General features: G+C 34.9%; 1 protein-coding gene and 1 long non-coding RNA gene across 2 annotated transcripts; one reads left to right on the top strand and one right to left on the bottom strand.

The window, feature by feature from the left end:
• Positions 1–22,923: 22,923 nt before the first annotated feature.
• Positions 22,924–25,004, bottom strand: LOC132915928 (uncharacterized). Its single transcript, XM_060975699.1, has 2 exons — positions 25,000–25,004; positions 22,924–24,919 (listed from the first exon to the last, which is right to left on the bottom strand). The coding sequence occupies exons 1-2, from the start codon at positions 25,002–25,004 to the stop codon at positions 22,924–22,926; spliced, it is 2,001 nt and encodes a 666-aa protein (XP_060831682.1).
• A 14,436-nt stretch (positions 25,005–39,440) lies between these two features.
• On the top strand, positions 39,441–42,896 carry LOC132915929 (uncharacterized). Its single transcript, XR_009659986.1, has 4 exons — positions 39,441–39,752; positions 39,944–40,118; positions 40,192–40,410; positions 40,678–42,896. It is a non-coding gene; the product is annotated as an uncharacterized LOC132915929 (long non-coding RNA).
• Positions 42,897–62,095: the final 19,199 nt, after the last annotated feature.

The following is a 62,095-nucleotide window of genomic DNA, read 5'->3' as shown; positions in this document are numbered from 1 at the left end:
CGAACGAAAAAAACGTTTAATCCACGCGTAGAATCGAATTATATAGCGATTTGTGTAAAAATACTTGTGCCTTATAACGCTTTTTAAGGAAATAACTCGAAAAAACCCTTGGAACGAAAATTTTTTTCTAAACAAATTCGAACGATAAAAACGTTTAATCCACGCGTAGAATCGAAATATATCGCGATTTGTGTAAAAATATTTGTGCTTTATAACGCTTTTTAAGGAAATAACTCGAAAAAACCCTTGGAATGAAAATTTTTTTCTAAACAAATTCGAACGATAAAAACGTTTAATCCACGCGTAGAATCGAATTATATCGCGATTTGTGTAGAAATATTTGTGCTTTGTTACGCTTTTTAAGGAAATAACTCGAAAAAACTCTTGGATCGAAAATTTTTTTTTAAACATATTTGAACGAAAAAAACGTTTTATCCGCGCGTAGAATCTAATTATATCGCGATTTGTGTAAAAATATTTGTGCTTTATAACGCTTTTTAAGGAAATATGTCGAAAAAACACTTGGAGTGAAAATTTTTTTTTAAACAAATTTGAACGCAAAAAACGTTTAATCCGCGCGTAGAATCGAATTATATAGCGATTTGTGTAAAAATATTTGTGCTTTATAACGCTTTTTAAGGAAATAAGTCGAAAAAACACTTGGAGCGAAAATTTTTTTTTAAACAAATTTGAACGCAAAAAACGTTTAATCCACGCGTAGAATCGAATTATATCGCGATTTGTGTAAAAATATTTGTGCTATATAACGCTATTTAAGGAAATAACTCGAAAAAACTCTTGGAGCGTTTTTTTTTTTTTTTAAACAAATTTGAACGATAAAAACGTTTAATTCACGCGTAGAATCGAATTATATCGCGATTTGTGTAAAAATATTTGTGCTTTGTAACGCTATTTAAGGAACTATCTCGAAAAAACTCTTGGAGCGAAAATTTTTTTTTAAAACAAATTTGAACGCAAAAAACGTTTAATCCACGTGTAGAATCGAATTATATCGCGATTTGTGTAAAAATATTTGTGCTTTATAACGCTATTTAAGGAAATAACTCGAAAAAACTCTTGGAGCGAAAATTTTTTTTTTAAACAAATTTGAACGAAAAAAACGTTTAATCCGGGCGTAGAATCGAATTATATAGCGATTTGTGTAAAAATATTTGTGCTTTATAACGCTTTTTAAGGAAATAAGTCGAAAAAACACTTGGAACGAAAATTTTTTTTTAAACAAATTTGAACGCAAAAAACGTTTAATCCACGCGTAGAATCGAATTATATCGCGATTTGTTTAAAAATATTTGTGCTTTATGACGCTTTTTTGGGAAATAACTCGAAAAAACTCTTGGAGCGAAAATTTTTTTTTTAAACAAATTTGAACGAAAAAAACGTGTAATCCACGCGTAGAATCGAATTATATCGCGATTTGCGTAAAAATATTTGTGCTTTATAACGCTTTTTAAGAAAATAACTCGAAAAAACTCTTGGAGTGAAAATTTTTTTTTTAAACAAATTTGAACGAAAAAAACGTTTAATCCACGCGTAGAATCGAATTATATCGCGATTTGTGTAAAAATATTTGTGCTATGTAACGCTTTTTAAGGAAATAAATCGAAAAAACTCTTGGAGCGAAAATTTTTTTTTTAAACAAATTTGAACAAAAAAAACGTTTAATCCACGCGTAGAATCGAATTATACTGCGATTTGTGTAAAAATATTTGTGCTTTATAACGCTTTTTAAGGAAATAACTCGGAAAAACTCTTGGAGCGAAAATTTTTTTTTTAAACAAATTTGAACGAAAAAAACGTTTAATCCACGAGTAGAATCGAATTATATCGCGATTTGTGTAAAAATATTTGTGCTATATAACGCTATTTGAGGAAATAACTCGAAAAAACTCTTGGAGCGAAAATTTCTTTTTTAAACAAATTTGAACGAAAAAAACGTTTAATCCAAGCGTAGAATCGAATTATACTGCTATTTGTGTAAAAATATTTGTGCTTTGTAACGCTTTTTAAGGAAATAACTCGAAAAAACTCTTGGAGCGAAAATTATTTTTTTAAACAAATTTCAACGAAAAAAACGTTTAATCCACGCGTAGAATCGAATTATATCGCGATTTGTGTAGAAATATTTGTGCTTTGTAACGCTTTTTAAGGAAATAACTGAAAAAATTCTTGGAGCGAAAATTGTTTTTTAAACAAATTTGAATGAAAAAATCGTTTAATCCACGCGTAGAATCGAATTATATCGCGATTTGTGTAAAAATATTTGTGCTTTGTAACGCTTTTTAAGGAAATAACTCGAAAAAACTCTTGGAGCGAAAATTGTTTTTTAAACATATTTGAACGAAAAAAACGTCTAATCCACGCGTAGAATCGAATTATATCGCGATTTGTGTAAAAATATTTGTGCTTTATAACGCTTTTTAAGGAAATAACTCGAAAAAACCCTTTTAATGAAAATTTTTTTCTAAACAAATTCGAACGATAAAAACGATTAATCCACGCGTAGAATCGAAATATATCGCGATTTGTGTAAAAATATTTGTACCTTATAACGCTTATTAAGGAAATAACTCGAAAAAGCCCTTGGAACGAAAATATTTTTTTAAACATATTTGAACGAAAAAAACGTCTAATCCACGCGTAGAATCGAATTATATCGCGATATGTGTAAAAATATTTGTGCTTTATAACGCTTTTTAAGGAAACAACTCGAAAAAACTCTTGGAGCGAAAATTTTTTTTTTAAACAAATTTGAACGAAGAAAACGTTTAATCCACGAATAGAATCGAAATATATCGCGATTTGTGCAAAAATACTTGTGCCTTATAACGCTTTTTAAGGAAATAACTCGAAAAAACCCTTGGAACGAAAATTTTTTCTAAACAAATTCGAACGATAAAAACGTTTAATCCACGCGTAGAATCGAAATATATCGCGATTTGTGCAAAAATATTTGTGCTTTATAACGCTTTTTAAGGAAATAACTCGAAAAAACCCTTTTAATGAAAATTTTTTTCTAAACAAATTCGAACGATAAAAACGATTAATCCACGCGTAGAATCGAAATATATCGCGATTTGTGTAAAAATATTTGTACCTTATAACGCTTATTAAGGAAATAACTCGAAAAAGCCCTTGGAACGAAAATTTTTTTCTAAACAAATTCGAACGAAAAAAAACGTTTAATCCACGCGTAGAATCGAGTTATATAGCGATTTGTGTAAAAATACTTGTGCCTTATAACGCTTTTTAAGGAAATAACTCGAAAAAACCCTTGGAACGAAAATTTTTTTCTAAACAAATTCGAACGATAAAAACGTTTAATCCACGCGTAGAATCGAAATATATCGCGATTTGTGTAAAAATATTTGTGCATTATAACGCTTTTTAAGGAAATAACTCGAAAAAACCCTTGGAATGAAAATTTTTTTCTAAACAAATTCGAACGATAAAAACGTTTAATCCACGCGTAGAATCGAATTATATCGCGATTTGTGTAGAAATATTTGTGCTTTGTAACGCTTTTTAAGGAAATAACTCGAAAAAACTCTTGGAGCGAAAATTTTTTTTTTTAACAAATTTGAACGAAAAAAACGTTTTATCCGCGCGTAGAATCTAATTATATCGTGATTTGTGTAAAAATATTTGTGCTTTATAACGCTTTTTAAGGAAATAAGTCGAAAAAACACTTGGAGTGAAAATTTTTTTTTAAACAAATTTGAACGAACAAAACGTTTAATCCGCGCGTAGAATCGAATTATATAGCGATTTGTGTAAAAATATTTGTGCTTTATAACGCTTTTTAAGATAATAAGTCGAAAAAACACTTGGAGCGAAAATTTTTTTTTAAACAAATTTGAACGCAAAAAACGTTTAATCCACGCGTAGAATCGAATTATATCGCGATTTGTTTAAAAATATTTGTGCTTTGTAACGCTATTTAAGGAAATATCTCGAAAAAACTCTTGGAGCGAAAATTTTTTTTTAAAACAAATTTGAACGCAAAAAACGTTTAATCCACGCGTAGAATCGAATTATATCGCGATTTGTGTAAAAATATTTGTGCTTTATAACGCTATTTAAGGAAATAACTCGAAAAAACTCTTGGAGCGAAAATTTTTTTTTTAAACAAATTTGAACGAAAAAAACGTTTAATCCGGGCGTAGAATCGAATTATATAAAATTAATCGATTTGTGTAAAAATATTTGTGCTTTATAACGCTTTTTAAGGAAATAAGTCGAAAAAACACTTGGAGCGAAAATTTTTTTTTTAAACAAATTTGAACGAAAAAAACGTTTAATCCACGAGTAGAATCGAATTATATCGCAATTTGTGTAAAAATATTTGTGCTTTATAACGCTTTTTAAGGAAATAACTCGAAAAAACTCTTGGAGCGAAAATTTTTTTTTTAAACAAATTTGAACGAAAAAAACGTTTAATCCACGCGTAGAATCGAATTATATCGTGATTTGTGTAAAAATATTTGTGCTTTATAACGCTATTTAAGGAAATAACTCGAAAAAACTCTAGGAGCGAAAATTTTTTTTTTAAGCAAATTTGAACAAAAAAATGTTTAATCCACGCGTAGAATCGAATTATATCGCGATTTGAATAAAAATATTTGTGCTTTATAACGCTTTTTACGGAAATAACTCGAAGAAACTCTTGGAGCGAAAATTTTTTTTAAAACAAATTTGAACGCAAAAAACGTTTAATCCACGCGTAGAATCGAATTATATCGCGATTTGTGTAAAAATATTTGTGCTTTGTAACGCTATTTAAGGAAATATCTCGAAAAAACTCTTGGAGCGAAAATTTTTTTTTAAAACAAATTTGAACGCAAAAAACGTTTAATCCACGTGTAGAATCGAATTATATCGCGATTTGTGTAAAAATATTTGTGCTTTATAACGCTATTTAAGGAAATAACTCGAAAAAACTCTTGGAGCGAAAATTTTTTTTTTAAACAAATTTGAACGAAAAAAACGTTTAATCCACCCGTAGAATCTAATTATATCGCGATTTGTGTAAAAATATTTGTGCTTTATAACGCTTTTTAAGGAAATAACTCGAAAAATCTCTTGGGGCGAAAATTTCTTTTTTAAACAAATTTGAACGAAAAAAACGTTTAATCCACGCGTAGAATCGAATTATATCGCGATTTGTTTAAAAATATTTGTGCTTTATGACGCTTTTTTGGGAAATAACTCGAAAAAACTCTTGGAGCGAAAATTTTTTTTTTAAACAAATTTGAACCAAAAAAACGTTTAATCCACGCGTAGAATCGAATTATATCGCGAATTGTGTAAAAATATTTGTGCTTTATAACGCTTTTTAAGGAAATAACTCGAAAAAACTCTTGGAGTGAAAATTTTTTTTGAAACAAATTTGAACGAAAAAAACGTTTAATCCACGCTAGAATCGAATTATATCGCGATTTGTGTAAAAATATTTGTGCTTTATAACGCTTTTTAAGGAAATAACTCGAAAAATCTCTTGGGGCGAAAATTTCTTTTTTAAACAAATTTGAACGAAAAAAACGTTTAATCCACGCGTAGAATCGAATTATATCGCGATTTGTTTAAAAATATTTGTGCTTTATGACGCTTTTTTGGGAAATAACTCGAAAAAACTCTTGGAGCGAAAATTTTTTTTTTAAACAAATTTAAACCAAAAAAACGTTTAATCCACGCGTAGAATCGAATTATATCGCGAATTGTGTAAAAATATTTGTGCTTTATAACGCTTTTTAAGGAAATAACTCGAAAAAACTCTTGGAGTGAAAATTTTTTTTGAAACAAATTTGAACGAAAAAAACGTTTAATCCACGCGTAGAATCGAATTATATCGCGATTTGTGTAAAAATATTTGTGCTTTATAACGCTTTTTAAGGAAATAACTCGAAGAAACTTAGTGCGAAAATTTTTTTTTAAACAAATTTGAACGAAAAAAACATTTAATCCACGCGTAGAATCGAATTATATCGCGACTTGTGTAAAAATATTTGTGCTTTATAACGCTATTTAAGGAAATAACTCGAAAAAACTCTTGGAGCGAAAATTTTTTTTTTAAACAAATTTGAACGCAAAAAACGTTTAATCCACACGTAGAATCGAATTATATTGCGATTTGTGTAAAAAAATTTGTGCTTTATAACGCTTTTTAAGGAAATAACTCGAAAAAACTTGCTGCGAAAATTTTTTTTTAAACAAATTTGAACGAAAAAAAACGTTTAATCCACGCGTAGAATCGAATTATATCGCGATTTGTGTAAAAATATTTGTGCTTTATAACGCTATTTAAGGAAATAACTCGAAAAAACTCTTGGAGCGAAAATTTTTTTTTTAAACAAATTTGAACGCAAAAGACGTTTAATCCACACGTAGAATCGAATTATATGGCGATTTGTGTAAAAAAATTTGTGGTTTATAACGCTTTTTAAGGTAATAACTCGAAAAAACTCGTGGAGCGTTAATTTTTTTTTAAAACAAATTTGAACGAAAAAAACGTTTAATACACGCGTAGAATCGAATTATATCGCGATTTGCGTAAAAATATTTGTGCTTTATAATGCTTTTTAAGGAAATATCTCGAAAAAACTCTTGGAGCGAAAATTTTTTATTAAACAAATTTGAACGAAAAAAACGTTTAATCCACGCGTAGAATCGAATTATATCGCGATTTGTGTAAAAATATTTGTGCTTTATAACGCTTTTTAAGAAAATAACTCGAAAAAACTCTTGGAGCGAAAATTATTTTTTTAAACAAATTTCAACGAAAAAAACGTTTAATCCACACGTAGAATCGAATTATACTGCGATTTGTGTAAAAATATTTGTGCTTTGTAACGCTTTTTAAGGAAATAACTCGAAAAAACTCTTGGAGCGAAAATTTTTTTTTTAAACAAATTTCAACGAAAAAAACGTTTAATCCACACGTAGAATCGAATTATACTGCGATTTGTGTAAAAATATTTGTGCTTTGTAACGCTTTTTAAGGAAATAACTCGAAAAAACTCTTGGAGCGAAAATTTTTTTTTTAAGCAAATTTGAACAAAAAAACGTTTAATCCACGCGTAGAATCGAATTATATCGCGATTTGTGTAAAAATATTTGTGCTTTATAATGCTTTTTAAGGAAATAACTCGAAAAAACTCTTGGAGCGTTTTTTTTTTTTTTTAAACAAATCTGAACAAAAAAAAAAGTTTAATCCACGCGTAGAATCGAATTATATCGCGATTTGTGTAAAAATATTTGTGCTTTGTAACGCTATTTAATGAAATATCTCGAAAAAACTCTTGGAGCGAAAATTTTTTTTTTAAACAAATTTGAACGCAAAAAACGTTTAGTCCACGCGTAGAATCGAATTATATCGAGATTTGTGTAAAAATATTTGTGCTTTATAAAGCTATTTAAGAAAATAACTCGAAAAAACTCTTGGAGCAAAATTTTTTTTTTAAACAAATTTGAACCAAAAAAACTTTGAATCCACGCGTAGAATCGAATTATATCGCGATTTGTGTAAAAATATTTGTGCTTTGTAACGCTTTTTAAGGAAATAACTCGAAAAAACTTGCTGCGAAAATTTTTTTTTAAACAAATTTGAACGAAAAAAACGTTTAATCCGCGCGTAGAATCGAATTATATCGCGATTTGTGTAAAAATATTTGTGCTTTATAACGCTTTTTAAGGAAATAACTCGAAAAAACTCTTGGAGCGAAAATTTCTTTTTTAAACAAATTTGAACGAAAAAAACGTTTAATCCAAGCGTAGAATCGAATTATACTGCTATTTGTGTAAAAATATTTGTGCTTTGTAACGCTTTTTAAGGAAATAACTCGAAAAAACTCTTGGAGCGAAAATTATTTTTTTAAACAAATTTCAACGAAAAAAACGTTTAATCCACACGTAGAATCGAATTATACTGCGATTTGTGTAAAAATATTTGTGCTTTGTAACGTTTTTTAAGGAAATAACTCGAAAAAACTCTTGGAGCGAAAATTTTTTTTTAAACAAATTTGAACGAAAAAAACGTTTAATCCACGCGTAGAATCGAATTATATCGCGATTTGTGTAAAAATATTTGTGCTTTGTAACGCTTTTTAAGGAAATAACTCGAAAAAACTCTTGGAGCGAAAATTTTATTTTTAAACAAATTTGAACGCAAAAAACGTTTAATCCAAGCGTAGAATCGAATAATATCGCGATTTGTGTAAAAATATTTGTGCTTTATAACGCTTTTTAAGGAAATAACTCGAAAAAACTCTTGGAGCGAAAATTTCTTTTTTGAAACAAACTTGAGCGAAAAAAACGTTTAATCCACGCGTAGAATCGAATTATATCGCGATTTGTGTAAAAATATTTGTGCTTTATAACGCTTTTTAAGGAAATAATTCGAAAAAACTCTTGCAGCGAAAATTTTTTTTGAAACAAATTTGAACGCAAAAAACGTTTAATCCACACGTAGAATCGAATTATATTGCGATTTGTGTAAAAATATTTGTGCTTTATAACGCTATTTAAGGAAATAACTCGAAAAAACTCTTGGAGCGAAAATTTTTTTTTAAAACAAATTTGAACGCAAAAAACGTTTAATCCACGCGTAGAATCGAATTATATCGCGATTTGAATAAAAATATTTGTGCTTTATAACGCTTTTTACGGAAATAACTCGAAAAAAAGTCTTGGAGCGAAAATTTTTTTTAAAACAAATTTGACCGCAAAAAACGTTTAATCCACGCGTAGAATCGAATTATATCGCGATTTGTGTAAAAATATTTGTGCTTTATAACGCTATTTAAGGAAATAACTCGAAAAAACTCTTGGAGCGTTTTTTTTTTTTTTTAAACAAATTTGAACGAAAAAAACGTTTAATCCACGCGTAGAATCGAATTATATCGCGATTTGAGTAAAAATATTTGTGCTTTGTAACGCTATTTAAGGAAATAACTCGAAAAAACTCTTGGAGCGAAAATTTTTTTTTAAACAAATTTGAACGAAAAAAACGTTTAATCCACGCGTAGAATCGAATTATACTGCGATTTGTGTAAAAATATTTGTGCTTTGTAACGCTTTTTAAGGAAATAACTCGAAAAAACTCTTGGAGCGAAAATTTTTTTTTTAAACAAATTTGAACGAAAAAAACGTTTAATCCACGCGTAGAATCGAATTATACTGCGATTTGTGTAAAAATATTTGTGCTTTGTAACGCTTTTTAAGGAAATAACTCGAAAAAACTCTTGGAGCGAAAATTTTTTTTTTTAAACAAATTTGAACGAAAAAAACGTTTAATCCACGCGTAGAATCGAATTATATCGCGATTTGTGTAAAAATATTTGTGCTTTATAACGCTTTTTAAGGAAATAACTCGAAAAAACTCTTGGAGCGAAAATTTTTTTTTTAAACAAATTTGAACGAAAAAAACGTTTAATCCACGCGTAGAATCGAATTATATTGCGATTTGTGTAAAAATATTTGTGCTTTGTAACGCTTTTTAAGGAAATAACTCGAAAAAACTCTTGGAGCGAATATTCTTTTTTAAACAAATTTGAACGCAAAAAACGTTTAATCCGCGCGTAGAATCGAATTGTATAAAATTAATCGATTTGTGTAAAAATATTTGTGCTTTATAACGCTTTTTAAGGAAATAAGTCGAAAAAACACTTGGAGCGAAAATTTTTTTTTAAACAAATTTGAACGCAAAAAACGTTTAATCCACGCGTAGAATCGAATTATATCGCGATTTGTGTAAAAATATTTGTGCTTTATAACGCTATTTAAGGAAATAACTCGAAAAAACTCTTGGAGCGAAAATTTTTTTTTTAAACAAATTTGAACGCAAAAAACGTTTAATCCACGCGTAGAATCGAATTATACTGCGATTTGTGTAAAAATATTTGTGCTTTGTAACGCTTTTTAAGGAAATAACTCGAAAAAACTCTTGGAGCGAAAATTTTTTTTTTTAAACAAATTTCAACGAAAAAAACGTTTAATCCGCGCGTAGAATCGAATTATATCGCGATTTGTGTAAAAATATTTGTGCTTTATAACGCTTTTTAAGGAAATAACTCGAAAAAACTCTTGGAGTGAAAATTTTTTTTTTAAACAAATTTGAACGCAAAAAACGTTTAATCCACGCGTAGAATCGAATTATATCGCGATTTGTGTAAAAATATTTGTGCTTTATAACGCTTTTTAAGGAAATAACTCGAAAAAACTCTTGGAGCGAAAATTTCTTTTTTGAAACAAATTTGAACGAAAAAAACGTTTAATCCACGCGTAGAATCGAATTATATCGCGATTTGTGTAAAAATATTTGTGCTTTATAACGCTTTTTAAGGAAATAATTCGAAAAAACTCTTGCAGCGAAAATTTTTTTTGAAACAAATTTGAACGCAAAAAACGTTTAATCCACACGTAGAATCGAATTATATTGCGATTTGTGTAAAAATATTTGTGCTTTATAACGCTATTTAAGGAAATAACTCGAAAAAACTCTTGGAGCGAAAATTTTTTTTTAAAACAAATTTGAACGCAAAAAACGTTTAATCCACGCGTAGAATCGAATTATATCGCGATTTGAATAAAAATATTTGTGCTTTATAACGCTTTTTACGGAAATAACTCGAAAAAACTCTTGGAGCGAAAATTTTTTTTAAAACAAATTTGAACGCAAAAAACGTTTAATCCACGCGTAGAATCGAATTATATCGCGATTTGTGTAAAAATATTTGTGCTTTATAACGCTATTTAAGGAAATAACTCGAAAAAACTCTTGGAGCGTTTTTTGTTTTTTTTAAACAAATTTGAACGAAAAAAACGTTTAATCCACGCGTAGAATCGAATTATATCGCGATTTGTGTAAAAATATTTGTGCTTTGTAACGCTTTTTAAGGAAATAACTCGAAAAAACTCTTGGAGCGAAAATTTTTTTTTAAACAAATTTGAACGCAAAAAACGTTTAATCCACGCGTAGAATCGAATTATACTGCGATTTGTGTAAAAATATTTGTGCTTTGTAACGCTTTTTAAGGAAATAACTCGAAAAAACTCTTGGAGCGAAAATTTTTTTTTTAAACAAATTTGAACGAAAAAAACGTTTAATCCACGCGTAGAATCGAATTATACTGCGATTTGTGTAAAAATATTTGTGCATTGTAACGCTTTTTAAGGAAATAACTCGAAAAAACTCTTGGAGCGAAAATTTTTTTTTTTAAACAAATTTCAACGAAAAAAACGTTTAATCCACGCGTAGAATCGAATTATATCGCGATTTGTGTAAAAAAATTTGTGCTTTATAACGCTTTTTAAGGAAATAACTCGAAAAAACTCGTGGAGCGATAATTTTTTTTTAAAACAAATTTGAACGAAAAAAACGTTTAATACACGCGTAGAATCGAATTATATCGCGATTTGCGTAAAAATATTTGTGCTTTATAATGCTTTTTAAGGAAATATCTCGAAAAAACTCTTGGAGCGAAAATTTTTTTTTAAACAAATTTGATCGAAAAAAACGTTTAATCCACGCGTAGAATCGAATTATATCGCGATTTGTGTAATAATATTTGTGCTTTATAACGCTTTTTAAGGAAATAACTCGAAAAAACTCTTGGAGCGAAAATTTTTTTTTAAACAAATTTGAACGAAAAAAAACGTTTAATCCACGCGTAGAATCGAATTATATCGCGATTTGTGTAAAAATATTTGTGCTTTATAACGCTATTTAAGGAAATAACTCGAAAAAACTCTTGGAGCGAAAATTTTTTTTTTTAACAAATTTGAACGAAAAAAAACGTTTAATCCACGCGTAGAATCGAATTATATTGCGATTTGTGTAAAAATATTTGTGCTTTGTAACGCTATTTAAGGAAATAACTCGAAAAAACTCTTGGAGCGAAAATTTTTTTTTTAAACAAATTTGAACGCAAAAAACGTTTAATCCACGCGTAGAATCGAATTATACTGCGATTTGTGTAAAAATATTTGTGCTTTGTAACGCTTTTTAAGGAAATAACTCGAAAAAACTCTTGGAGCGAATTTTTTTTTTTTAAACCAATTTGAACGAAAAAAACGTTTAATCCACGCGTAGAATCGAATTATACTGCGATTTGTGTAAAAATATTTGTGCTTTGTAACGCTTTTTAAGGAAATAACTCGAAAAAACTCTTGGAGCGAAAATTTTTTTTTTAAGCAAATTTGAACAAAAAAACGTTTAATCCACGCGTAGAATCGAATTATATCGCGATTTGTGTAAAAATATTTGTGCTTTGTAACGCTATTTAAGGAAATATCTCGAAAAACTCTTGGAGCGAAAATTTTTTTTTAAAACAAATTTGAACGCAAAAAAAGTTTAATCCACGCGTAGAATCGAATTATATCGCGATTTGTGTAAAAATATTTGTGCTTTATAACGCTATTTAAGGAAATAACTCGAAAAAACTCTTGGAGCGAAAATTTTTTTTTTAAACAAATTTGAACGAAAAAACGTTTAATCCACGCGTAGAATCGAATTATATCGCGATTTGTGTAAAAATATTTGTGCTTTATAACGCTATTTATGGAAATAACTCGAAAAAACTCTTGGAGCGAAAATTTTTTTTTAAAACAAATTTGAACGCAAAAAACGTTTAATCCACGCGTAGAATCGAATTATACTGCGATTTGTGTAAAAATATTTGTGCTTTATAACGCTTTTTAAGGAAATAACTCGAAAAAACTCTTGGAGCGAAAATTTTTTTTTAAAACAAATTTGAACGCAAAAAACGTTTAATCCACGCGTAGAATCGAATTATATCGCGATTTGTGTAAAAATATTTGTGCTTTATAACGCTATTTAAGGAAATAACTCGAAAAAACTCTTGGAGCGAAAATTTTTTTTTTAAACAAATTTGAACGCAAAAAACGTTTAATCCACACGTAGAATCGAATTATATTGCGATTTGTGTAAAAAAATTTGTGCTTTATAACGCTTTTTAAGGAAATAACTCGAAAAAACTCGTGGAGCGATAATTTTTTTTTAAAACAAATTTGAACGAAAAAAACGTTTAATACACGCGTAGAATCGAATTATATCGCGATTTGCGTAAAAATATTTGTGCTTTATAATGCTTTTTAAGGAAATATCTCGAAAAAACTCTTGGAGCGAAAATTTTTTTTTAAACAAATTTGATCGAAAAAAACGTTTAATCCACGCGTAGAATCGAATTATATCGCGATTTGTGTAATAATATTTGTGCTTTATAACGCTTTTTAAGGAAATAACTCGAAAAAACTCTTGGAGCGAAAATTTTTTTTTAAACAAATTTGAACGAAAAAAACGTTTAATCCACGCGTAGAATCGAATTATATCGCGATTTGTGTAAAAATATTTGTGCTTTATAACGCTATTTAAGGAAATAACTCGAAAAAACTCTTGGAGCGTTTTTTTTTTTTTTTTAAACAAATTTGAACGAAAAAAACGTTTAATCCACGCGTAGAATCGAATTATATTGCGATTTGTGTAAAAATATTTGTGCTTTGTAACGCTATTTAAGGAAATAACTCGAAAAAACTCTTGGAGCGAAAATTTTTTTTTTAAACAAATTTGAACGCAAAAAACGTTTAATCCACGCGTAGAATCGAATTATACTGCGATTTGTGTAAAAATATTTGTGCTTTGTAACGCTTTTTAAGGAAATAACTCGAAAAAACTCTTGGAGCGTTTTTTTTTTTTTTTAAACAAATTTGAACGAAAAAAACGTTTAATCCACGCGTAGAATCGAATTATACTGCGATTTGTGTAAAAATATTTGTGCTTTGTAACGCTTTTTAAGGAAATAACTCGAAAAAACTCTTGGAGCGAAAATTTTTTTTTTAAGCAAATTTGAACATAAAAACGTTTAATCCACGCGTAGAATCGAATTATATCGCGATTTGTGTAAAAATATTTGTGCTTTGTAACGCTATTTAAGGAAATATCTCGAAAAAACTCTTGGAGCGAAAATTTTTTTTAAAACAAATTTGAACGCAAAAAAAGTTTAATCCACGCGTAGAATCGAATTATATCGCGATTTGTGTAAAAATATTTGTGCTTTATAACGCTATTTAAGGAAATAACTCGAAAAAACTCTTGAAGCGAAAATTTTTTTTTTAAGCAAATTTGAACAAAAAAACGTTTAATCCACGCGTAGAATCGAATTATATCGCGATTTGTGTAAAAATATTTGTGCTTTATAAAGCTATTTAAGGAAATAACTCGAAAAAACTCTTGGAGCAAAATTTTTTTTTTAAACAAATTTGAACGAAAGAAACGTTTAATCCGCGCGTAGAATCGAATTATAGCGCGATTTGTGTAAAAATATTTGTGCTTTATAACGCTTTTTAAGGAAATAACTCGAAAAAACTCGGAGTGAAAATTTTTTTTTTAAACAAATTTGAACGCAAAAAACGTTTAATCCACGCGTAGAATCGAATTATATCGCGATATGTGTAAAAATATTTGTGCTTTATAACGCTTTTTAAGGAAATAACTCGAAAAAACTCTTGGAGCGAAAATTTCTTTTTTGAAACAAACTTGAGCGAAAAAAACGTTTAATCCACGCGTAGAATCGAATTATATCGCGATTTGTGTAAAAATATTTGTGCTTTATAACGCTTTTTAAGGAAATAATTCGAAAAAACTCTTGGAGCGAAAATTTTTTTTGAAACAAATTTGAACGCAAAAAACGTTTAATCCACACGTAGAATCGAATTATATTGCGATTTGTGTAAAAATATTTGTGCTTTATAACGCTATTTAAGGAAATAACTCGAAAAAACTCTTGGAGCGAAAATTTTTTTTTAAAACAAATTTGAACGCAAAAAACGTTTAATCCACGCGTAGAATCGAATTATATCGCGATTTGAATAAAAATATTTGTGCTTTATAACGCTTTTTACGGAAATAACTCGAAAAAACTCTTGGAGCGAAAATTTTTTTTAAAACAAATTTGAACGCAAAAAACGTTTAATCCACGCGTAGAATCGAATTATATCGCGATTTGTGTAAAAATATTTGTGCTTTATAACGCTATTTAAGGAAATAACTCGAAAAAACTCTTGGAGCGTTTTTTTTTTTTTTTTTAAACAAATTTGAACGAAAAAAACGTTTAATCCACGCGTAGAATCGAATTATATCGCGATTTGTGTAAAAATATTTGTGCTTTGTAACGCTTTTTAAGGAAATAACTCGAAAAAACTCTTGGAGCGAAAATTTTTTTTTAAACAAATTTGAACGAAAAAAACGTTTAATCCACGCGTAGAATCGAATTATACTGCGATTTGTGTAAAAATATTTGTGCTTTGTAACGCTTTTTAAGGAAATAACTCGAAAAAACTCTTGGAGCGAAAATTTTTTTTTTAAACAAATTTGAACGAAAAAAACGTTTAATCCACGCGTAGAATCGAATTATACTGCGATTTGTGTAAAAATATTTGTGCTTTGTAACGCTTTTTAAGGAAATAACTCGAAAAAACTCTTGGAGCGAAAATTTTTTTTTTTAAACAAATTTGAACGAAAAAAACGTTTAATCCACGCGTAGAATCGAATTATATCGCGATTTGTGTAAAAATATTTGTGCTTTATAACGCTTTTTAAGGAAATAACTCGAAAAAACTCTTGGAGCGAAAATTTTTTTTTTAAACAAATTTGAACGAAAAAAACGTTTAATCCACGCGTAGAATCGAATTATATTGCGATTTGTGTAAAAATATTTGTGCATTGTAACGCTTTTTAAGGAAATAACTCGAAAAAACTCTTGGAGCGAATATTCTTTTTTAAACAAATTTGAACGCAAAAAACGTTTAATCCGCGCGTAGAATCGAATTATATAGCGATTTGTGTAAAAATATTTGTGCTTTATAACGCTTTTTAAGGAAATAAGTCGAAAAAACACTTGGAGCGAAAATTTTTTTTTAAACAAATTTGAACGCAAAAAACGTTTAATCCACGCGTAGAATCGAATTATATCGCGATTTGTGTAAAAATATTTGTGCTTTATAACGCTATTTAAGGAAATAACTCGAAAAAACTCTTGGAGCGAAAATTTTTTTTTTAAACAAATTTGAACGCAAAAAACGTTTAATCCACGCGTAGAATCGAATTATACTGCGATTTGTGTAAAAATATTTGTGCTTTGTAACGCTTTTTAAGGAAATAACTCGAAAAAACTCTTGGAGCGAAAATTTTTTTTTTTAAACAAATTTCAACGAAAAAAACGTTTAATCCGCGCGTAGAATCGAATTATACTGCGATTTGTGTAAAAATATTTGTGCTTTATAACGCTTTTTAAGGAAATAACTCGAAAAAACTCTTGGAGTGAAAATTTTTTTTTTAAACAAATTTGAACGCAAAAAACGTTTAATCCACGCGTAGAATCGAATTATATCGCGATATGTGTAAAAATATTTGTGCTTTATAACGCTTTTTAAGGAAATAACTCGAAAAAACTCTTGGAGCGAAAATTTCTTTTTTGAAACAAACTTGAGCGAAAAAAACGTTTAATCCACGCGTAGAATCGAATTATATCGCGATTTGTGTAAAAATATTTGTGCTTTGTAACGCTTTTTAAGGAAATAACTCGAAAAAACTCTCGGAGCGAAAATTTTTTTTTAAACAAATTTGAACGAAAAAAACGTTTAATCCACGCGTAGAATCGAATTATATTGCGATTTGTGTAAAAATATTTGTGCATTGTAACGCTTTTTAAGGAAATAACTCGAAAAACCTCTTGGAGCGAAAATTTTTTTTTTAAACAAATTTCAACGAAAAAAACGTTTAATCCACGCGTAGAATCGAATTATTTCGCGATTTGTGTAAAAATATTTGTGCTTTGTAACGCTTTTAAAGGAAATAACTCGAAAAAAATCTTGGAGCGAAAATTTTTTTTAAACAAATTTGAACGAAAAAAACGTTTAATCCACGCGTAGAATCGAATTATATCGCGATTTGTGTAAAAATATTTGTGCTTTATAACGCTTTTTAAGGAAATAACTGGAAAAGTTCTTGGAGCGAAAATTGTTTTTTAAACAAATTTGAACGAAAAAAACGTTTAATCCACGCATAGAATCGAATTATAACGCGATTTGTTTAAAAATATTTGTGCTTTATAACGCTTTTTAAGGAAATAACTCGAAAAAACTCGGAGCGAAAATTTTTTTTTAAACATATTTGGACGAAAAAAACGTTTAATCCACGCGTAGAATCGAATTATATTGCGATTTGTGTAAAAATATTCGTGCTTTGTAACGCTTTTTAAGGAAATAACTCGAAAAAAATCTTGGAGCGAAAATTTTTTTTTTAAACAAATTTCAACGAAAAAAACGTTTAATCCAAACGTAGAATCGAATTAGACTGCGATTTGTGTAAAAATATTTGTGCTTTGTAACGCTTTTTAAGGAAATAACTCGAAAAAACTCTTGGAGCGAAAATTTGTTTTTTAAATAAATTTGAACGCAAAAAACGTTTAATCCGCGCGTAGAATCGAATTATATCGCGATTTGTGTAAAAACATTTGTGCTTTATAACGCTTTTTAAGGAAATAACTCGAAAAAAATCCTGGAGCGAAAATTTTTTTTTAAACAAATTTGAACGAAAAAAACGTTTAATCCACGCGTAGAATCGAATTATATCGCGATTTGTGTAAAAATATTTGTGCTTTGTAACGCTTTTTAAGGAAATAACTCGAGAAAACTCTTCGAACGAAAATTTTTTTTTAAACAAATTTGAACGAAAAAAACGTTTAATCCGCGCGTAGAAGCGAATTATACTGCGATTTGCGTAAAAATATTTGTGCTTTGTAACGCTTTTTAAGGAAATAACTCGAAAAAACTCTCGGAGCGAAAATTTTTTTTTAAACAAATTTGAACGAAAAAAACGTTTAATCCACGCGTAGAAGCGAATTATACTGCGATTTGCGTAAAAATATTTGTGCTTTGTAACGCTTTTTAAGGAAGTAACTCGAAAAAACTCTTGGAGCGAAAATTTTTTTTTTAAACAAATTTGAACGAAAAAAACGTTTAATCCACGGCTAGAATCGAATAATATGGCGATTTGTGTAAAAATATTTGTGCTTTATAACGCTTTTTAAGGAAATAACTCGAAAAAACTCTTGGAGTGAAAATTTTTTTTTAAAACAAATTTGAACGAAAAAAACGTTCAATCCACGCGTAGAATCGAATTATATCGCGATTTGTGTAAAAATATCTGTGCTTTATAACGCTTTTTAAGGAAATAACTCGAAAAAACTCTTGGAGCGAAAATTGTTTTTTAAACAAATTTGAACGCAAAAAACGTTTAATCCACGAGTAGAATCGAATTATATCGCGATGTGTGTAAAAATATCTGTGCTTTATAACGCTTTTTAAGGAAATAACTCGAAAAAACTCTCGGAGCGAAAATTTTTTTTTTAAACAAATTTGAACGAAAAAAACGTTTAATCCACGCGTAGAATCGAATTATATTGCGATTTGTGTAAAAATATTTGTGCTTTATAACGCTTTTTAAGGAAATAACTCGAAAAAACTCTTGGAGCGAATATTTTTTTTTAAAACAAATTTGAACCAAAAAAACGTTTAATCGCGCGTAGAATCGAATCATACTGCGATTTGTGTAAAAATATTTGTGCTTTATAACGCTTTTTGAGGAAATAACTCGAAAAAACACTTGGAACGAAAATTTTTTTTTTAAACAAATTTGAACGAAGAATACGTTTAATCCACTCGTAGAAACGAATTATATCGCGATTTGTGTGAAAATATTTGTGCTTTATAACGCTTTTTAAAAAGAATAACTCGAAAAAACACTTGGAGCGAAAATTTTTTTTTTAAACAAATTTTAACGAAAAAAAAGTTTAATACACGCCTGGAATCGAATTATATAGCGATTTGTGTAAAAATATTTGTGCTTTATAACGCTTTTTAAGGAAATAACTCGAAAAAACTCTTGGAGCGAAAATTTTTTTTTTAAACAAATTTGAACGCAAAAAACGTTTAATCCACGCGTAGAATCGAATTATATCGCGATTTGTGTAAAAATATTTGTGCTTTGTAACGCTTTTTAAGGATATAACTCGAAAAAACTCTTGGAGCGAATATTTTTTTTTAAAACAAATTTGAACGAAAAAAACGTTTAATCCAAGCGTAGAATCGAATTATATCGCGATTTGTGTAAAAATATTTGTGCTTTGTAACGCTTTTTAAGTAAATAACTCGAAAAAACTCTTGGAGCGGAAATTTTTTTTAAACAAATTTGAACGAAAAAAAACGTTTAATCCGCGCGTAGAATCGAATTATATAGCGATTTGTGTAAAAATATCTGTGCTTTGTAACGCTTTTTAAGGAAATAACTCGAAAAAACTCTTGGAGCGAAAATTTTTTTTTTAAACAAATTTGAACGAAAGAAAAGTTTAATACACGCCTGGAATGGAATTATATAGCGATTTGTGTAAAAATATTTGTGCTTTATAACGCTTTTTAAGGAAATAACTCGAAAAAACACTTGGATCGAAAATTTTTTTTTAAACAAATTTGAACGAAGAATACGTTTAATCCACGCATAGAATCGAATTATATTTTGTTTTTGTTTTCGTTTTTGTCTTTGTCTTTGTCTTTGTCTTTGTTTTTGTTTTCGTTTTTGTCTTTGTCTTTGTCTTTGTCTTTGTCTTTGTTTTCGTTTTTGTCTTTGTCTTTGTCTTTGTCTTTGTCTTTGTCTTTGTCCTTGTCCTTGTCCTTGTCCTTGTCCTTGTCCTTGTCCTTGTCCTTGTCCTTGTCCTTGTCCTTGTCCTTGTCCTTGTCCTTGTCCTTGTCCTTGTCCTTGTCCTTGTCCTTGTCCTTGTCCTTGTCCTTGTCCTTGTCCTTGTCCTTGTCCTTGTCCTTGTCCTTGTCCTTGTCCTTGTCCTTGTCCTTGTCCTTGTCCTTGTCCTTGTCCTTGTCCTTGTCCTTGTCCTTGTCCTTGTCCTTGTCCTTGTCCTTGTCCTTGTCCTTGTCCTTGTCCTTGTCCTTGTCTTTGTCTTTGTCTTTGTCTTTGTCTTTGTCTTTGTCTTTGTCTTTGTCTTTGTCTTTGTCTTTGTTGTCGTTTGATTGTTTATTTTATTTTTATTTTATTTTTTCATTAATTTTCTTTCAATAAATATCGATACATCTGATTGTTTACTTTAATATAAATTTCAATTTTTAGATTCAATCTCCCCACTAATTTTACTTAAAACTCAACATTTATCATCTATTTTAAGTTGATGAATTTTAATGTATTTAACTTTTATTTTGAAAATAATATTTCTACCATTCGAAATTAAAATTCTTATATTATGAAATTATTTTACTACTATATTTAAATTATTAAATTTAAAACTTAAATTTTATAAAAACAAACATTATAACGAACATTTTTCATTAATTTTCTTTCAATAAATATCGATACTTCTGATTGTTTCTCTTTCAACAATCTTTGTTCAATAACTATCGATACTTCTGATTGTTTGCTTTAATATAAATATCAATTTTTAGATTCAATCTCCCCTCTAATTTTACTTAAAACTCAACGTTTATCATCTATTTTAAGTTGATAAATTTTAATTTACTTATTTTTTATATTGAAAATAATATTTCCTCCATTGGAAATTGAAATTCTTATATTATGAAATTATTTTACTACTATATTGAAATTATTAAATTTAAAACTTAAATTTTATAAAAACAAACATTATAATGAACCTCTTTCAATAATCTTTGTTCAATAACTATCGATACTTCAGCTTGTTTACTTTAATATAAATTTCAATTTTTAGATTCAATCTCCCCTCTAATTTTACCTAAACACAACATTTAACATCTATTTTAAGTCAATAAATTTTAATTTATATAATTTTTAGTTTGAAAATAATATTTCTACCATTGGAAATTAAAATTCTTATATTATGAAATTATTTTACTAATATATTAAAATTATTATATTTAAAACATAAATTTTCTAAAAACAAACATTGTAACGAACCTTTTTCAATAATTTTTTGTTCAATAACTATCCATACTTTTGATTGTTTACGTTAATATAAATTTCAATTTTAAGATTCAATCTCCCCTCTAATTTTACCTAAAACTCAACATTTATCATCTATTTTAAGTAGATAAATTTTAATTTATTTAATACTTATTTTGAAAATAATATTTCTACCATTGGAAATTAAAATTCTTATGTTATGAAATTATTTTACTACTACATTAAAATTATTAAATTTAAAATTTAAATTTTATAAAAACAAACATTATAAGGAACTTCTTTCAATAATCTTTGTTCAATAACTATCGATACTTTTGATTGTTTACTTTAATATAAATTTCAATTTTTAGATTCAATCTCCCCTCTAATTTTACCTAAAACACAACATTTAACATCTATTTTAAGTCGATAAATTTTAATTTATTTAATTTTTAGTTTGAAAATAATATTTCTACCATTGGAAATTAAAATTCTTATATTATGAAATTATGTTACTACTATATTGATATTATTAAATTTAAAACTTAAATTTTATAAAAACAAACATTATAATGAACCTCTTTCAATAATCTTTGTTCAATAACTATCGATACTTTTGATTGTTTACTTTAATATAAATTTCAATTTTAAGATTCAATCTCCCCTCTAATTTCACCTAAAACTCAACATTTATCATCTATTTCAAGTTGATGAATTTTAATTTATTTAATTTTTATACTGAAAATAGTATTTCTACCATTGGATTATATTGCGATTTGTGTAAAAATATTTGTGCTTTATAACGCTTTTTAAGGAAATAACTCGAAAAAACCCTTGGAATGAAAATTTTTTTCTAAACAAATTCGAACCTAAAAAACGTTTAATCCACACGTAGAATCGAATTATATCGCGTGTTTGTTCGTCCAGTCGCGGGGAGACGAGTCTCCGTTAGGAGCGTCAACGGGAGTCGTAAATTCCCGTTACGATCTACTGATCGACACCACGAGCAGAGCGATCCCCTGATTTCAGTTACGACAATAGGGGTGGTTAGAGTGAAATAACTGTAGTTTCCAGTTATCTATTTTTATTTATTTCGCCACTTTTCACAACACTTGGAACGTATATATAAATATGTTGTAATGGATATCGGTTAACGCGATGAATCCCGATATCGTGTGAAATTATTAGACTAGCTTGCCGAATGAATGCAAGAACGGTCCGAAGTATGTTGACGCGAAGAATCGAATGTCTCGTTCGCGTGAATTGAAGTTACTGTTTAGTGCCTCGGTGGCTAGAATTATACTTGAATGACTTGCCGAATGTTAGATTGCGACTTTACGATACTTCACAATGAGTTCGTTGGACTGAGCGATCGTGGTAAACGTGTTGATTGAATTGACGACGAAGACGAACTGACTTGATCGTGACGATGCTGTGTCGGAGGTGAGCTAAGGATGGGTGTGTCTAACGCACGGAGTCATCTGATTTGTTGATGACAGTTTTTGGTTGGAGAAGTGAGGGTAATAGAAATTGTTTCTATTGGTTAGTAAGACTATCGATGGACTAGGAAGGGTATTAGCCACCCTCGATGGAAAGTTGGGAGTAGGAGGCATCGCACGTGTGAACACTTAGCGTTCACGTGTTTTCCAGAAGCTAACCAGAAACCTTAGAAAACGCTTTCGTGGAAAAGCCCTTGTTTGCAATGAAAGACTTTCGCCAGATTTTTCTGTGATTTATAGTCGGGCTGCGAGTGTTTTCAAGAGTACGCGATAAGGATGTGCGGACATCTGGCTGCCATCCGTCCGCGATGTGAGGTCCGGCCCAGGTAGAGAGTCGGGCGACGTAACATCCTCCCCCCATTGAGAGGGTACCGATCAAAATGATGTGATTGATTTGGCGAGGTGGATCTCGCATTAGTCCGCGTTGCTGCTGATTAGGTTGGAGTCATCTGGTGTCGATCTGCTCGGTAGTGGTACCATCCGTTTGATGCTCCGATCTATGGAATTCGTTGCTGTTCGAACGGTAGCCGTCCGGATGATGCCGTCTGCGCCGGGATGGACCTTGATGATTCTGCCCAGTGGCCATTGCATTGGGGGGGCGTTATCGTCTCTGAGGAGGACGATGGTCCCTTCTCGAATGTCGTGACTCCCCTTGCTCCATTTGTTGCGTACGTTTAACTCATTGAGATACTCTCGATGCCAGCGGCGCCAGAAGTGCTGCTTGAGCTGTTGAATATGTTGCCAGCTGGATAGACGATTGGTTGGAGTATCTGTGAACTCTCGATCTCGTAAACATGTTAGTGAATCTCCGATAAGGAAGTGACCGGGAGTAAGGACGAGGAGATCGTTTGGATCGGTGGAGATCGGAGTCAGCGGACGGGAATTGAGGATCGACTCGATCTCAATGATGAGGGTGTTAAGGCCCTCTAATGATAGAAGCTCGTTACCTGCGACACGTCTGAGGTGTCGTTTGAAAGACTTCACTGCAGCTTCCCACAACCCGCCGAAATGCGGTGAATTGGGAGGAATGAAGTGCCACTCGATCTGTCTGTCGGCTAAAAAGGACTGAACCTTTGCCTTATGATCGTCGGACCGTAGGAGGTTCCGTAGTTCTCGGAGCTCGTTGTTTGCGCCGACGAAGTTGGTGTCGTTGTCCGTGTGGATACTTGAGCAGAATCCTCGGCGAGCAATGAATCTTCGTAGTGCAGCAATGAAAGCCTCGCTTGTGAGGTCACTAACCAGCTCAATGTGAACTGCTTTTACTGCGAGACATATAAAGATTGCCACGTACACCTTTATCTTCCGTCGGTTGTGATCCTTTCGTTCCTTGACAAAAAAGGGCCCGCAATAGTCTATTCCGATGTTGGTGAACGGCCGTGATTCTGTTATCCGTGCTGCTGGGAGATCGCCCATTACATAATCCACTGGAGGTGGATTAGCTCGGCAGCACCGTACGCAGTTCTTCAACGTGCTCCATACTTGACTGCGGCCATCGATTGGCCAATAGGATCTTCGGAGGGCGTATAAAGTGGCTTGAGTCCCGGCATGTAGACTCAGGCGATGTTCGTGCTCGATTATGAGCGTCGTAACCGTTGACTTGGGTAAGATGATGGGGTGTTTCTGGCTGAAAGGCAGTGTTGAGTGACTGAGTCGGCCTCCAACTCGTAGCATCCCATCCTTGTCCAAAAAGGGATTGAGTCGCTGTAGCTTCCCTTTCAATGTGGACTTTTGATTGATTTGGAGCTGTCGAATGTCATCAGCGAAGTAGCAACGTTGGAGCAATTTGATTATTTTGTTATGCGCAATGGATAAGTCCTGCGCGGTTAGGGGGTTCCCTCGATGCCTTGGTTGCCGCCATCGTAGGCAGCGAGCTGTGATTCTGATTAATTTCGGCCACGAGGAAAATCTCTCTAGTAGACTGTGGTCAGCGGAAATCAAAGACAAACAGGTTGCCTTCTTCTGCTCTGGTATTTCGGTCAATGGTACAGGGTTCCATTTCGGCCAGTATTTTTCAGCTTTTTGGAGCCATTTCGGTCCTTGTTGCCACATGGTTGATCGTAGCAGATCTTCTGGTGTTTGACCTCGCGAGATGAGATCCGCGGGGTTGTCCGTTGTGGAAAGATGACGCCATTCTGAGGTCTGGGTCTGCCTTTGAATATCTGCCACTCGATTAGCGACAAAAGTTTTCAGCGTGTGGGGCGACGTGTTAATCCAATGAAGAACGATGGTGGAGTCCGTCCAATAAACGATGCGCGTTATGGGTTTTGACAATGCTTGAAGGACGGCGGTGGTCAGCGACGCCAGAAGAAGTGCTCCGCTCAGTTCCAATCTTGGAATGGTTTGAGATTTGAGGGGAGCTACCTTTGATTTCGCAGTAAGGAGTCGCGTCCAGATATGCCCATCAGGATTCCTAGTTCGAAGGTAAACACATGCTCCATACGCCTTTTCGCTGGCGTCACAAAATCCATGTCCAATCGCGCGGGACCGAACGTCATTTTGCTGCTAGAAGTGTGGGGACTCCTCACTAAGGACGTCTTAATATATAACATTATTAACTTAAAGCACTATATAACATTATGTAGTTGTAAATTATAATATTATATACTATTATAGTATATAATTATAATACCCTCAATACAAATAATTAATATTATAGTGATAAAAAAACGACAAAAACCTAAAATTTAATTATTTTATTTATATTATTCAGCTTTTCCAAAGGTTTTTCGTTCAGTACTAATGGTTTCTCGACATAAAAGGTCACTATCCTTTTATGAGAAATGCAGATTGATTAACAGATTGATTAACGTGTTAAAAAATGGATGGTTCTATTAAAAAGAATATAGCTGATCTTTGTTATCGGTGTCGGCGCGTGATACTAGCCAGAAATGAAAAGAAGCTGAAAGACGTCCTTATTCCTTATCATTGTACATGCGTCGTGCAGCATCATCAAGTCGAGTTATCGTCACACGTGCATGTTTCCTAAGAATCAATAAGAAGAATATCGGGATCCTTATCGTGAACCGAAACTATAACATACAGCCAAATTTACACCTTTTCACTTTGGATAATCTGTAAGTAATATACGTTTTACAACGGTTTGTAATATTTCTCAATTATACAATTTGAATTGCATTTCACTATCGTTACTCCTAAGATGCTCAGCCGGTCTCTGACTCGATACAAAACGAGAGGAACGGCCCTCCTACGAATATTCTGTTTGAAATAAACTGATATGTATTCTGATTGTATAATATAATCGAATATAATCTGATTGTATTAGAAACAAATTCTTGGTAGAAACGTTTTTGTATCATATGATTCGGAACGATATAGATTAGATCATGTTACTATATAATCTATATAATCTAATCTACAAGACAAGCAACTTTATAACTTTATAAACATCATATCGATTAAATAAAAAAAACGGGAGTTTTTCTTACATTTCCTCTATATCTTAAAAATTATTTACCATACGTGAAAAAGTGTCAGTAGAATATTGTAGATAATAAAATTATCTATAAAATGAGACTATCCATACATGACGAACTGACAAAATACTTAATACTCGTGCCACTAAAAACTCAGCAAACGGAAACAATTTGGAACGCACTCTTGAATCACTACATTTACATCTTTTCCGCTCCAAAAAAGATACTAACCGACCGCGGACAAAATTTTATATCTAGTTTGATGCAACAGTACGAAGACGCGTTCAAAATCAAACATATCAAAACGACATCCTTCCACCCACCAAGTAACGGATCGTTAGAGCGAACACGCGCAGTAGTAACAGACATGTTAAAATCGATACAGCGAAATTCGGACGAAGAATGGGACGATCAACTTAACTTTGTATGCCTTGCATATAACACAATGATACACGACTCCACTGGTTACACGACGTTCGAACTCACATTCGGACACCAAGCCAATCTTCCCTCCACGATATCCAAGAATCCGCAACGCACATACGCAGACGAAGTCACGTTCCTCAAAAAAGAATGGGACTCTAGACTCCAACACGCTCGCGGAACGTTGATCAAAAGTAAACAGCGATATCAGCGCGATCAAAAACGTAAAATTATAAAACCTCAATCAGTTTTCAAAGAAGAAGACTCCGTCTTAATACATAACGATCATAAAAGGCATAAACTTGACGTGGAATGGTTAGGACCGTACACGATTGATAAAGTATGTACTCCATACTGTTTGATTCAAAACAAAAAAATACACGGTAATCGTTTAAAACCTTACTTTCCAGGTCGACGCTCCTCTTTGCCGGAATAGTATCCGCGCAAATAAATATTACCCCATTGGAAAGAAACTCTGTATTCGTAGAAAACATAGGAAAAGGATATTTGTACAGCGATATTGCCAATGTTATAGTAGGATTAGACACTAGCGACATATACGAGCAGATAAGCACAATAGAATCATATAAATTAACAATAGACTCACGTGCAACCAGCAAAGAATACGCTGAACAGTTAGACGGATTACAAAATCGTATCAATAATCTAAAACAACTCGCAAAACACTTAAAAGCGTTAACACATACCCGAAGCAAACGAGGTTTACTCAACATCATAGGTTCCGTATCGAAAAGTTTGTTCGGAACTCTCGACGATACCGATCTTACGCTCATAAACGAGAATATGGACAAACTATTCGATGACAATAATAAAATCAAGACGATAATAGCGAATCAAACAGCACTTGATAGAAAAATTGTAAAGTCAGAAAATCTAAACCACTTAGAAAAATCACATAGCGATATATTAAAACAACAATGGCAGGCAAATATCGATAGATTTATACTTAAGATGATCATGAAACTCGACACCGCGATGCAAACTTTACACTTCCAATTAGATGAAATACTTAACGTCATGATATTAGGCAAACAAGGAATAATTAGTCCACAAATACTCGACTCGGATGAATTTCTAGAAAATTACGCCAAGACAATAGGTAACCAGATGTACAACACCGCGATCTCTGCCAAAACCGAACATTTTCAGTTTATACTCGACATCAGTGATCTTCAAATCTTCACAATAGGTGACAAAATGTTCTTCAAAATCACAGTACCTTTAGTCTCTAACACAGAATGGAACATATTACAGATATATCCTATCCCGAGTAAGAGAAATGGAGTATTTTTGGCTCCAGTAGTCGAACATCAGATATATTTAACCTCAGGTCTTTCATTTATAAACACTGATATCGAATACCTCAACAAACTTTGTAAGAATCAAGCCGGAACCACTATACGAAAACAAACACTACCAATTCATGACAGAAACTCGAAAACCGATTGTCGCAGCTAAATAATAAACTTCAAACCTCACATTGAACATTGCCAAATAACTGTACTTAAGATCGAAGACATTAGCTTTATACCACTCAAAACTAGCAACTGTTACATTGCGATACCGGCAAATCCGATAGAAATAGACACAATTTGCCAAACGAAACACACTTTGCAAAAACTTGACAAACCTTCTATCATCTTGCGATATACAGTACAAAGACGAACACATGCGTATAGGCGAAACAAAAAACGAAGTCAAATACGAAATCAAAACAAAAACCCTAGCGCTCAAAACAAACGATAGTTTCACTTATCTGTTAGATAAACTCGAGCGAGCACCAAAGGTAATAGACAATTTACAAGGCTATAAAACCACGATCGATAAAATAGGCGACGAGATAGAAACCCTTAATTTCGAACACAGAATCAAAGATATACAGTATTGGGGACTAACCACGCTCCAGACATTAGGGTACATAGCATTAGGCATACTAGGTATATATGGATTAAACAAAATAGGGGTATTCGAATGCATCAGGAAATGTATACCGAACAAATTATGTATCAATCTATTGCGCTGCCGAAATGAAACCGTAATCATCAGCCACAATGCGACAGCCCCGCCAGTACCAAGCACCATGGCCTCGACACCCAACATCCATATTCCAACCGATACATAATTCCTCTTGAGGAAGAGGAGGAATCAGCTGTAATTTTCAAGCCACGTCAAGTCCGATTCAACGAAAGTCTTCTGAAGACAACTTGAGGGACCAAGTTCAATCTAGGAAGGGGGGAATGTCACAGGTGCAAATCAAGCAGCTATATGATAAACCAGCATCCGTTCTCAGGCGCCTGGACGGCATATATGTACGACCAAAGACTGCTCCCACTCCAACGAATAAAAGAATATAAATGCTTCGTTCCAAATCATTCAGTCAGTCTAAAAAAAAATTACTTAACTAACTCAAATACCAAAAAATTGTATCATGGCGAAACGAAAACAGTATTGTACAAATTGAGACAAAAAAAAAAAAAAATAAAGAACTCGATCTCCTGTTAGGAAGCAAACAAGTTTCTTGTTTTTATCTTAATTTTTACGTGACAGCTGCCTCGGCTGGGCGTGCCCGGTGTCGGAGTGCGTAGGCAGTACGCCGGCGTGGTGCGAGCAATCGATCGCTTGGCGTGCCCGGTGTCGGGGTGTGTAGGCAGTACGCCGGCGTGGTGCGAGCAATCGATTTGGGCAGGGGACCTGAGTGCCAGCAGCCGTAGTCCCTGAGCGACCAGCAGCCGTAGTCCCTGAGCGACCAGCAGACTGCACAGGTCGGTGGCCATCAGAATTACGTGGGGTTTTCGTATCATTCCGGCAGCGGCAGCGGCGGGGCTCGATGGGCTTCCCGCGTTCGAGCTGCAGACCCTGAGGTGTCGCGAGATCTATCTCCGCAATCGAGGTCTGCTGGGCGAAGTTGGAGCGACGGTCGCGGTCGCCGAGGCGCGGTCGCCGAGGCGCGGTCTCGGCGGGAGCTGCTCGACAGAAGGCGCGCCGTGGCTGAGGGTACTCGGTTGGAGGAGGTGGCAGAACGGCAGAGGGAGCTTGCTTCCCATCCCGTGAGGATTGGCCGACGAGGGTGCGGCGGTGCCCTGTGTAGGAGTGCGTAGGCAGTACGCCGGCGTGGTGCAGAAATCGATCTGGTCAGGGGACCTGAATGCCAGCAGCCGTAGTTCCTAAGCCACCAGCAGCCGTAGTCCCTGAGCGACCAGCAGCCGTAGTCCCTGAGCAATCAGCAGACTGCACAGGTCGGTGGCCATCAGAATTACGTGGGGTTTTCGCATCATTTCGGCGGCGGCAGCGGCAGGGCTGAGGTGTCGCGAGATCTATCTCCGCAATCGAGGTCTGCTGGGCGAAATTGGAGCGACGGTCGCGGTCGCCGTGGCGCGGTCTCGGCGGGAGCTGCTCGACAGAAGATGCGCCGTGGCTGAGGGTATTCGGTAGGTGGAGGTGGCAGAGCGGCAGAGGTAGCGGGCGTCCCATCCCGTGAGGTTTGGTCGTCGAGGGCGCGGCGGTGCCGGTGGACGCGCCTACAGGAGACGCGCGAGAGCCGCAGCGACCTCCGAAGGGGATTGAAGTTAGGCGCTGGACCTTCCAGCACCCGGGAGGCACCAAGCAGTCCGGTTGGCGATCCGGACGGTCCCTGGGAGAGTGCGAGACGTAATATGGACAGAATTTTGTGCGCGGAGGGCCCGGTGTGTCGCCACAGCGGTTCCCGGGCACCCCTCAGTCGCAATAGGGACGGTAATCGTGAAGGTTTTGGTCGGTTGTAGTCCGACACTACCACGCCGCTCTTCCTCGTAGAAGCGACGGGTGTCCGTGCGAATTTCCTCCACGAAAAAAAAAAAAAAGTAATTAAGTTAAGAAGATTCTATGACTTATTCTACCACATACCAAAATAATGCTAATAGTACATAATAATATTAATAATAACCAAAATAATAATGATAACTATCAAAATAATAATAGAATAACTATTACATCGGAGGTGTTTTTTAGAATTATCGAGTCAGAAAACTTGCCTGGTGTATTTAGGCAAATAGATGTATAATGCGGGAAATTATTCTATGCAAAAGTAAGTCAAAAGTGAAAAAATGTAGACTAACACTTTTTCATTTAAGTTTTCGTTTTTGAGAAAATACGATTTGAACATATTGAATAAAAGATTAGCCTGGTATATGTGTATTTAACATATTTTCAAATTCGACTTTCTCGAAAAGGAGATTTCAGACAATATATAATATAGGTCAAACATATCAGTCAAACATATATAATATAGATAATATAAGGATAAAGGGAAAATCGAAAGAAAATCGACATACCGTAGGAGTTTCTTTTATTTTGCGTAACTATACAGTAATTTACAGGCAAACATCAAATCCTACGGTTACAACACTGACACGACATTTTATTATATTTTATTTTAATTGGCAGCCGCCAAAATAAAATAAAATAAAATTTTTTTTTTTTATTTTGGTTATTTTACAATTTGTCCTTGTGGACATTTGGTAAAGTGTCATATCTTGTAGGTCATATCTTGTAGGTCATATCTTTTTTTCTTCACCTACAAGATATGACACTTTACCAAATGTCCACAAGGACAAATTGTAAAATAACCAATATAAAAAAAAAAATTTTTTATTTTAACACACAAAACATCTATCTACAACATCTACATCTAAAACATCTACATCTAAAACATTTAGTACTAATATGGGGAACTTCTTCGCCTTTGTCATATGAGTCGCTCTGGCCCGTGGTTTTGCATACCTGTAATCAGAATATCGTGTCCGTCCGGACACAGTATTTTATATTTGGCCTACCTATATGTTGTTTGAAAATAAGATAAGAGAAAAATGTAAAGCCGAAGGACCTTACCCCTTCTGTTATGCGTCCTAATTGTGACCGGAGCGGCCACTACTCGAGCGAAGTATGCCATTTGTTCGAAACCCAATAGAATCTCGCTTCCTTCGGGCAGCGGAGAATATTACATTTTGAGGACCGGAGGTCGGTGGACCTCGTTGTTGTTCCGCCGCCGGTATTTAGATCCGCTTACACGGATCATGCATTGATCGGGATAATGGTCCACGATCTGGAACGTAAAGAGAAAATTCATACGTTTAGTCTCGTATGATTGTATGCCATGTTATATTCTTGTGCGAAACGATGCCACGACAGTTGGATAAGGTAGTTAGTACGAATATACGTTGTTACAGGCAGATATATCTTTTTCATTTTCAGCTATTTTACGGGGATGTTGAAGAAGTTACAGTAACGAGATATTTCAGTAGGATTATAGTAATTTAAACTTTGATATTGCTACGTCCTTCTATATGAAATAATTGATTTCAGAAATGTGTAATATTGTTCAAAATATAGTGAGAAAAAATTCTGTTAAATATTTATTAGATTTCGATTTAAAATTTGAAGTTAAGCGAACGCAACGTGATCCATGTTTTGTCAGTTTTTTTTTTTTTTTTTTTTTTTTTTTTTTATTACAAAGATATGTATTATGCACTGAAGCACTAAATCAACGTCAAATTTCGGTCTGTTCTTTTTCAGAAAACTTTAGATTTTGAAGCAACGTGATAAAAGTTGTTTGTAATATTTTGCAGAATCTTAGCTAAATAAATCCTAAAATTTATAGCGGGTCCTTAAACCGTTGAAAAGTTTACTGCCAAGATGTGAAAAAATTAGATTGGGTAATGCAAACATTAAAAATGCATCAAAATATTGTTAAACAAGGATTAGCATTGTTTCGACATATAAGGTCAAAACGTATTGATTCTGTTACAATGGTCAAAATGTATTGAATGTATTCAATTTGTTGTACTATTTCCTTCCGTTACGACGAACGACTATAGTGGCTCTCTATTAAATGCTATTCATATATGTACGTACTATACGCGACTATAGTCACTCGTCACAAAACGTCGCGCTTGTCACGAATCAACTTTCCTTTTTGCCATGTGGTACGTCAGATGTGACGGTCCTTGCGAGATTCCCCGTAGTCCGGACGCCAAGACCTATCTATTGTTTTAATAACTCGCAGCAGGCCTAAGAAGACGACATAAACCGAATTTGTTCAGTTTCAGTTTTCTTCACTTAAACATTTTCGGTTTATGTTTGTTGCACTCGACTCTTACCTAATACGGAGAAAGCGGGTGCCTGGCAAGATAAGACTTTTCCCATAAACAAGGATGCCCACGAGCCATATCTAGTTCTCCTTGTCTTTACTACCTAATTCATTTACCAATGGGCATCGCGGATCGTTACCCTCACTTTTCCACCAAAAAGTGTGGACAACGAATCCGCGTTCTGAGTTCCAAAGGGAACACCCACACCGAGCTTTCTTCTTTGATGGTACGAGACCGTTCAAACAGTTCCATTTCTAATTCCAATTCAGTCACAATATTGACCTTTGTAATAAAACACTAAGTCTAAAGAATAAAGACTATTCCACAAATCAACAGTTGTGTAATTATTCAGAAATTACGCGACACGCTCCGCCGTGTCATTTAGGACCATTTTTGGTTGAACGACTAAAAGCCAACTTGTTTGAAACTGTATTTACATGTGCGAATTCGAACAACCTAATTAAGGTTCATCGACTTAATCGTTCGTCCAAAAATTGCCTAATGCAAACAAGATTTTAGATATATATATATATATGTAATGTTGTGATATTTTTAGAAATCAGGCGATCGAGTCGTGAAAACTCAAGAATCGATTTTCTAAAGTCTTCTTCCGTATCTCCTAAAATCTCCGCTTCTAATCCCTCTTCTCTTTCTCCTTCTCCTTCTAACTCTTAACTTGCTTTTCATTTTCGTTGTTCTCTATCTTCGCTTCTCGAAATCCTGTTTTATTCTCCTTCCTAAGTCCCTGTCCTTCTCTATTTATATCGTTCGACCGACTCCCAGTAAACACAGGCAAAGTCAAACCGTCGGTTGGTGTCCTAAATTCTATAGAATTTACAGATATATATTACAGGCGAGTATAATCGTTCGCGACAACAATCAACACTGTGAGCGTCTGGATTCACTGGATATTGGATACGTAACACTCATTTACAGAAATAGCAAACATATGTACATTTGTCGATATAATATATCAATATTTCATCCACAGTTCATTTGTTTTCTTCTTCTTCTATTTTTTTTTTACCGTAAGAACTTCGCAATATAGATCCACTTGAGATCCATTTATACGAAAACGTACAGTGACCGTGCCGTGTTCGGACGTTCATGCGTTATTATTTGTTGTATCCGATTGGATGTATCCGAGATGAATGTGCCAGTCAGGTTGAAGTTATACACGATACATTATTATATTATTAATTATTATTATATTATTATATTACCTATAAGAGCGGTACTTCTGGACGAACAAGAGGAAGAAGTGTACCAACAAAAGGAGGAAAGATTGTGGTGTACATCCGTTATGACAAAACCGCAAAGAAAAAGGAGAATTTCATATTTATAAGCAACTAATAAATTACGAACAAGAGTTTTATGAATACTTTAGAATGATACAGCATTCTTTTAATATTTTACCGAATAAAAATCTAATATTCTCTTATTTACATCTGACAATCTTTTTTAAGGTTTGTTTCGCGCCACCTTCTTCCCCGAATAGTTTCAGCTAATACAAAATTAATCTACGCAACTTTTGAACTCGATTGGATAGGAGGAAATGGTACCCTTGGGTTCTTAAATATTAAAATTATTACTTAAATAATTATATAATCGATATATACTCGATTGTATTCGATTATCTGCTAATCTTATTATCCTTTTAGTATTGATTATAGCAAAAAGTTGTAGATTTAGACACGACGCATCTTTTACATTCTACTATTTTTTGTCGCATGATAAACAGTTTCCGAAAAACAAAAAAATTGGTAACTGTAGATTGTACAATACATTTTGATAAATTTGTTCATAAATTTTTATAAAAAAATTTGTTCAATATTGAAATATGTGTGCATACATAAATCAATGAAATGAAATAACATAAATTCTCAAAGCATGAAATTTTGACATCATTCACGTTTTAATTATTAAAAGTTCGGTTCAGAATTAGCATGATCGCAGCATAGTAAAAAGATTATTACAGTATACGAAATGTAAAATAGCTTCGTGAAAGGGACTGAAAGAAATTAATTAGATAAGAGGCAGAAGGAATTAATGAATAAAACCCTAAATCCGATATATAATAATACTTGTATAACTTTTATGATTTTAGTCTAATTTATATTTCAGAAATGTAATAATTGCCTCTTTTTCCAGACAAAATTTTACGCATGTTGTTCATTATATATTTCTTCCTCCTTTTTTCAAAATTAATGAAATGTATGGTGCGATTAATTAAATATATAACAAATAAAAACTGGACTACCTATGAAATTTTAGGTTTTCCTGCCCGTATTTTAATTGCGAATGGAATTTTTCTTCATTTCAAGGAATATAACAATATATATGTATTTATTCAATTTATTTTCATCCACATTGGAAGATATATGTATGTGTTTTAGTGCTTCGTTGAAGATCTTATTCGAATGTGCTTGTTAAGATTTAACAAGGTCTTGTTTTACATCTGCTAGAAGCTTATTCGTAATGTATTATTAATTAACCTCAATCCTGCAAATCTGCTTCGTACAATTCCAATAAAATGAATTATAGATACAAGCATCTAGTAAATAAGTGATTTATTTTACGCAAGAATAAATAAAAAAATTGGAAATGAATTGTTTTCTGTTTTAATATACTTAAATATGATTTGAAAAGCATACGAGACACGTTACAATGGCTACACTAGTTATATATTCCATTTTCATAATATAAAATATTTATACTCATATGAAAGCACTGCTAAATGATATTTAATATACTTGGATTTAATTAATTAGTATATCAAATGTTATAATAAATACAATGACGTGCCAATACATTTTATGACCGCTGTAAATTCCAATAATCAATACCTTATAATAATTATATAATCAAAGCAACTGAACTTTTTCAACCATTTTTTACTCAATCGCATTTTTCTAACGTTAACAAACATATCAAGATTAAGAAACATATAAAAAAAGTTCTTACTAACACGCACGATTTCCCGTTTCAATTTAACGTTAAACATTTTCTTGAAACATTGCGAACCTTATTTGATTGCTAATCGGACCAAGATACAGATATAAAGGTTTGAAGATATCACCAACTTTTCTCATTAAGAAAGAAAAACGCATAAATTAAATGAGAAAATCAATATTTCCGAATAGCATTGGAGGATTTCCCTTAATTCCCACGACACTTTTGAATTTGAAAAAGCATAAAACATTTGAAAATCTATGGAAACGAATGCACATACAGAGCTTAACGAAACGGCTCATATCTTCTATGTACACTCGACGGTAGAAAAAGGTCGCAGAAAGAACGAATAAAAAGAACGCGATGAGTCGGCGGAACATGTCATTAATTACTATACACGGTTCGTACCTAACGAAGAAACGTGAATCCGTCGCGACGGCGGCATTGCCACTCGAAGTTCATTGGAAGTCGTCCCCTAGGTCTTACATTAATTAACAATGTCAAGGCTTGATATGACATCGACGAGTAAAGGAACGCTTCTAAAAAAGGTAGAAAGAGAAAGAGGAGAGAGAAAATTCGAGTAAACATCAAAGAAAACCACATAGAAAAAAAGCGGAAATGATCATGTACAGGCTGTTGATATTTATACAAATTCATATTTTTATGAATATAATTAAGAAAACGAAACGTAGGCAGAGAACTGTTTCGCGTATTAAATATCATAAGAAGTATTTTATTAGGCAGTTTTGAAAGTTTACAACGAAATTTAAGAAAATTTTAAAGGTGTTGTGCTTTCATTATAAAATTAGCGTATCATTAAGCGGCACATTCGATAATATTTTGTTATTTTTCTGGGTAGCTTTACGATTTTTTTCTTTTTTTTTTTTTTTTTTTTTTTTTGTGATGTAAAAAATATTTTCGAAATGTCAAGATATGAATAAAATGGGGTAAATTCTCGATGAATACCTTCGTCTACTTTTCATGGAAATAATATCTTTTTTCCTTGCTCGAAATCACACTGCTTCTATTACCCAGAAATATTGTTACAGAAAGATATCTGTAATTGACACATTTTTGACGTCTAATTAAAAAAACTGTTTGTCAAACAGTATTTTGCAAAATTACGTAATTTTTTTATTAGATAATTTTCTTTAGATCTGATAAATATATGTAATATATAGAATATAATAAATATCAGGTGTGTAAGTATAAAACCGGAATTGTGACTGGCGATGAAAAGTGGATATATTTTGAGAATCCCGAGCGTAAAAGATCATGGGTAGCTCCAGGCGAACCACCGACATCGGCTACAAGAACAAATCGCTGTGGACGGAAAACGATGCTCTGTGTTTGGTGGGATCAGAAGGATGTGATCTATTATGAGCTGTTAAAATCTGGCGAAACCGTTAATACTGAGCGCTACCGACAACAAACGATCGATTTGAATCAAGCTTTGCGTGAAAAACGACCAGAATATGAAAAAAGGCAACACAAAGTAATTTTGCTCCACGATAATGCACCATCACATACAGCAAAACTTGATGATGCTGCACGACGCATGTACAATGATAAGGAATAAGGACGTCTTTCAGCTTCTTTTCATTTCTGGCTAGTATCACGCGCCGACACCGATAATAAAGATCAGCTATATTCTTTTTAATAGAACCATCCATTTTTTAACACGTTAATCAATCTGTTAATCAATCTGCATTTCTCGTAAAAGGATAGTGACCTTTTATGTCGAGAAACCATTAGTACTGAACGAAAAACCTTTGGAAAAGCTGAATAATATAAATAAAATAATTAAATTTTAGGTTTTTGTCGTTTTTTATCACTATAATATTAATTATTTATATTGAGGGTATTATAATAGTATATACTATAATAGTATATAATATTATAATTTACAACTACATAATGTTATATAGTGCTTTAAGTTAATAATGTTATATATTAAGACGTCCTTAGTGAGGAGTCCCCACACTTCTAGCAGCAAAATGACGTTCGGTCCCGCGCGATTCTTCTGACGATGGATATAATAGCACGTACATGTTCCGTATACTTTGTAGTTGCGGGCGACTGACTTGTCGAGGTAAGTCGCAACTTTAGAGTCGCGCGCGATCCTTAATCGCGGTAGTACGAATAAAAATTGTGCCATATTCGACAATGGATTTTATAATCGCGTGGCTAGTCGCAAATGGAAAGCACGCTTCAGACGGCAACGTTGGAAGACCAGAAAAATAAAGCTGTTCTGTCTCACAAAAGAAGGATACGTACATATGTGTTTCCTTATTCTTTCAAATTTTGGCGCTGCTGCGCCAATTTACGGCTATTAAAATATGGAGAGGACTTGGAGAGGTATTATAAGGAACTTTATTCTAATATTCACGTAATTGCTCGCCACGTGTGATACTCGCCAGAGATCTAGGGCATAAGATTTTCACACTGCGCTTCTCTCTTTTCTCTCAACGGAGTCCTAGGCCATCGTACGACGCTCGCATACATACTACGAAGGGGATACATACTTGTGTGTGGTTGTGCTATACGTTACCTCCCTCTCGCACGTACAATACAGATGTACCATATGCCGCTCTTAGTTTGAAAAACCTGACTATGAAGCGGGAAAGGTGATAAATGATGAACTTTTGACAATACTGATAACGAGTCAACAGTTCAGTACTTTCCTCAGAAATGCGTTCGGTTGCCGTCGATCGTTTGGTAGTCGACATATTATCTTTGAAGAGAACGCTTTGTATATAGTAAGTATCTATACTAATAAATTACATGTATGCCTTTAACATTATCATTTTGTATAGTGCTTCTCCCTATAATATATATTAATATATAATATAAAATTTAAAATTCATTTCTGGTGACTTAAAGGACATAAGTATAACTTGTATGACTTGTGTATGGCTGTGCATTACGTTATTTGCAAATTAATTAGCAACAGTAATTAATTTAAGTTTCTAGTATTATCGTAATATTAAATGATTATTCTTAGGAAGAAAATTACTCTGTACGTGCACGTATCTTAAGTTGCTAAAAGTTAAATTACAACAAGACATGTAATGGGTTAATAGTGTACGATAATTAAAAAGAGTGTCATTTTTTATAAATTACGAAAAAGTTAATTATATCTGAACTAAGAAATGTCATAAATATCATAAAACGGAAGCAGAAGAAATAAAATTGAAAGATAGAATGAGAAAGAGTAATATTTTAAACGTGAAGGTTAGGTGTTAAATTCTACTCAAATCAAATAAAATATTTAATTAAATATAAAAAGAAGTTAAAGTATTTACTTAGTTATGTTTATTCCAAATTGTTTGTTTCGATATAATTTTTGCAAAATATTAAACAATATATACTTACGTAAATAAGAATATTACTTTCAAAGTCGAAACAATCATATAAACATTGATGTACGTGCATTATAAATTCATAATTTTATTTTATATACTTTGTTTCAGATAGAGAAATGAACATTTTTTTGCTCATTAGCAGTTGGTAGATAATGATGTTAAATCATGTGACATAATTTGATATGCTAGTTCCCTTAGATGGGAACACTATCATGCATGTATACAACTTTCCAGTGAAGCAAATAAGAAGAGAAACCTTTGTTTGAGTTAATGAATTAAAAACTATTTGAAAGTGGTCTGTAGAACAGTATAAATCAGAGAGATGACAACCGAAGTTACATAGTCACAACCTTTCGAAAACTTAAAAGAATTATTCGATAACGTGGGTAATTTGAAACCATGACCGGAAATTGAATAACTACGAGATTCAACTGATTATGTGTACAGTGGTTTAGAAATAAGCGCAGAAAGAACGCAGTTAGAAAAATTGGATAGAGAAGTACATCCTAAAACGTTGCTTCGTCATGATATGAAAGGTGGCTGCCTAGAAGACAGGTAATAGAAATCGCTATATATTTATCAATTCATATATTATACATAATATACCCGTGATTTTTCAGATTTATATATCGATCAGAATCTTATGATTCTTACCTATTTTATCACTGGAGTGTTATTGACACGTTTGTGTATTTTAGTCATCGTTTCATAACTGCGCCACCTTTTGGGTGGATTAATGTAGCACATAATCATGGTGTAAAAGTTCTTGGTACTGTAATTACGAAAAGAGAAGGTACCTGGGATGTAATATTTGAATCTCAGGAAGAAGTAAGAAGATTTGCAGATGCACTAATACTTGTTGCAAAATTTTATAAATTCGATTTTATAAGTCTGGTTATTAAATATTGAAAATACCATTAAAAGTGAGCAAGTTAATAATTTAATTTATTTTATAAAATATCTAACAGAAAATATTCATGAAGCAATTTGAAATTCTGAAATTATATGGTACGACGGCGTAACCAATGAAGGAAAATTCAATTGGCAAAATGAGCTTAATTACAATTGTTTCTGTTTGTAAATTTTATTTAATGTTCTGAATACAATGTTTCAGAGATTTCTTTTTAAACTGCGATGGCATTTACTTGAATTATAACTGGACGAAATCAAAATTGGAAAACGGTTTGGCACTTGCAAAAAATCACAGCAGAGATATTCATGATATTTATGTAGGACTTGATATTTGGGGAAGATGTTGTCCTGGTGGTGGTGGATTTAATTCAACATATGTAATTACAATATCACTTATTTTATTGTAGCATATAGTCATTTAATATTTCATTAAACCGTTATAATCTACAGGCTTTACCAAAAATACGACACTAAGGACTTTCTGTCGCGCTTTTTGGTCCAGGTTGGACTCACGAATTTTTCGGATCTAAGACATTCCAAGAAATAGAAGATCTATTTTGGGCACAGTTGTTTCCTTATTTATATGTTCATGTACCTATCTACGAAGAAGAAGTATTCAAAACATCATTTTGCCGTGGCAGTGGTAGCTTGTATTATCGCTGTGGTCAGGTACATTAAATATCTCACATTATTTTTAACAAACTGAATTTATCATAAAAGATATAACTTAGAAAACACGAAGTTGGCACCCTGCTGGGGGTAGCCACCCACACGCTATGTTTATTTTTATTTTATTTTTTTTATTACCGATGAGATATAACACTTTACCAAATGTCCTTCAGGACAAATTGTAAAAACCAAAATAAACTATATATATATAAAAACTGAATTTATTACATGAATATATTATAACTGAAATGTACATATTTTATGCAGGCACTATATGAAAAGGATGGGAAAAGATTTAAACACAAACCATTTTACAATTTATCCCTGCAAAATCCACAAATATCAGTACCTATACCGCACATGAAATTTACATCATCGCCTCAACTTCCAGAACCGAAAAGTGAAAACGATCGAAATGAGTGTTCAAAAGAACCGATACAATATGTTTATGAAACGAGGAAGAATGTTATTCGAGTATTAAAAAATGTTATAAATATTGAAAATAAAATGCCAATGCATCGAACTGTCAGAATTTGATATCTTTGTCCACGGGGATAAGACCACTGAGACAACAGTAACAACATAGAGATCGTCCTCCGGACCATAAATAATAATAATCTTTAAAATTGCTACAGGACAAACACCGAATCTTCCGCACCTTAGATCGGCTGAAGAAGCGCTTCGGCACTCTATGTTACTCTATCCCATCGGTCATCGAACACGGCAAGGGATATAGAGCCATAAAAATGCTTATCAGTAAGGCCTCTGACAGATCTCGAGTTCTCTGCACTCAGAGAATTAAAGATTCCAAAACCACGTTTCCGCAAGTAAGACGAATGCTATACCTCTTGATCGGCGCCCTCAAATTTTCTTCGGACGATTCTCACCGTCTTCCATAGTTGAATAACCTCCTCGTGTGACAGAACAGAAGATACATCGTTACTGGTACCAAGTCGACAAATAAGTCCACTTTGTGACGTCTCCGGTACCGCCGGCTTCCCAGAACTTACTAGTAACGCGATGACATGCCAAGAATAAACGTCTACGCAATACGTGCTTCTGTTATTCACGATCTTGTGTCGTTTCTTCCTTTCAAGTTATAAACTGTTCTTTGTACAGGTCTTTAATTAGTATTGTGCTTGCGTGCTATTTCATCACTTCAAACTTGTTAAACTTTTATCACTCGTTCCAACAGCACTTGTTATTTGTATGTAGCGAAGCATTCTTTATCCGGTCTCCTTTCTACCGCGCGAAAAGTTTCGTGAATCCCACAAGACTACTGGGGACAAATTTTGGAAGTGTGCGCCGAAATGTGTATGATGATATTCTCAGATTCCCAAATTTCATAATCTTGAAAATGCAGATTTTCGTTGAGCCGCTGGAACAGGGTCTGTACCTTCACCTGAGGAAACAGGGCTAATAACCGCTCCGGCTCCGATGTCTCAGAGAATTATTTCACATCGGTAGATTCGTTAACGATTCAATTTTAGTTGCTGAATGTGATAGGTTATCAGGCTTCGATATCTTCAACGCAGTACCAATATAGCTATAGCTCCCGCAAAGATGCACATTCTTCTTCTCCTTGATGCTCAATGATCTCTTGTACCAGCATACTTTTCTAAGATATGGAAGATGGGGAAAGTAGTTCCCTTGCTGGGGAAGGATAAGAACAAACCAAATCCAGCCAGGTACAGATCAACGAGTTTGCTGTTTGCAGAGTATCCATTAGTAAGGTCTTTGAGAGTGTGATACAGAGACTCATACCGTTTCATTGCAAACAGGCTGCCGTTCCTCCCGATCAGCAATTTGGCTTCCGGGTCAAATACAGTAAGGTCCACGCCATAATAAAATTCGTGACAGGCGTCTGCTGGTAGCAAAACTCTACTCATAGTCCTGGAAAGGGATTTTGACATGTTTCGATCGAGCGGTTTGCTATAAAAGCTGATACGATACGGTTTCTTTAAACATGCAGTTCAGGTGATTTGGTCCACAATCTTCGAAATGTGTCTCATTGGATGTCAAGCTCGAATATCGTCTTCGGAGTGAATAACTGTCTGCAACAGGGAACGTTCAACACCTCCATCCTGTTCAATTTGTATTTTAGTCGTGCTTCGAGCCTCTTCCATCTGAATAGCGACTTCAACCTATGCGCGTTAGTATTTGCCAATGGCCTCCTCATTTACGCGACGGGAATGTATTCATCCAAAATTAATTCCAAGCTACAGGAAATTTTCGATCGAATTATGGTTTGCTGTGGTAACTGAAAGTTCCGTACATTCTCGCTGATTTCTTATCACCGGCAATAGCCCCTATCCGTTCCGCATAAGAAAATGGTCAAATATCCCGGTATATATTTGTATTGCAAATTACAGATTACACAGCACGTTAAAACGCAAATGTAAAATAAATCAGAAAAGACTATTATAGCAAATAAAGGTTCGGTCCTCTCAAAGCATCTCTGCGTGAAATGTAGTCTTCTGTTGTACAAATTGCTGTCACCAATCCTATCCCGACTCATGCCTGTCCGATTTGGCTAAATGTCACAACGAGTCAGATGGACCAGCTCAGGCGTTTCAAACGGTAATGTCCGGGGCATTGCATGGGGCTGTATCGCACGAGCTATTTTACATACCAATACAAATATTTTACATAATTTTATATACTATATACAAGTTGCACATAGCTTTTAAATCTCTTGTATCTGTAGGACGCGATGAGAGTGCCATGGACTCTCAGTTGACCTGTTTATGTTAAAATTAGCGAAGAATCATAGAGTCAAAGTACGTCTAATCGTCGATCAACTTTGGTGGAGATTCATTAGATCCAAATCATTACTTGTATTATTTTTTTTAAATGAATTCAAAGTAGAGTATGCACTATCTATTTTCCACTTCAGGATTGATATTTCAACAAAACTGCGCGCATGCATAAACCATGATAAATAATTTACGACTGTAACTATAATGCATTTTTATATGCTACTGAGAACACCTACACTTCGTTAGCAGCGCGATACTAGTAACGATACTAGTGATTTAGTACGGGAATTGCTGGAAATTTTAAGAATAATCACCATTTTGGGCAACTTGTCTGAAAGCTAATTTCTCTGCGATTTCGATGGTATTGTAATATGTTGCAAGGCTCAATATTGTGGACAATTTTGTTTTCCTATACATGTGTAACTGATGATCGTTAGTTTGCAAATTATGTAGAAAAAGAAACACACTTTGCAAAAAATTGACAAGCCTTCTATCATCTTGCGATATACTGTACAAAGACGAACACATGCGTATAGGCGAAACAAAAAACGAAGTCAAATACGAAATCAAAACAAAAACCCTAGCGCTCAAAACAAACGATAGTTTCACTCATCTGTTAGATAAACTCGAGCGAGCACCAAAGGTAATAGACAATTTACAAGGCTATAAAACCACGATCGATAAAATAGGCGACGAGATAGAAACCCTTAATTTCGAACACAGAATCAAAGATATACAGTATTGGGGACTAACCACGCTCCAGACATTAGGGTACATAGCATTAGGCATACTAGGTATATATGGATTAAACAAAATAGGGGTATTCGAATGCATCAGGAAATGTATACCGAACAAATTATGTATCAATCTATTGCGCTGCCGAAATGAAACCGTAATCATCAGCCACAATGCGACAGCCCCGCCAGTACCAAGCACCATGGCCTCGACACCCAACATCCATATTCCAACCGATACATAATTCCTCTTGAGGAAGAGGAGGAATCAGCTGTAATTTTCAAGCCACGTCAAGTCCGATTCAACGAAAGTCTTCTGAAGACAACTTGAGGGACCAAGTTCAATCTAGGAAGGGGGGAATGTCACAGGTGCAAATCAAGCAGCTATATGATAAACCAGCATCCGTTCTCAGGCGCCTGGACGGCATATATGTACGACCAAAGACTGCTCCCACTCCAACGAATAAAAGAATATAAATGCTTCGTTCCAAATCATTCAGTCAGTCTAAAAAAAAATTACTTAACTAACTCAAATACCAAAAAATTGTATCATGGCGAAACGAAAACAGTATTGTACAAATTGAGAAAAAAAAAAAAAAAAAATAAAGAACTCGATCTCCTGTTAGGAAGCAAACAAGTTTCTTGTTTTTATCTTAATTTTTACGTGACAGCTGCCTCGGCTGGGCGTGCCCGGTGTCGGAGTGCGTAGGCAGTACGCCGGCGTGGTGCGAGCAATCGATCGCTTGGCGTGCCCGGTGTCGGGGTGTGTAGGCAGTACGCCGGCGTGGTGCGAGCAATCGATTTGGGCAGGGGACCTGAGTGCCAGCAGCCGTAGTCCCTGAGCGACCAGCAGCCGTAGTCCCTGAGCGACCAGCAGACTGCACAGGTCGGTGGCCATCAGAATTACGTGGGGTTTTCGTATCATTCCGGCAGCGGCAGCGGCGGGGCTCGATGGGCTTCCCGCGTTCGAGCTGCAGACCCTGAGGTGTCGCGAGATCTATCTCCGCAATCGAGGTCTGCTGGGCGAAGTTGGAGCGACGGTCGCGGTCGCCGAGGCGCGGTCGCCGAGGCGCGGTCTCGGCGGGAGCTGCTCGACAGAAGGCGCGCCGTGGCTGAGGGTACTCGGTTGGTGGAGGTGGCAGAACGGCAGAGGGAGCTTGCTTCCCATCCCGTGAGGATTGGCCGACGAGGGTGCGGCGGTGCCCTGTGTAGGAGTGCGTAGGCAGTACGCCGGCGTGGTGCAGAAATCGATCTGGGCAGGGGACCTGAATGCCAGCAGCCGTAGTCCCTGAGCGACCAGCAGCCGTAGTCCCTGAGCGATCAGCAGCCGTAGTCCCTGAGCAATCAGCAGACTGCACAGGTCGGTGGCCATCAGAATTACGTGGGGTTTTCGCATCATTTCGGCGGCGGCAGCGGCAGGGCTGAGGTGTCGCGAGATCTATCTCCGCAATCGAGGTCTGCTGGGCGAAGTTGGAGCGACGGTCGCGGTCGCCGAGGCGCGGTCTCGGCGGGAGCTGCTCGACAGATGGCGCGCCTTGGCTTAGGGTACTCGGTTGGAGGAGGTGACTCGGTTGTGTTCTGTTTTGAAACTTAGCATGTACAAGAACCTAAAAATTATGGATCTGTTCTATTTGGTTGAATTTAGTATATACAAGAACCACTAAAAATAAGGCTTGTCCTATTTGCTTGAAACTTAGCAAATACAAGAACTTGGGGAGCACGAGGCGGGTATGGGTTCTCAGTGCGTAGCATCATGCCCTGAGAAACCCCGATGTATCTGATGTTCACCTATAGTCGGGTGGCGGCTGGTCGGCGCTGTTGCGCCCGTCAGATCGCTGATCCGGTGCGGAGAACTTCGGAGAAGTTGGCGGGCCCATATCTGTCAAGACCATTCACCTCACCTTCACGTGGAGCTCCCCGTCGTCCTGCATCGGTCCCGACCGGGGTAGGGTGCGAAAGAGTGAGTGGCAAAGTAAGTGCCTTAGTTTCTCTTTAGTTATTGTTGTTGGATTACAGTTATTTTAGTTACATTTCTAGTTTTATGGTTATTGAATCGTGCTATTAGTCAGAAGTATTCAAGGAACGTTCGCTTACCGAACTAGCGCTTCCAAACATTTTGGAAATACTCGCAGGACATATGGAAGCAATTATCACTTGTAGTTTATGATTCGCACGGTCAACTTTTATGAAATCCATTAGGCGAATAGAGGGTGATTAAGAACTGGAAACGATAGAAGATTTCCATTGGATAATCTGTTTGTGAATAGTTCTCGATTACCAATGTTCGGTCAATGAGATCGACCTTTAGGAAAGTATGAACAACTTTGTCATCAATTTTGATTGATTATGAGTCTGTACAATCATATATAAAATCGGTTGACACAATATGCCTGAAACGTAAACGGTACATTCCGCAAGTTGCATTGGAATTGAACACCCCCCCCCCCCTCCCGCGTTAGCTTGTAATGATTATACTGCTAAGAATCCTGATTGCAAAAAGCTGTTACTCATTAAAAACTAGGACATTGATCATTACGATACTGTTATATAAATCGAATGGTAAATTCTTCATTCGTTATACCTTACAACTTCCGCAAGTAATAATTTCCTTTATTATTCGGAATTACAATGATGTTCCAAGAGGACAACTTTGGTAGGACAAGTATCTGTAGATACAGTAATATAATCTCAATTTGACCCACCAAAGTTGTATCTGTAGATACAGTAATATAATATCTGCCATAATACATTGCCGAATATTAATGTCATTTACTATATGCATATTATTGGGCTTTTATTGAAACGTTTCGTCAGTGGCTTGCCTGGACAAACATTGAATCTTTGAAAAGTAACTAAGCAGGAACGCCTGCGCTGAGTGCAAGATGGAAATCCCTGACCTCGAAACTAATTATTTATTTGTCAAAAGTAAAATTATTAGGATGATGTTTAATATCGTATAGTATTAGTATCGGTATTCATGTCTATTAATATGTATTAATATTAATTTATAGTATAAGTACATAGTGTTAGGATTTCCACTAGTATATTACGTATGGTAGTAGTATATATATTATTATATATTATCTTTTTAATATATACATGGAATATATTGGTTTATACACATATATCAAATTTAATTATTTCTACATATACCAAAAATACCTTTTTAATACATGGTTTATCCGCGGTAAGTATGGACAGCCCTTTATTGCCTGACGTATTGCAGATACCAAAAATTTGTTACATGGCGATTGTATGGTACAATTAGGGCACATTTTTAACAAAGACTAACTTATTTACATCATTATTCCCCGAGATATGGAGGTAAAGTTCAAATTCAACGTAAAGTTCAAGATAAAATTCAAATGGAACTATATATTGTTCTTCTCATGATTCGATAGTACTTATTTCACAAGATGCAATATTTGATACGTGGAACTTTAGACGCGAACAAGACCACCCAGCCACGCTTTTGACCTACTTGAGAAATGTTTTCCCGGAAAAATCAGTGAATTTATCACACAATATCTCAAAAATTAATTAAAGTCGGTAATATACATGGAAGGTTAATGAGAATTCATCTTGAGAAGCATTATCAAATGATGCGAAAAAAATACATAATTCCAAATAAAAGTTACAAGTTTTAATCTTTCTGATTGAAACGTTATATTTATGTAAAAATAAATTCCCTCTACGATCGATAAATAACAAATAAAAGTAATAAACAAAAAATAAAATTGTATTTGTAAATAACAGTTAATCTCGTTACATTAATACACATTGTCTTTAGACTTGTTCAAACAACAAATAATTCGTTTCCGCTTCTTATTTAAACTGTCCGCAAAATTTATTCAATAATATCCAACATTACTCTCAACCAAACAAATCCTGTTTGAAATATTCTTGAATCAATAAATAATTCGAGAATATAATTGGCTTTATAGATTAAAATGAACTATTCTCTATATACAAGAATATTATCTCGCACATCATCATGATCCAATATACTTTTCTTCCTTAGTTTCTCTTTAGTTATTGTTGTTGGATTACAGTTATTTTAGTTACATTTCTAGTTTTATGGTTATTGAAGCGTGCTATTAGTCAGAAGTATTCAAGGAAGGTTCGCTTACCGAACTAGCGCTTCCAAACATTTTGGAAATACTCGCAGGACATATGGAAGCAATTATCACTTGTAGTTTATGATTCGCACGGTCAACTTTTATGAAATCCATTAGGCGAATAGAGGGTGATTAAGAACTGGAAACGAATTACATGCATTAATAACGGTATCTATTACGTCTGGCGACACTCTACCTCGACCAGGCCACACACCGCGGCCAGGCTGGCAACCAGATGTCCGCAAAACATCACGGCGTACCCACAATGGCCTCAAGGACCCATCGTAAATCTTAGCAAATTCCAGCTAAGGTCCTTCAGATCGAACAAACATCTCTCTAGTAATTCGTTTTCTAACAGTTTATTGTTTACTACGAAAAGATTCGGGAAAGTTCGTTTTGTCACGTATGATGCTGTTACGCCACGAGGCTTAGTATAGATCGTATGTATTTCTAACCGTCGAAAAATATACAATGTATCGACCAGCGCATAGTTGTCGCCAAGTAGCGAGTTCCAGAAACGTCGATTTCGGTCCGTAGTGGGGGTCGTCTGCCCGAGAAGACAAAGAATTGATCTAAGGGCAATCAGTCTCTTTTGAAGATTCAAACGATTCAAATTTCGTTGTAAGATTTATTCATCTTATATAAATTTAATATTATTTTTCTTTCTTCAATTGTGGTTTCTTTCGTTTTTCTAGACATTATTACTCTTTCTTGGTTTTTTGTTGTTTAATAACTGAAGTCTCCAGTTTCACTGATCGAGTGTTATAATTAAGAAGATTAAAGGAAGTCCTTAAAAGAAAAGGACTGCCAACAAAATATTAGAAGTTTATTATGTAATTAGTTATAAGCGTAAATATTCTACTGTGCCAATAGTTTTGTCCACCCATAAAATGTTCAAAAAATATATTTTTGTTATTATTTTGCGTATTATTTTATTTATATTGTTGCTCTTGTTATGTAATAAACTAGAATAGATAATAAATAAATACGTCAAAAAGTTTTTTGTTTAAATCAATTTGTTTAGTAGTTATAAGCATTTCTATCATAACAATCATGCTGTGCCAATACTTTTGTCCAGCACTGTATCTCGAGAGGTCTGACGATTGAAATTAAAGTCGCTCTTCCGTTTTCGACCTTTCACCATTTGAACTTGCGTTATTCTACTCGAACTTAGAAATTACAATTATTTTCTATCAATTCATATTTCGTTTGTATATCAGTGGTTATAATAAACTTGAACTAATAACTTGTTATATCCGTGTCATAATCAATTTAATTACCTCTGTTATCCTAACCGAAATAGGGGACCGCACATTTCACGGCGTCGATTATCTAATCGTAACGAGAACTTACAACTCCCGTTGACGTGCTTTCTCGCGAACGCGTCTCTCCGCGAGTGAACGAAACAGTATCCAAAAATTTTATTCTTAGTTAAATAAATAAATAAAAGTACAAAAACGTTTTAATGATTTTACGAAAGAAGGTTTAAAACGAAACATGTAAGTTTTGATACTCAAACTTAGTTCTTATCCTTTTTTATCCAATATAACATCGTTTCGTGACATCACAAATATTTATAAACGAAGAAGAAAAGTTATTTATAGAATATCGATTGGCTTCGACAAACCTTCATTATGATCTTTCACCGATTCGAACAAGAAATTTTGCAGTTTTATTTACTAAAGAAAATCACAAAAATATTTCTCAAAATTGGATAAAGAATGAAACGGCATCGTATGAATGGTTTCGAAGCTTTATGTCTCAGAACTCTCAGCTTTCCCTTCATACTCCTGAAGCATTCAGTGAAAGTACGGAGACTTCATTTAGTAAACATAACGTGTTTTATCTTTATAAAAAGTTGCGAATAATATTTCAAAAATATAGCTTCGGTTTAGAATCGATGTATAACAAGAACAAAGTTAGAGTAACCACATAAGCCACAAAAGATAATTCGTCGGAAAGGATAAAAACAAATTACGTAATATTATGTAATAATATATAAATAACACGCCTGTTCTTAACACTAGGTTTACGGGACTCGTCAATTTGACGGATTTCAACACTTCGAAATGAAATATCCCAAAAACCATATCATTAATTTTAACCATTTTGCATCGTAAATTAATAATCATTGGAAAATTTCCCAACACTATCTTTATAAATTAAACCGATCATCATAAATCTGTAGTCATCATAAATCTTTATAAATTAAACTTATATCTTTTATGAGGTCTATTGGGTGTTTCCTTTTTAGTCTTCTTGCGATGTTTGTTGTGTTGCACGTTTCAGCTGCCAGCTGGTTCGGGTGTGTTTCTGTTCTTATTCTGCATCTTGTTGCGAATCTGGTAATCTCTTCCTTCACCGTTGGTATTCCCAGGTCTTTCCGTATGTCCTCGTTTCTAACGTACCACGGGGCGTTTACCATTGTTCTAAGGATTTTGGCTTGGATTGTTTCTATTTTGTTTATATGGCTCATTGCTGCTGTTCCTCATAGTGGAATTCCGTATGTCCAGATTGGCTTTATGATTATTTTGTATATTTTCAGTTTGTTTTCTGTGCTTAGTTTGGATTTTCGGCTTGTTAGCCAGTGCATTTGTCTCCTTGCTATCTGTATTTTGTCTATTATTGATTTGATGTGCTGTTTCCATGTGAAGCGTGTATCTATGTGAAATCCAAGGTATTTGACTTGCCTTGTTTGTGTTATTTGCGTGCCGTTCAGGAAGATGTTTGGTGTTATCTGTTTTCTCAATGTGAATGTGATGTGGTTGCATTTGTTAGGGTTAGCTTTGATTTGTTTGTCTTCTAGCCACTTTTCTATTTTTGTGATGTGCTCTTGTAGTATTGTGGCTGCTGTTACAGGGTTAGTGTGCCACCACAGTCCGCAGTGTGCAACCAATACAAACAGAAAGTCTTCGGCTAATGTACCCTCGATGCCATTATACAGATGTATTTAACATTCCTCTTCCTCGCCGATAGTCGGCATTCTAACTAACGACATTCGCGTACATTGCCGCTGAAATCTCTGTTTGGGAAGAATGTAAAATTAAATAACATTATTCATTATTCCTTTAACTATCGTTAAAGAATATAAATGATAATATATGAAATGATATTCTATCTAAATTAATTTTCTTTTAAAGAAAATCCCTTGGTGAGGCCTTCAGCCGGTCCGACACTTCCGGTCTGATTATCTTCTGCTTCTTACCCCTGGAGGTGATCGAGGCCACTGATTCCTCGTCCTCCGATCGGGTTTCAGATATCGAGTCAGCTCTCGTTTTCGACTGTTCTCTGGAGCTATCCCTCGATCTTACTCCATCCTTTGATTTCCCTCTCCCCACTACTCTTCTGGGGACCCGAAAGATCTCGCTATCGTCCACAGCTGTCAGCGTTTTTACTGCGGGCGGGGAGGATGATGACAACTTCCCCTCCCGACTACTGCTTCTACTTCCGTTTCTGCTTCTTATCTTTTCTTTTTCGGCTCGCTTCTCCTTGTCCCGTTCCTTCCTATCCGCCTTCGCGGTACCTTCCTTTCATGTAGCTTGCGCTATCGGAGCCTCTTTCATTTCAATGTCCTTCTTCCTCCTCACCAGTCGTGATAACATGAATGGGGGCCTGGTGGTCCACCCCCATCCGGCCACGGTCACAAGCTAACGACACAGCGGGGCCCGCTTGTCCACCCACGTCTGCGCCGGTACTGGGGTATCCCTCCCCTGCACCGTAAACTTCATTATTTATATTTTCCGACATATCATCATTATCTTCATCATCAAGGGTTTGTTTTATGGCGTATGGTTAACGAGCCATATTCTCGTCTTGGTGCCACTCACTCTTTCGCACCCTACCACGGTCGGGACCGATGCAGAGAGACGGGGAGCCCCACGTGAAGGTGACTCCGATTCTATGCTTCTGTTATTTAGACATTCGTTAGTTAATTCTTTCATTAAATCGTTTATCGTAAAAGATATAACTTAGAAAAAACGAAGCTGGTGTCACGTACCAACTTTCCTTTTGCCATGTGGTACGCCAGATGTGACGGTCCTTGTAAAATTCCACGTAGTCCGGACGCCAAGACCTATCCATTGTTCTAGTAACTCGCAGCAGGCCTAAGAAGACGACATAAACCGAATCTGTTCAGTTTCAGTTTTCTTCACTTAAACATTTTCGGTTTACAGATGGTCCTTATGTTTGTTGCACTCGACTCTTACCTAATACGGAGAAAGCGGGTGCCTGGCAAGATAAAACTTTTCCCATAAACAAGGATGCCCACGAGCCATATCTAGCTCTCCTTGTCTTTACTACCTAATTCATTTACCAATGGGCATCGCGGATCGTTACCCTCACTTTTCCACCAAAAAGTGTGGACAACGAATCCGCGTTCTGAGTTCCAAAGGGAACACCCACACCGAGCTTTCTTCTTTGATGGTACGAGACCGTTTAGACAGTTCTATTTCTAATTTCAATCCGGTTCTATTTCTAATTCCAATTCAGTCACAATATTGACCTTTGTAATAAAACTCTGAGTCTAAAGAATAAAGATTATACTAAAAAATCAACAGTCGTGTAATTACTTAAAAATTACGTGACATTTTGGCGATCCACTGCCAGGATCCATTCGCTTCAGTGAAAACGAAATTACGATTTCGGCGTACGCGCATCATTGAAGATTGAAGGATCAGCGGACCACTGCGAATCTTTGCTACTACGAAGCCCTGCAGCAACTTTCAACGTTCCACTACGGTGAAACTAGACGAGAGGACTACGGTCAGCGCAGAGCAAGCCTACAAATAAGATTCGGAATCTAGAACCAACCAGAGAGGAAACATCCCAGAGACTCCTCAACGGCCATAGCTACTACGGTAAGCTGGAAATCTGGATTCATTTGTACATTACCGTACGAGAAAATCAAGTTTCTCAAGCGTTTCGAGCGTTTCGAGCTCAAATAAATAGTTCAGACTCAGTAAATTTAATTAGAATCATGTCTACATCGCGAAAAGACGAAACCGAGACCGTTTCCGCAACCGGAGTTACGGATAATCCGATTCGTGCCACACTCGACGCGATATTAAAACAAAACGCACTTATTATGCAACGTCTGGAAGAAGCGGACAATGAAAACAAAAAACTTGCAGCGGAGGTAGAATTATTGGGAAAACATATGTCTAAAATAAATTCAGGACGTGACGCTACTACCGAATTAGACTCCTATGTTACGATAGATGAAATTAGTACCAGCAGTACTCAGATAAACCGACCACCTGTTCACCCCAACATCGAACAACCCGAGGTGGAAGAAAGAGGCTATTTTCCGCCCGCTTCTCCCACTCTACGAGCTAAGGATGCAATACGCTACATCCCAACGCTCAACGGAGATGATGATGTAGGAGTTGAAGACTTCATCAAAGAAGTGAGAAGTATGAAGGATCGCTGTATGGAGCAGGATCTGTTGCTAAAAGCAATAAAAGTGGAAAAAATCGTGGGAAAAGCAGCCCAAAGTATTCGCAACATTCCTATTGAGTGTTACAGTGATCTGTGCGACGCACTGAGAAATAACTTAGCAGCACAAGTGACTTCGGATGAGTACCAAGAACAATTACGAGAGTTGAGACAGGGGCGCGAGGAATCAGTGCAAAGTTTTAATATTCGGTTTAGAAGAATACTCAACCGTTTGCTGTACGCAGTAACCAATGAGTACCCACAACCACTGACGCGTAAAATTATGACCGAAGAAATCACGAAGAAGACTGTTCGTGTGTACCTAAGGGGACTAAAACCCGAAATAGGACGGATATTACTCGGTTATCCACCGTACAACATCGCCGAAGCCGAAAAGAGAGCCTCCGAGATCGAGCGATACTTCAGGGAAGATCGAAATCGACAACCAAGACCAAGGAACTTCCAGCAAACCGAACGAATGCCACTCGCCCAAAGGACTCAAATGAAATGTTTGAAGTGTAACCGAATCGGACACTTCTCTAGCCAATGTAAAAATTTTCAAACACCCAGCCAACACCCGAGACCACCGGCAGTCCACAATCTCGAGACACACAAGGAGGAAACAAAGGAACCAATAGACCAGATCTTCGAATTAACGCCACAACAGGAAGACTACCCACAGTGGTTCTACGATCCGACGGACGACGACATGAACTCCTCGTTGACAGCGGAGCAGGAATTAATGTGCTCAAAAGACGATGTGTATTACGACCAACAATAGTGAAAGAACAAAAATTCTCGATGGGACATTCTAAGTTTAGGACTAATGAACACGCGTTAATAAAACTATTCGGTAAGGTCATAGAATTCTTCGTGGTAGACGATAACTTTCCGATTATAGAGGACGGCATACTCGGTGTGCCGGCGCTATCTAAATTTAAATTCGAACTTTCAAACCAACAGCTCAAACTGGACGATAACATTCTCCTGTTGCAACAGGAAAACAACGTACCCCCTAAACAAGCATTGTCAAAAATGGTCTATCTGGAAGGAAAACCGACGAGGATATGCTTTATCAATGGTGGTAAGTACCCAACCAGAATAACTAATCTCATTGAAAATTCAAATACATACGGTCAAGTCTCCACATTTAAAGATCTAGTCAGACTCTCGCATATAGAGAAAACTCTCCGTGAACCAATCGAAAAGATATTGCTGTTTTACCTCGACGTATTTAACCTAGAAACCGAACTTTTACCGTGCACTAACCTTGCTAAACACAGAATAACGCTAAAGGAAAACAAAGTCATTAACACAAAATCTTACCGACCACCCGAATGCCACAAAGAGGAAATCAAACGACAAACGGACGAAATGCTACGAAAGAACATAATAGAACCATCTGACTCCCCTTACAATTCACCAGTCTGGGTAGTACCAAAAAAGGCAGACGCCTCAGGGAAACAGAAATGGCGAATTGTAATAGACTTTAGGAAAATAAACGAACTAACTGACCAAGACGCATACCCATTACCCGACATAGACGACATACTATCCCAACTAGGCAACGCAAAATTCTTCTCGGCCCTCGATCTATCCTCTGGATTCCACCAAATCCCAATGGACACAGACTCTAAAAAATACACAGCATTCTCAACGCCACAAGGACATTACCATTACAATAGAATGCCATTTGGTTTAAAAAACGCACCTGCCACATTCCAACGGATGATGGACACCGCTTTAAGAGGACTCGTAAATAAACATTGCTTTGTTTACTTGGATGATATCATAATATTCGGACAGTCAATCGAGGAACACAATAACAATCTCGCGATAGTATTGCAACGTTTACGCGAAGTCGGACTCAAGATACAGCCTGATAAATGCGAATTCCTTAAACCCGAACTGGAATATCTCGGGCATTTGGTAACCGCCGAAGGTGTAAAACCAAATCCCAAGAAATTAGAAGCCGTTAGTAATTTCAGACAGCCACGCAATCCCACAGACATCAAAAGTTTCTTAGGACTAGCGGGTTATTACCGCAAGTTCATCAAAAATTTTTCCAAAATCGCGAAACCATTGACCGAACTTACGAAAAAGGACGCACCATTTCATTGGACAGATAAAACCCAAGAAGCATTCCAAACACTAAAAGACAAACTTTGCTCATCACCCGTGTTAAAATTCCCAGATTTTACAAAACAATTCATAGTAACGACTGACGCTAGTAACGAAGGTTTAGGTGCTATCTTATCACAAGACGGACACCCCTGTTGTTACATCTCACGAACTTTGAACCCACCCGAACAGAATTATTCCACAACCGAAAAAGAACTCTTGGCAATCGTATGGGCCGTGAAACGCCTCCGACAATATCTGTTAGGCCGGAAATTCCTTATTCGAACCGATCACCAAGCGCTAAAATGGCTACAAAATTGCAAAGACCCCTCGTCACGCCTGATGAGGTGGAGACTAAAACTAGAGGAATACGAATACGATATAGAGTACACTAAAGGAAAAGATAATACCGCAGCCGACGCACTATCTAGGATACATGTTTTAACTAGACGAAACAGAAATTTGAACATAGAACTCGAAAAAAAATATCACGATTGGAAAAAATCTACCGACGCGTTACCCAAAATTCTCAAAATGCCTCCGAACCATAAATCTTTCTATCAATTATACAAGACAGAGCTAGGGAATTACGACGAAACTAAATGGTTGAACAAGTTAAACGAGATTATCCATGCAAACGAAAAGATAGGTATAGGCGACGACAGTTTCACGGAAACAGAAAAGAACGCGATCAAACAAATTTTATTATTCCTGAACGACACCGTGAGAGAATTAAATTTCGCGTGGGAACCAATTAAAACATACCGCGACGAGGAAATAGAGGAACTATTGAAGGAAAATCACGACTTAGTAGGACACCCCGGCATACAAAAAACATACGACCGCATTCGTGAACGGCACCGAGTACCAGATTTGATGAAACGCGTACAACAACACGTAGAATCATGCGACACCTGCCAAATATCTAAAACCACGCGCATCAGACCGCGCGAAGAACCCTGTATCACTGACACACCCCTCGAACCGAACGATAAAATTGCTATGGATTTACTAGGGCCATTGAAAAAGACAAAGAAAGGCAATCAGTACATTTTGTCCATACATGACGAACTGACAAAATATTTAATACTCGTGCCACTAAAGACTCAACAAACGGAGACAATTTGGAACGCACTCTTGAACCACTACATTTATATCTTTTCCGCTCCAAAGAAAATACTAACCGACCGCGGACAGAATTTTATATCTAGTTTAATGCAACAGTACGAAGACGCGTTTAAAATTAAACACATCAAAACGACATCCTTCCACCCACAGAGTAACGGATCTTTAGAACGAACACACGCAGTAGTAACGGACATGTTGAAATCTATACAGCGAAATTCAGATGAAGAATGGGACGATCAGCTTAATTTTGTATGCCTCGCATACAATACCATGATACATGATTCCACTGGTTACACGCCATTCGAACTCACATTCGGACACCAAGCCAATCTCCCTTCCACAATATCCAAGAATCCCCAACGCACATACGCAGACGAAGTCACGTTCCGTAAAAAGGAATGGGACTCCAGACTCCAACGCGCGCGTAAAACATTAATTAAAAGCAAACAGCGATATCAGCGCGATCAGAAACGAAAAATCATAAAGCCGCAATCAGTATTCAAAGAAGGAGACTCCGTATTAATACATAACGACCATAAAAGACACAAACTCGATGTGGAATGGTTGGGACCGTACACGATTGATAAAGTATGTACTCCATACTATTTAATTCAAGAAAAAAAAATACATGGGAATCGTTTAAAACCCTACTTTCCAGGTCGACACTTCTCTTTGCCAGAATAACCATTTATGTATCAATCTAACCTTTTCTTTTCGCCGAAATGAAATCTTAGTTAACAGTTCCACCAACACCCAACACCTGTACCTCAACCAATACATGCCACCCCCAAAGAGAAGAGGAATCAGCTGCAATTTCAAATCACATCGAGTGCGATTTCACAAAGGGCCTCCTGAAGAAAACTTAAGGGACCAAGTTCAATCTAAGGAGGGGGGAATGTCACGTACCAACTTTCCTTTTGCCATGTGGTACGCCAGATGTGACGGTCCTTGTAAAATTCCACGTAGTCCGGACGCCAAGACCTATCCATTGTTCTAGTAACTCGCAGCAGGCCTAAGAAGACGACATAAACCGAATCTGTTCAGTTTCAGTTTTCTTCACTTAAACATTTTCGGTTTACAGATGGTCCTTATGTTTGTTGCACTCGACTCTTACCTAATACGGAGAAAGCGGGTGCCTGGCAAGATAAAACTTTTCCCATAAACAAGGATGCCCACGAGCCATATCTAGCTCTCCTTGTCTTTACTACCTAATTCATTTACCAATGGGCATCGCGGATCGTTACCCTCACTTTTCCACCAAAAAGTGTGGACAACGAATCCGCGTTCTGAGTTCCAAAGGGAACACCCACACCGAGCTTTCTTCTTTGATGGTACGAGACCGTTTAGACAGTTCTATTTCTAATTTCAATCCGGTTCTATTTCTAATTCCAATTCAGTCACAATATTGACCTTTGTAATAAAACTCTGAGTCTAAAGAATAAAGATTATACTAAAAAATCAACAGTCGTGTAATTACTTAAAAATTACGTGACACTGGCACCCCGCTGGGGGTAGCCACCCATATGCTATATTTATTTTTATTTTATTTTTTTTCACCAATAAGATATAACACTTCGCCAAATGTCCATAAGGACAAATTGTAAAAAACCAAAAAAAAAAAAAAAAAAAAAAAAAATTTAATCGTTTACTATACTAACCGATTCATCTTAAAACTCTGGTATTTTCTCGCTGATAGTTTATTCATTGATGATATGATGCAAATGTACGAGATGTTCGATCTGGTTGACACGAATTTAATATTAATTGATTATATGTTTCGAATACGTATAAAATTAAATAATATTAATAAAATAATTTTACTATAAATTTTAGTTTCGACTGTTACGATTATTTAGATATATTTATGCCCGTAAATTGATAAAAAATTATTTTTTAATTAAATTAAAAGTCGTTATTCATTTTGCAATAGAACTGTGTGAAATGTATAATATTCCTTTGCAACGGTATTAACATTTACATACTTTCCCACTAATATGTTCGCAGCCAAACAAAAAATATTCACTTGTTTAATAGAATAAATATTCTTATAGGTTGTAAACATAAATGAGTAATGAATTTAAATTCAGAATTTCAAGAAATTTCTAAAATTATCCAAATTTATTCGATAAAAAAGAATGTCTTTTTCATTAATTCAGATCTACAATAAAACATGCAAACAACAAAATTTTACAATCAAGTATTATTGACATCTTTGATAAGTTCTTCGATTTTAGATTTTTATTAGCGGTTTGAAATTTTTTACCTTGCTAAACAAACACGGAACATGATTTCTCGCCGATATCCAATTTCCAATATCAGCGAAACAGAAGCAAAAAGCACAGCTGGAACAATATTTTATACACAGTAGAGGCTAGATGGATCAGCTCGTGCAAAGATCGTTTCACCAGATTGCCAGCTTGCGAGCCGCAAACCAATTGAGTTTGTTCAATAAGCTTTCTGAACGTCTCGTACAGGTCGTGATTTCTTCGTAGACTCAAGCTACAAGGCCGAACGTATCGACCGTGAACAGAATATGGTTACGTCTCAACTAGGATATGACGAAAGATATGAATGACACGAGTATCATCTATGATCTTATAACGAAGATCCAGAAATATTTAAGCTCTGTTATGCTTCTTCCCTTAAGACGGGTACTCGATCCCGAGACCGAGCAGGCCGGGTTTCTCATACCCGACTTGTTAATTCGGACGTTGTAGGCTGACGTCTACAAAATTATATAGTTTTGTTCATCGTTTGTGTATCGCTAACATAGTGGGAAGTAACCGATTCCGTTCTTCCATTCTTCTCGTAACGCGTACAACATACCGTACAACAGACAAGAGAACTACAACGATTCCTCATTTAGAGAATTAAAGCACGCGGGATTTATCGTTCAAACTTGCGTTCTAACATCTACGGGTGTCTACATCGAAAGCGTGTGGCCAAATTCGCCGAGAGTTCTCACTTAATCACGATACTTAGTGACGATCGTGGCGACGATTCGTCAGTATGAGGATAGATCGTCGGTAGAGAAAAATTGTACCGCTCAAGCAAGCTTTTTCGTACATCATTGTGAGAAATAAGAATACCCTGACCCACTTTCATGAAAATTAAACTATGATTCACGTATATATACAATACTAACTCTTCATTCGTCATTTTCAAAATCAGAAAAACCACACAAATTTAAACACTGACAACAAAAAGGGAAATTTCATGTTAAATAGAAAGAATATAGTATTACGAACATTAATACGAACGTGACTTTTTCGACGCTTTTAGAATTTCGAGATCACACATCAGACTATATTGGCATTTCTATGTATTGTATGATTTTTGTTGGGAAAATCATAAACATACAAAATTTTTCTGTATATTCTGTAAATCTAAGAGACTCTTTTTGTTAAAATGTTCTTCCATTGAAAAAGATTGTTATTTTATAGAATTTAGAAAAGTTTATGTAATTTCAGAAAACGAATAAAAATAAGTTTACATAAATCAATAATTTGAATATTGTTTACTTCCTTTTTTTACATAGAATTAATAGCAAAGTTATTGTTAATATTCTCCTGTGTGAATTTTTTTCAATTTAAATTGTCGTTTAAATAGAATATTTTTTTGCATTTATGCAACAGTTAAAAAAGATTATGAACTTAGACACCTTTTAAAAACTTCGAATTAATTTTCAAACTAAAGGTTTAATATATCTCCATTTACGATTTGAAATTTAAGATAATATCAGAACTATCCTTGTTAAAAGCACCACATTTTATAGCCTTTTATAGAAAGAAACTGAAACCAACAGTTCAACATAAGATCATAATTTATCAACTATTTTCTCTGATTTAATTTGCTTAATTCTCGACATTGAAATAGATGCTTTTCGTTTACTGTTATATAAGTTCTTAAAATATGCAAACGAAAAGACTTGTAAATATTTCAAAATTTCACGTAATGCAATATACTTTCATTCGAAAATTTCGTTTTCTTAACTTAGAAGTTAGAAACTGTATTTTGTGTCTTATGTCGTAGTTCTAAGTACTTAAGCTCGAGCCCTAGTTTATCGTACTTTGAAATGGCAGATCCCAAGAGCATAGCACAATGAAAAATAGTCTTAAAGTTATATACTCCTGAGAATCATGTAATTCCAACACGTTCCTTATATTGAATAGTAGAAATTAATGGTAATAACTATTGCTAATTGTAATTAGTCCGTTTGTAGCATGTAACCAATTGCATTTATTACACTATATTCTTAGAAAATAGTATGAACAAATATTTAAAAATTATCAATTACAAGTATATATATGTAGAAGATGAAAGGACACCGGGCCTTCCCCTTTATAATTCTTTGGAAAATTTCCCAACACTATCTTTATAAATTAAACCGATCATCATAAATCTGTAGTCATCATAAATCTTTATAAATTAAACTTATATCTTTTATGAGGTCTATTGGGTGTTTCCTTTTTAGTCTTCTTGCGATGTTTGTTGTGTTGCACGTTTCAGCTGCCAGCTGGTTCGGGTGTGTTTCTGTTCTTATTCTGCATCTTGTTGCGAATCTGGTAATCTCTTCCTTCACCGTTGGTATTCCCAGGTCTTTCCGTATGTCCTTGTTTCTAACGTACCACGGGGCGTTTACCATTGTTCTAAGGATTTTGGCTTGGATTGTTTCTATTTTGTTTATATGGCTCATTGCTGCTGTTCCTCATAGTGGAATTCCGTATGTCCAGATTGGCTTTATGATTATTTTGTATATTTTCAGTTTGTTTTCTGTGCTTAGTTTGGATTTTCGGCTTGTTAGCCAGTGCATTTGTCTCCTTGCTATCTGTATTTTGTCTATTATTGATTTGATGTGCTGTTTCCATGTGAAGCGTGTATCTATGTGAAGTCCAAGGTATTTGACTTGCCTTGTTTGTGTTATTTGCGTGCCGTTCAGGAAGATGTTTGGTGTTATCTGTTTTCTCAATGTGAATGTGATGTGGTTGCATTTGTTAGGGTTAGCTTTGATTTGTTTGTCTTGTAGCCACTTTTCTATTTTTGTGATGTGCTCTTGTAGTATTGTGGCTGCTGTTACAGGGTTAGTGTGCCTGACTAGCACGGCTGTGTCGTCCGCGAATGTCAGTATTTTGCTATTGGTAGTTGTTGGAATGTTGGCCGTGTATAGTGTGTATAGTATGGGTCCTAGGACGCTTCCTTGTGGAACACCTGCTTTGATGTCTTTGGCTTCGGAGTGTGCGTCCTTGATTTTTACTGTGAAGGTTCTGTTGCTTATGTATGACTTTATTATTTGGTATATTTTTTCCGGGAATTGTTTCTTGATTGTTTGAATTAGGCTTTCGTGGTTTATTTTGTCGAATGCTTTCTCTATGTCCATGAATAGGGCTGTACA

The sequence above is a fragment of the Bombus pascuorum genome, unplaced genomic scaffold (assembly GCF_905332965.1).
Source record: "Bombus pascuorum unplaced genomic scaffold, iyBomPasc1.1, whole genome shotgun sequence".
Lineage (NCBI taxonomy): Eukaryota > Metazoa > Arthropoda > Insecta > Hymenoptera > Apidae > Bombus > Bombus pascuorum.
The sequence above is the reverse complement of the archived record's forward strand: the minus strand, read 5'-3'. Positions and strand labels throughout refer to the sequence as shown.